This window comes from Porites lutea, chromosome 1 (assembly GCF_958299795.1).
Source record: "Porites lutea chromosome 1, jaPorLute2.1, whole genome shotgun sequence".
Lineage (NCBI taxonomy): Eukaryota > Metazoa > Cnidaria > Anthozoa > Scleractinia > Poritidae > Porites > Porites lutea.
Genome location: NC_133201.1, coordinates 26,408,104 through 26,480,192, shown reverse-complemented (window position 1 = coordinate 26,480,192; position 72,089 = coordinate 26,408,104). Strand labels below are relative to the sequence as shown.

Here is a 72,089-nt window from a genome sequence, read left to right as displayed (position 1 = left end):
GTGATCGCTTCTCTTATTCCTATTTCTCTTTTAATAGACGGTCCGAAAACCGAGCTCAAGTTACTTCACGGGCAAGCCGAGGCAAGCCTATTGTGCCTATGTAGTAGAGTGACGCTCATTAGTAAACCTATACCGAATTAGTATGCAGGAAGACACTGACTAGGCACTTAATTAGTATGCAGGGAATCCATTTTTTTCTCTAGGTTATCACAATGGGTGACGTCATAGACTAGACCCATATGCCTATTAATTAAGGGAATTCACTTTTTGCGAGAGAATCCAAAGGGAATCCACCAACGGGGCTTATCTTTGACCCTAGTCTACTACTATAATTCTTCATGAGATACTCAGCCTCATTCATTAATTTGTTATAGAATATATGTGAACAGAATGTAGGAGTTGTGAAATCAGGCCCCCTGGACGCGTTGCTAGTCTATCGCAGGGTTACCCCAGCAGTTTGTTGCCGGTACCCATTGTTTAAGGGGCACAAATTGGAGTAAATTTCCTTGTCTAAGGGAACAACGCGAGGGGCGAAGATTGACTCACAGCCACACACGCCTCCTCTGAATTTTCCAAAGCATGTGCTAAATAGCTTTAAGTAGCTCAAGCGGTCTCCGTCATAATTCTTTCTCGAAGGCAAGACGTAAGGGGTTTGCCCATGTTCCTTGTCAATCATTTTATAACACAACGGATGTCTCCAATGAAACCATCTCGATTTTTTATAGCCTGAAGCATAATTTTCCTCGCCATTTAAGACAGGTATTGCATATTTCTATTTATAGACAAGCCGAAGATAAGGATACCGTTGTCCGTAGTACGCAGTGTACCAGAACATTATACCTGGTTCATGCTGGAAGGCACCCCACCAATTCGAGCTTGGCTAGGCAACTCATCTACACCTTTGGAGGATGCACGAGTGGTAAAAGTACTTAGATTCACTCAGACCGGAAATTACACAATTCTGGCCAAAAATGATGCAGGCAGTAGCTCCAAAACGTTTGACGTTAACGTTATGGGTAAGGTTTTTGTCTCAAGTTAACATGTTAATATTTCGAACCATATTTCTGTACCACCCTGTGATACCTGTGTTATTTTATGCTAATATTCAGCGTTTTTCCAGATCGACCGAGTCAACTCTGTTGCTTTAGAACGCACCGATGGTGCATTAATTCAATGTAGTGAAGGCGTTTTCAATATAGTAGTTTTCACTTTTATAGCGTAGCTTAATGAAAACATTTGGCTTAGAAATCTACCCTTGCAGTTGTCTCTTCCACTTTTCACATGTCATCTCTTACCTGAGGCAAGATACATTGATTTCGCAGATTGCAGGCATTTATGTCGGAGCAAGGGTTTTATGAATGGTTTTGGTCAAGTAACCAACGATCATGACTGCAGTGGAGGCAATGCTACATATATTTGGAAGTGTATACCAACAACAACTACTAATTTGTAAGTGAATTTCTTAGCTTAAGGACTCGTTAACTACTGATTTTACTACAAAATGCTTAGTGGCATTGAATCATGTATCAAAAGAATAAAGACGTTTGAAAGTAAACGCCCTAAAAATCGTTTAGCCTTGAAAAAAGCCTCCTGAGGTTTCGATTAATAAAAATTACAAAAAAAATACATCTGGGCTAAAACGGACATTATTATAAACTTTCATCATAAAAGAAGAATAGCTTTTCTCGATGAGGGTTTTTTGTTCTACCTTAAGTAAGTCTACAAGTTTATACGACCTCAATCTGATTTTGAATTACAGAATTTTTGTGGTTATATGATTATTCTTCGCAAAGCCAGCGCCTATAAATTTCTCCCGCCGTGTATCGCGTGGGTCCCACAGCGACGCAGAATCTCGAGTTGGCAATATTTCTATACGTCTCTTGGGTTTCCCCATTCAGTGTGACGTCAAGGTACCTTTTCAACACGACTTTGAATTCTGTGATGCACTATCATGTTTTATTCATGAAAGGCCGACGTGTTTGTTCATCGTCTGCGACCGTTAAGCCCGAGAGTGAATAAACACGGAACTAATGCGAAATGGCTTGGAAACACTCGTTTAAGCTAATTTTCGTCAGTAGCTTCTTGAATTCATGATAAATACAACACCACGAGCTTCAAACAGCGTGTGTAGCAGAGAAAAATGCTTTAAGTATATTAATCGTTCGGTAAGAGTTGTCCAGTGGCAGCAAAACCCAGTGGTCTGGAAGCTGGAGGCAATCAAAGTGTAGCTTCGAATATCGGCGTGGTAATTTATTTATCGCGTTTTCTTGATACATTTTTTTTTTCGATGTATTTTTTTTTCAACATAGTTTTGCCTTTTTGCTTATTTCCCTTTGTTCTCATTGCGGACCCTTTACAGCTTCGCGAGATTTTTGCAAAGACGTATTTCTAGTTTAACAGCTAATATAAACCCCCATCACATCCGTAGAATGTGGATGATCATGGTTCTTAACTATGGAAACCCTTCGTGTGACAATTATGCAACCAAAGGAGAACCATGATCAACAATAATCATGTGACAATGAGATTGACCATGGTAAATCTGGTTGTAGCTAAGGGCAGTAGAAACCAATGCACTACTTCGTTAACACCATAAAGTGTTCTCCAAAAAAACATAACACACATGAAAGAAGGTCGAAGCACAAAACAAACTATATTGCAGTAGGTATTCGTGATGTAAGACCTGCAAAAATATTTTTTTCAGGCAAAATCGTCGCATATCAAGAATTATTTAACATTGTAATGTTACTGCTAATCTCGACGCAGCCACAAAAACGACAAAAACGAGAAAATAAACAAAGCAAAAGCTCCGAGCTTGCAGCAAATTTTTTTTTGCCTTCATTGAAAGACTAACGTTGTCAAAAGAGATTGAAATGCAATGCGATAGTTGCATCTCTCTCTAAGATCGACGCGACTTAATGTCCATGCAGAGGCTTACATGTTTTCTTCTTTTTTAATGCAAAACGGCACAACTTTTTGACCCACCGGCCACTCCCGTAGGCACAACATACCAGCCTTGATCGAACATGATTGACGAAAAGAAAAAAAAAGTTTTTTTGACGAAAGTCAGAAAACAGTTATTGACAGGCCTTGTCTTCTACTAGAAAGCTGCCAGTTACTGGAACATTTTATCTAGTGAAGTTAAACACGTTTCAGACATTTTTATCCCTTAAAAGACATAGCAGAGGTTTTATTGATTTTATGAAGTTTTAAATTTTGATCTTTATATATTTAGACATTTTTATATCTGTAAGGGCCCCACTGAAATGTGTGAGGTGGGCTCCCTGTTTAATTATATATATATTTTTATTATCATTGACGGAAAACCACGATAACATACACGGCCTGTTGCCCATGTACTATTACGACAGAGGAAAAGACTTTGCTGCTTTTTCGCTTAGTCGGCTTGTTGCTATACTACCATTTCCCACCGTAAGGCCAGTTCCATAGTCACGGGCCTTACGGCCTTTTTCAAGTCCATAGAACGGCCTTCATACTGCGGATTGTTGTGAACGGTTTGACAATTTTGATTAAATTTAAATTTGAATTTTAAGGGGCGCACAGGTTTTTTTTGTTAAAGTATATATGACTTTTTTCGTTTCAAAACTAAAAATAAGAAAACATGGACACATTAACGTAGGTTGCGAATGTTAATTTGCTGTAGGAGATTGTCAAACTGCATGATCGAGGAAATCCCGCATGGAATTTTCGCAGGCCTGTCTTCATTGCAGATTTTGTAAGTTAAGCACAATTGTATTTGTAAATGTGTAGATAGACAGACGATAGACATTTTGCTACATTTTGTGACAATTAATTGTTGTGGCTTGGATTATAATCTCCTAAATAGCAATAGCTATACTCAGTAAAATTGTTTCTATTTGCCCCACTGTAAAAATGTGCGGTTGTAGCTATGAAATCAAAAACGCGTTCCAAACTAAAATGTGTTTTTCCAAACTTCAAAATTCCGTCAGAAAACCTAACTTTCCTCGGCAAAAAACACGATTTCCGCCAAAAAGTTAGTATTATGACTGCACGCTTACAAGAAGCCAGCGTAATACCCAGTAAATACAACGGAGTCGCTGTTGTTGGATTAATGTGAGTAGAGTTTTAAACTAAAAATCTACAGTTAGAAATGACGATAATGTACGAAGTCAAAAAAGGCCTAAAATATTGCAGTGCGAAAACAGTGTTGTCTTATTAAGGACTAATTACTGCAGAAAAATCAAACAAAATAATTGCAACAAATATGAATGATGCAGAAATTCTGCATTTTAACCTAAAGACTAGATGCAAAAATTCTGCATAGCCATTTTCCTGCTAAATTCATTACAAAGTCAACAACAAAAAATGGATCATGCAGAAATTCATGCATTTCAACTTAGAAATCTATATGCAAAAATTTTGCAGAGCCATTTTCCCGCTAAATTCATTAAAAAAATCAACAACAAGTGGATAATGAAGAAATTCAGCATTTCAAGTTTGACTCTTACAAATCTGGATGCAAAAATTCTGCAGAGCCATTTTCCCGCTAAATTCATTAAAACATCAACAACAAATAGATAATGCAGAAATTCTGCATTTCAACTTTGAGAAATACAAAATCTGCATGCAAAAATTCTGCAGAGCTTCATTTTGCCAAATTCATTATAAAAACAACATCACTAAACTTGTCTCAAAATGCGCGGGAGGGATAAACGAACAGCTACTAAAAACGTCGGGTATGATTTATCGTCCAGGAAAAAACTCCAAAAACCTTAGGGGGGGGGGGGGGGCAACTAGCCCCCCCACCCCGCTCTTATACGCCCAAGGGTTAAACTCGAATTCCCCGCTTTAAACTTTAACCTGCGAAAACAGCCGTCTCTACTGAGTGTCCTCGTCTAAGAACATATCGCCATTAGTTAGCTTAAGAAAACTGGAGAAACGTCAATAGCGGCGAGGAGCGAGAAAAGACGGCCGTTTTAGCAGGCTAGGCTAAACTAGATTTTGTTCCGCTATTTAAAATTTACCGCGGTAACTTGAATCCGGTTCTTACAACTCACCACCTATACCGCAAACACTTAGACTATTGACACTGTAAAGTTACTTGACTTTGAATTACTAGAGTTCTGCTCTCCAGTCGATTCGTACTTCATCAATTCGTACGCACATTACGGTCGATTCGTAGCCGTCCAGTCGATTCAAACACAATAGAGTGAAAATAATACAACCCACTAATAATAATGGCACGCTTCACGTAACATTCCTCGATTCAAGGTCATTCAAGCAGGAGGCAAAATAAATACAAATACGCAGCTACTGAAAACGTCAGGTTAAATTGATAAACACATCTATAAAAACTGAGCACGAATCGACTTAAACTAGGTACAAATCAACTGCAAACCTCGTTACCTGAGCTCTTAAACTATAAAGAATGTGATAGTGACCTTGTGAAGAATTCCATCGCTCTTGATCTCTAGCACTTTCACTGTCTCTATGTTTGTATGGTGTCGACGTCTGCTTGCTGTGCAGGCAACGTTCGCAGAAGTGGAAAGAACTCATCTTGTATCTGGCCTTGAGATTAGGAATAAAGTTTGTGGAATGAACGCCGTGTAAATTTAGAACACTACATCTCGTTAAAATAGCGCTTTCTCTAATCTCCATATCGAACTCATGACTACCGACACCCTAGCTGCGTAGCGATGTCCTCAGTACAATCTTCCTATACGAAGGATTTTTTCCTTTGATTAATAGAACAAATTTCCTTTCGCGAAGTAGTCGCTGCGTACTTCCCTTCTCGCGCCGAGTTACAACGGACGCTCTTCTTCAACAACTTTTCCCAGAGTGCCCTTGGGTTTACACGCAAGGTGATTGGACGTTTTGAACACAGGATATGATCTGATCGGCTTACGTATTTTATGGATGACATATTGATTTCAAGCGCCATTTTAAAACCGTTCTGAGTTCTCAACGATGCTTCGCAGGAGGCTGTGGTTTATATTTCTCAGATTCTTTTTCCTTTGATGTGGTTGTTTTAGTCCTTTGTTTCGTCAAGGTCAAGAAACGTGGTGTATGTTGCAATTCGACGTATCTGGCGAACCGTAAAGGCGATTATGATTATCTGTTATGGAGACGAATGGCGGGATTCGAAGTCGTTGAATTGAAGCAGCTTACGGTATCCCCACAGACGCTGTGTCACAAAAGAGCGAAGTATTGTGCTACTAATAAAATCTAAATGATAGGTATTACAGTGATTTGATTCTAACAGCCCTATCATTTTCTAAATAACGGCCTGCGCAACCGGCGGCACAGAAAGTGCCTCGTCACATCAACTTCTGTTTAAATTTGTCGAATTTGGAGGGGCGGTTTAACGGATGGTTTTTTGCATTACCGGTTTGGGGGGCTTATATTTGGAATGGCTTATACATGGAGGGGCTTATTTTCGGAATTTTATGGTATGTATTTCCAGCTTCAGCAAATAACACATCCGAATTAATGCTGCCCATCAGACAAGACAGATGGCATCACTCTCATTCCTGTTCGAAGAGGTCTGAATAGATAAACATAAAATTTGGATTTTTCTTTCCTAAGTATCAGCTCTTTTTTCCATGTTTATGAACTAGCATACTCTCTTTGGTAATTCTTTCTAATATTTATAATTGCATCATCTCAAAATACATTGTACCCAGAATACTCAGTTTTTTTTGGTTTGTTCCCTTAAAATTTTCCCCTTAACTACAAGTGTATTTCTTAAAGGGTACCTGAGACCTATTTTTAGTTTAATTGTATTAAATGTGTCTTTTTTTTTTTGCTGGTAAACATACTGTATGCAAAGATATTGAAAAAATTTAACACGCATTTGACATTTATTAAATAAATATTATTATGTTATGTCATTTGATTTTTACCGTACATGTTGTTTTTGTTACTGGGCTTTATTGACATTTGTTTTTGTTTTTATTCTTTTTTCCTAAACAGAAATGCAAGAGGCAATGCAAAATTGTATTCAAAATATAAGTAAAGAGTCATTTCCTTTGTGCTGGATGTTGTTTATTACATAATAGTGTGGCTGGTTTGTTATGCAGAGCAGCTGCATGATCACACACAGCCAAAGTGCTACAAGTTTATTCGTAATGCTTCAGGGAAGTGTGGGATGTTTTATCAGAATTATTCTCACATGCCATGGAAAGGTTCTGTTGTTATTTTAAAGGTACAGCTATGGTTTTTTAATGAAGCTGTCAGACTAAGAATGATTAGAAGCCCTTCGTTATGGGCCTGCCAAACTATGTACAATTTTTGAGAAGAACAATAGTAAAACAGGGCTGTCATTAAGAGGCGGGGGCCGGAGATTTCCCTTGGATACTTTCATAGGAAAATAGAAGAAAAATAGAAACAAAAGAAATCCCTAGCTGTTTGATTTCCCCCCTACTTGTTGTATTTACCCCGCAATTTGAAATGTTAGTGACAACCCTGGCCTTTTTATGTATGTTAAATTATACATGCCATATATATATTTAGCCATAGCTAAAAGCGAAGCTCCCATTGATAAATTTATAACTTAAATCAAACAATAATTTTGTATTCCACAAATCAGTTAACTTAAGGGCACATTCATGTGACTTTTGAGGGAAAAGCTAAGTGATTTTGGAGTGAAACAAATTTTGTATCGAGTTGATATAGCCTTATATGTACACCCAAAAAATAGTCTTCGGTCACATTTAAGAGCAATGATGGCTCTTGATCACAGTAGATAAAGCGTGGAAAACAAATCAGACCGAATTTTTTGCGTTCGACAAGTTTACAAATTCTTGCCAATAAATCTGGGTGCGTACAAACCAATCTTTTATTTTTTTTTTATACACCACAGGAGAAAGAGTACTATGAGGCGCTGTTTTTATCATACAGACCTCGTAGAATTTTTGCATCTTAGTTTGATGCAGTCAATTTTAGGTATTTAGTATCCAGTTTCCCAGATGCAAAATTTTTGCATCTTAGCTTGATGCAGTGATTTTTACGTATTTTGTATTCATTTTATCGAATGCAAAATTTTTGCATTTAGTTCATGCAGAATGTTTACTTATGAATAATACTGCCTGTAAAATTTAGCTGGTGAAATAAATACATTTTTTACTGCATTAGTTTTGTTGTTGTTGGGAATACAAGATCTACAATGAGTGAAGAATAGACTCAGAGGAATTTCCATGAGGCTGACGGAAAATTACAAGTTGGGAAAAACACATTTTAGTTTGGAAAGCGTTCAAACATGTACGTTCACCCACGCCTGCCACGGCAAACGTTAATTTTCCGACTCAAGGCTTATTAAGAAATACTTACACGTGTTAAGGAAGAAACTGGATCGGGATTCAAGACCACAATCAAAACAGTGGCGGAATTGCATTAAAGCCCCTGAAATTTCTTTCGGGCTAATTTGCAATTGCTTAATTTGCTAAATGTATTACTACCGCGGCGATCATATATTGTGTTTCTACAGTTCACATTATCTCCATTTCTTATTTCATTTCCTTCACGGGTTAAAACAAGAACTAAAAAAATTGGCTTGCTGCTGATGTATGGGTCTTCATAGATCAGTTGGTAGAGCACTGTAGCAATTTTGCAGAGGGTTCTGGAGGATGATGGCTCGCTTTCGTGGAATGCTGCTGAAATATCTCTTCTTGCATAAAGACAACTTTCTGGAATTCCATCAACTTCTCCATGCAGTGATAGATCTCACTTTAAGATGACGTATTTAAGTCACTCTGTTTAGAATAAGCCGTCTATGTCCTTCTGTAATTTCCATTTTAAAGGTTTGAAAATCTTTGTCGTTACACTTGATGTGAGGCCACGTTAAGAACAACAGGACCATAACTCAACAGATCGGGATCAATTTTCCCGAAAAAGACTTCAAAATCTATTCTTACCGTCAAGTAAATCAAGTGCACACGCAATAAGAACATGATTTTCGTCACGTGTTCACGCTTAGCTGAAAGCGTAGGTATTTTTAGAAATGCTTGGAAAAACATTTTTTTATAAGAGCAAGATATTTGCCAGGCTGTTTTTCAATCATTATTTTATTAAAGATAAACTTACATATGAACGTTGGGATAAAGGTTTGCCATATTTAATTATTAATTAACTGTACTTTGTTACAGGGAATTGTCAAACAACATGGTCAAACAGCTCGTACCAGGAGTATTTGCAGATCTCTCTTCGTTGCAGTTCTTGTAGGTATCACAGTCTGCGTACCTGTGTCGCGTCTTTACGTACATCTACTCTTATAAGTAGAAGAGTGTGAAATGTCACACTTAGCGAGACAATGAAAGTGGTAAAACTAAATAGATACGGATATTTCTACTTAATTTAACTATTTATGTTATAATACAAAACAATTGCAATGATAATAGTTATAATAATAGTAAATATATGTAAACCCTGGGTCACTCTAATTGGCTCACTATCTCGGGATATCTAAGAAATATTGAATGAGGCTCTGTATGGAGTAAAAAATAACAGAGATCGAGAAAATCTGCACAATTCTCGTTACTGTTTATTGCACATACGTGCATCATGTTACCTAAAACTGCCCATGCCTACTATGAAAGCATTAAACGACTGTGGAATTTTTTGAAATATAAAGGCCGAGGAGAAATGTGCGTATGAGAATAAGAACTGTTAATTTATGGACACCGCTTGAGTTACTGAACAAAGGCAGGATCAGTGGAGAGAAATAAAAAAAGCAGAGAGGGAGGGAGGGGGGATTTAACAGTAGTTCTCAAGGAAAGCGCAATAATACAGAAATGTTTTCTGCCTTACTAAGCACGAAATTATGAATGTCACTCTGTTCTTCAGTGAGCATGTGACAACTTACATGATTGGTTGAGCCCAATCACTCGACAGGAGAATATCACGTGCAGGAAGTGACCCATGACCGGAGGTGACCTGGTTTATTCCTCTCCATAAGGATTTAAGGCGGGTCTATGGTTATCATATTAACTTTCATTTATAGGTCTATAAATGAGCTACGAACAATCTTTGCATGAATCTCTGGTCAAACACTTTTTCTTATTTGTTCAACGGACAGACCAAAGTGCATAAGGAATGCATTAACGTCTAAAGGTTTTGCCTCACCAGTCAAAGAAGATTAGTTTTTACGAGTAAGTGTTTTGAACCAAAGGGCGAAGTTGCATGCTCATAAGTGGCCCTAACGTACCAACAATATCTTTCGGTTTTAAACGCCTCAAGGGCTTTTTTAACCTTAAACTTATTTAAGTAGCCTCTTCCAGGCGTTCAGATAGTAAGGCGCAGCCGTCAGATGGTAAATCGTGAGGTCTTCTGGTGCCTAAATGTTAAAAAACATGGTCATGTGAGATTGAAAATGAATAAATATAGGGAAATAGTAGCGATTTTACTTTGTTTGGATAAATAAATTGGCGTTTCAGATAACGAGTGCATAGATATTTCTTTCTACGTTTGGAATGAATGCACCAAAAGTTTTAGATAAAAGTTCTTAGTAATTCAAAATTAATTTTGGGCATTAAAATGATGTTTTTGCTCAGTTTTTTTTTATTGAAGTGCAATGGACAGTCATTCCAAATGTGAAGTGATAGAAATTTGTTAATATGAAAGGAAAAATAGTACTGCATGACTTCTTTTCTTAAACCCACCACCAGTTTTGTCAATTTAAAGATTTTTAGAAAAATGGTCATATGACATATCACGTGATCTATTAACATAAAATTTTTACTTTGAAATGTTAACGACAATAAGTTCTTTTGTGTGCCAAATTTTGATTCCGGCTCCTTAATCTGTTCCGAAGTTGTAGGTGATTAATCATTTTCCTTTGGTAAACCCATTAACCCAGGTTTTTAACTATTTAAGGCCGGCAATCACTTTCATCTTGAAACTCCTAATCAAAAAATCGTTAAGTTACTTAATGCCTCAATAACATTTCCTCTATTTTATAATAAAGAAGGAAAAGATTCTTGGAAATCTTTTGCGCTTAGTGTTATTAGCGGGGCTCCCTCGCGCGCGAAGCGCGCCTGGGACAGAGCCCCATACTCATAGAATATGGTCAACCTCTTTCGTTTGGTTGTCACGTGACTGACCGAGCTTACGTACGTACGTACTTATGCGTCTACAGATTGTACGGGTAGGGTAGGGGAGACTATCAAAAGGAAGGGAGGGGTGTCTCAGGCGTGTCTTGGCAAATCCACATCTTTTATATTGGCCATTCACAATATAGTCAATTGACAGCTGTCAAAACAGGAAAGCCACTGACCAGTATCACATTGCCATATCGAGGGCTCATGTGTCCACTCATCAAGGCGACGTGATTTATTTGGAAGCTGTCCGCTGACCAATTGTTTTACTAGATCGCCGTCAATGTTCAATCTCATTCTTTCTAGCTAGTTTGAGAGCACGTACAGGAAAACTGATAATGCACACATCCATTGGACATCAATGTTGTGATCAATTGACAGCTGTCAAAACAGGGTATCCGCTGACCAGTATCACTTGACCGTATTGCGGGCTCAGGTGTTGACCCATCGAGGTCAAGTATTTTTTGAAGTTATCCGCTGACAAGTTACTAGTTTTCAAACGATCGCAGGCTCATTTTTTATTTCTTTTTAATTCGTATAAAATATGTTTTGTTTTTGTGCCGCACAGTAAAATTTTGATTTAAAACTGACCTCGGACGCGAAAGTTCAGCCAGCTATTACAGGCAGGGAAGACAGTTGCTTTTGACTTTGCTCACTATGGCCGTCACGCGTTGGTCACGCTCTACGTCCAATTTTTAGGCTCTGATTGGTCAAAATTTGACAGGTGAGCTCATGCGGAAAACTTATGCAGCATCTTGAATCTTGTTTACTTTGACAGCTGAAGCTGACAGAGTTTTGGGTCAATTTGTAATGTTTTTAACTGTCTTTTTCCACTGGATGCACAAAATGAAATTCAGATGCTATCAGGAGTCTTCTGTTATTCATGGTTGGTTTATGGTTGAGAAATTAATACATCACTTGTCAAAGTCAGAATTTCGATTTCGGATGGCATCGTTTTCGGTTTTCACCTTGCTTGATGCGTAAGGGTTGAAAAGTCTGAAGCGATACTAGCCTTACTTGATACCTTTCAGGAGCTGCATCTCGAATGGTAAGCCTCAGTATACTTATTGTGTTTGATGTTTGTTTTTTATGTCTAAATGAAGTCGTGCATAGTTTATGCAGCTATGTATGCAAGTTTGTAAGATTTGAGACAATTTGATCTGACCAAGAATCAAGTTTGATATAAGCTTACAGAACTTTAAAAAGGCGTTAGACATTTTCTCACCACAAATAGAAAGAAAACGTTCCAAAGAACATTTAGTTATAATTCTAGCTGTAAAAGAAAGCTTTGAGCGATTTTCTTGCTTCGAGTTCTTCTTTGAAAAAGGTAAATACCGGGAAGCCGTCTTAAAAAAAACTTAAGCTTTAAGCTTGAAGACTCAGGATTTTTAGAGACACTTTAATACTTGTCTTCGTGAATGAAAAATGTTGTCTCTGTATATGTTTCACCGAATCATATTTCTTTTATTGATTGTTGGTAGTCTCTCTTGTAATTTCAATCGCTGTGCCGTTTGCTTTCAGTCGTTCAGTGAACATCGCTTGCAGGAGTACTCAAAATGCCGCGCGTATCAAACGCTTTTAAAGATTACACATCGATAAAACCATTAAATAAAAAATAAACATAATAATTTCTTTATTATGTTGGAGCTTAACTCTAGTATGTTTGCTCAAACACTCGCTACAGCTCGCACTGCAAAAGTGAGAACCGGCTGGCCGTATATGTGATTAACGGTTTAGCTAAAAGCCGACGCGTGCTCGACCTGAATATTGAATAAGTGCAGTTTGTGTTGCAAAATTGTGAAATACTGCATTCTGTCCGAGGTCTGTATGATAAAAACAGTACCTCGTAGTACTGTTTCACCTCAGATGTGATGTATAAATGGTATAAAAGGTTGGTTTACACGCACCCAGATTTGTTGGCAAGATTTTGTAAAGTAAACTTGTCGAACGCAAAAAAAATTCGGCCTAATTTTTTTTCCCGGCCTAATCAATCTTACGGTGATCAAGAGCCATTATGGCTCTTAAATGTGATCGAAGATGATTGCCATTTTTTGGGTGTACAAATGAGGCTATCAACTCGATGTAAGATTTTGTTCACTCTTGGGCTGTTTGCGAATTATTTTTCTCTAAAATCAGTTAGCCTTTCCCTCAAAAGTCACATGAATGTGCTATGTGCTCTAAAGTTAACTGAATTGTGGAATACAAGTTTATTGTTTGATTTAAATTATAATGGGAGCCTCGCTTTTAGCCCTGGCTAAATCTATATATTAGGTCAGGAATACCTTGTCCAGCATATAGTGAACATGTCCTACTTGAGGTCGTGTGATTGAGGAAAGCCACATAAGAGTTTTCTACAGTTAAATTAAACGTTTTCTAAAGCAAGCTGTCTCTTACAACAAAAACGTGAGCCATGTTTTGCAACAATATGCTGCAAAAGGAGTAGGAAAGTGATGTTTCGCCTTTTATCACCCTCGTGATAAAAGCCTGTGTTGCAACAATCAGGTTGTTAGTAATTGCGTTTATACTACTGCATGAGAAATTTCTGCAATTTGATTGGCTTAGAGCAGTGGTATTTAAGCTTAATTTGCAATACCTACATGTGAAAATTACAAACCTTTTGAGGGCAGTAGTATAAACAAATAGTAGCATGATTTGTACGTTGTGATATTTGGCATAAACACCACTTGCGATATTTCAAAATTGTCTCAAATTTCACTCGCCTAACCGCTGGTGAAATTACGCATAACAATTTCGAAATATCACTCGTGGTATTTATGCCAAATATCACTACAAATCATGCTATTACCTATACGAATACTGACTTTGGATTGCATAAAATTACGCGGGAATCACACCATAAGCGGTAGTTACATCATGCGCTGCAAAAGAAGTTCGACCAGGGTCGGTAAAACTCGCAAAACGTACAGATTTTATCGCAAAAAATATAACTACTCAATACTCACCATTCATTATACTTTCGGGGTATAACGTGCAACACCGCCATTGAACTCGTTTTGTAGCATTTCATGTTGAAAAACAAGCTGCACGTTTTACCGTACCTTATCTGTGTAGATCAGATAAGGATGAATCCCGTTGTTAGCATCCTTTTAAGCAAACACACCTAGCCAATTTCCAGATTTGTTGGTTGACTAGCTAATATGAGTTTAATTAAACCCATATTTATGTTCTATTCTGTAGAGAATAAAGGGGAGATGACTTTCAAATCTAACGTGTGTAAAGCCTGGCTTGCCCTGTTGGTCGAATGTTGGTAGTGTGATGAGTCGTATTGCCCATTCGCCATCGTAAATTATTCACAAATTTAACTCGAGGAATGCATTTATTTCCTGTAGGATTTTGGGGAACAACAAGATCAATGAGCTTTTGCCTGGGATATTTTCAAATCTCTCATCGTTATACTACTTGTAAGTAAATCGTACATTTCTTTGTCTTGACTGTGATTTCATGGGAATCTCTTAAAATGATCTGAATACCTCTCATGGTAGCTGGGAAATTGGGGAGACGAGAGACGGGATGAATAACCTTAGTGTGTGCTTATCTTTTTAGCTTTTCATGATTTTTTAAATTCATTTGGCAACATACTGGCACAATTATTCGTTGTGGTTAGGGCACTATTATGTCTTAAATAACAAAAATAGTAAAATTTATGTTTTTGTTTGATTATAAAAAAGAAAGCAATTAGTAATGTTATGCCCTTTAAATATTAAGAACTGTTTTTTTTTTTTAACAGCTTGATCAGAGAATGATAAGAGTATGTCAATGAGAAAAGCCCGTAAACAAATGTTAGCCTATGAGAGAATTTAGGTTTTCTTGCAAAGCAACTTACCTATCAGTTTCATTAAGAAGTAAAAAGGATTCTAAGTCTGAATTTGCGGCATCTCTATCGAAAGGAAAGCTTTTCTTTTAGTGCGAAAACAAGCGTAATACAATAGAAAACATATAGAATATCTACCCACAAGTTTTTATCATTCACTAAAAACGTTTGCATTTTAATTTTTTATTTCTATTCTCGCTCCATAACCCTGGTTAGGGCTTTCCACAAGTTGCTCAAGATTTTACAAAAAAATTGTCCCTTAATTTCATTAAAAAAATGCGCAAAAGTTGCTTTTATAACGAACGCTGCTCAAAAGTTGATGGGAAAACAAAACCATTTTTTGGTCTGGTGCTAAAATAAGCAAATTGTACAGCACAAGTAAGATTTCTAAGCATTTTTGTGCAATTTTGCGGTGTAACCAGCGTTGCTAAATAACTTTGTCCTCAATTAAAACCAAGAAATGTAATGAGCCAATAAAATGACCTTCTTCATCAAGTCCATAGAACGCCTTCATACTGCGGATTGTTGTGTACGGTTTGACAAATTTGATTAAATTTGAATTTGAAATTAAGGGACGCCAAAATTTTTTTTTGTTAAAGTATATATGACTTTTTTTGTTTCAAAACTAAAAATAAGAAAACATGGACACATTAAGGTCGTTTGATTGAGGAAAGCCGCATAAGAGTTTTCTTCAGTTAAGATAAACGTTTTCTAAACCAAGCTGTCTCTTACAACAAAAAACTGCGCCATGATTTGCAACAATATGCTGCAAAAGGAGTGGGAAAGTGGTGTTTCGCTTTTTATCACCCTTGTTCAAGCCTGTGTTACAACAAATACCGCCGCCTGGCTAACTCAGTTGGGAGAGCGCCGTTCTGCCTAGCGGGAAGTCGCGGGTTCAAACCCCGGCCGGACCAACACTCAGGGTCTTTAAATAACTGAGAGGAAAGTGCTGCCTTTGTAATGACATCTGCAAATGGTTAGACTTTCTAGTCTTCTCGGATAAGGATGAAAAACCATAGGTCCCGTCTCACAGCACTTTCACTGATTTGTTTTTGTGGGACAATTTTGCAGAGGGTTCTGGAGGATGATGGCTCGCTTTCGTGGAATGCGCCTGCGTGAAATGCTGCTGAAATATCTCTTCTTGCATTAAGACAACTTTTTGGAATTCCATCAACTTCTCCATGCAGTGATAGATCTCACTTTAAGATGACGTATTTTAGTCACTATGTTTAGGATATAAAGCCGTCTATGTCCTTCTCTAATTTCCATTTTAAAGGTTTGAAAATCTTTATCGTTTCACTTGATATGAGGCCACTTTGAGAAAAGCAGGACCATAACTCAACAGATCAGGATCAATTTCCCCGAAAAAGACTTCAAAATCTATTCTCACCGTCAAGCAAATAACGTGCACACCCAGTTACAACATAATTTTCGTCACGTGTCCACACTGTAATTTTCAGGGAGTTATAATAACTCCTCTAGTGGGGCTAATTTAACTCCTTACAGTGGAGTTATTTTTCGTGGAGTTATTTTAACTCCAAAAAGGAGTTTAAAGAACTCTTTTTCAGGAGTAAAAGTGACCCCAGATATTGAGGAGTTAAAATAAACCCAAAAAAGGAGTTATCCTGTACCTAAAATTTTTGCTCCACTTTCAGAGTTAAATCAACTCCAAAAAGAGTAAAAACAACTCATGTAAAAAGTACAAGTAACCCCATTTCGGAGTAATCTTAACTCCAGACTGGGAGTAAAAAGAACTCTTTTTTCAGGAGTAAAAATGACCCCAAATTCGGAGTTAAATTTGGAGTTGAAATAACCCCCCAAAAAAGGGTTATCCTGTACCTAAAATTTTTACTCCATTTTTGGAGTTATAGTAACTCCCTAAAAATTACGGTGCACGCTTAGCTGAAAGCACTGGTATTTTCAGAAGTCGTTGGAAAAACATTTTTTATAAGAGCAAGAAATTTGCCAGCCTGTTTTTCAATCAAATTTTTATTAAACAGAAAATTACAATTTTATGAACTTGGGTTTGCCATATTTAATTATTAATTAACTGCACTTTGTTACAGGGATTTGTCAAACAACATGCTAAAACAGCCCGTACCAGGAGTATTTGCAGATCTCTCTTCGTTGCGGTACTTGTAGGTATCACAGTCTGCGTACCTGTGTCGCGTCTTTACGTAAATCTACTCTTATAAGTAGAAGAGTTTGAAATGTCGCACTTAGCGAGACAATGAAAGTGGTGAAACAAATAATCGTTGCTGTTTTTGTCTGTAGTAATTAAATTTAAAATGCAGAGGCGGAAGCTCCGCTTTTAGCTCTGGCTAAATCTATATATTAATAGGAGATCATAGAAAGACCTCGAGGATGGCAATGGGAATATCAAGACTAGAGTCATCTCGCCTATTACTGTACAACTGTACTCCTGAACAAAAAAATGCAATGTTCTTTACAAGAACATCAAACGGCCAAAGAAAGAGAAACAGAATGGGGTTAGGGTAAAATATCACAAAACTTCCTGAAGGAATTACTGAACGTATTCATTTCAATGATATATCGTCACTTTCATAGAAACCATTTGTAGCGGAAAAAAATCATACGCTCACGCTGTAGGCTATCGAAGGGGTCATGAGATTCTTCTTCCAAAACCATCGGCCGTTGCCTAACACATTATATCAATCGTTTTGGTCATTCAAAAGTCTTCGTAACTGCTCGGATCTTATAAAGACTTTGGAAAAAAAACCTTTGCCCAAATCTCACTTAGGATACTTCCTTTTAGTGATTGCCAGGGTAAAGGTAAAACAAAAACGGGACAAAATTCATTTTTTTTTGTTCATTTGATCTTTAAACCCTTTTCTAGTTTTAAACTAAAATAATCAATGACAATAAAATAGTGCAAACTATGGACTTGCACAAATTACTTAAATATATCTTGTTAGTCGTCAGTTTAATCTAATATAAAGATTTAGCCAGGGCTAAACGTTAAGCTCACGTTAATAAATTCATCAAACAATAAACTTGTAATCCACAGATCAGGGCACATTTATGTGACTTTTGAGGCGAAGGATAAGTGATTTTAGAGAAAAATAATTTGACAGTTCAAGACTGAAACAAATTTTACATCGTGGAGTTAATAGTCTTATTTGTACACCCCAAAATAGCAATTATGTTCAATCACAGTAGATTAGGCCTGGAAAACAAATAGACCTATAAACAATCCAAGTAGGTGCATGAAAAATAGTGTTTATAACATAGCTCCAACGACAAACAAACAAACAAGAAAATAAATAAATAAATAAATACATACATAAATACATAAACAAGGATGAGGTCGTCTTTCACTTATAATTCTTACTTAACCTCAACCTATTCTTGCGGGTGGCTATACAACAACCAAATTAAACAGCTTTCATTTGGGATATTTTACAATCTATCTAAGCTACAGCAGTTGTAAGTTTGCATTTTTTTTCATTGTCGGTTGCTTATTATCGAGATTACAACCACTATATTACGCAAGTAACCATATGTATACAAGAGTCCGTAAAGGGAACCTCACAGCTTAGCATACAAGGTTCATAAAGCGGAAGAGTTAACACAAAAGTACCAAGCACAGATTTATCTAATGCGCATTTAAAAAAAAAGCTTCAGTCTATTCCCAAGTCTCTCACCAGTCAATTTTAAAGACAAGAAAAGGAGCCACTCTCTAGTCAAGCAGCACAGATCAAGATTTAATAAGTAACCTAATTTTCTCTGGAGCCAATGGCTATGTCAACCTGTTTTCATTAGAAGCAGCATGTGGAACAGATAATTAACTTTAATTATTATTCATTCAAATTTTTCCCCCAATTCCGAGTCGCTAAAAGCACACGCATAATTCACCATACCCAGTTACTAGTGACCAAATTTAGAAGAATTTTGTGTTTAACGAAGAAATGACTTCAAAAATGCAGCCCGCTACAGGTTAAGGCACCGTTACCGAGAAGTCCTGGGGACGAGGTTGAGTTGTTTTGGTTGTAAAAACAAAAATGGGGAACACTCCACTCGTTTTCATTAATTTCTAATAGCGGAGCTCACGCACGCACCTGCGAAGCACCACGGTAAGTGAATCTACCCATTTCAGAAAATGTTGCAATCACTTGACCGTACGCCGACCGAACGAACGACAGTCCGTCCGCACCACAGGGCAACCACTGTTTACTCTCAAACTTTATAGCTAGTTTGGGAGCCCAGGCGAGAAAAAGCCCAGTCTCTTTGATAATACCGCAGTACCAATCTAGTAAAATTGCAGTGTTTGTAGGCAGTAAAACAAAACGATCCTAAAATTTGAAAATGCTCGCGAAGGAGAGGACGGGCCAACATGACGGACTTAGACCACTAAAAAAAAACTTTATACAAGTGGGCTTACGGTGATTTGAAATCACCCTTGGTCAATTATTTCGTGTAACTAAAAAACACATTTCGCAAGCTTAGGTGTTGCAGACATTGCTTCGGGAGCCGCTTTTTTTAATTATTCGTTTGCTCTTTATGTCACCTTTTAAGTCACAAGAGACACTAAACGTCAATTAGTGAACGTTTTTCAGAAAAATTGCTTCGTTTAGCTTGGTTGCCTAGCAGCAATTTTCGCTTAGATTTTAAGAAATTCTTCGTTGCGTATTTCAAACATCCGGGGCAAATACGCTTGTAATCTTTTTGCGGTAATGCCTGATTTTTCCTGTGTAAAAGGCTATCTTAGCTTAGATACAATGTAGAGGCGCCAGGTTTCATGAGTGAAATCCAGAGTAGCTCCGTTTTTGCAGAATCAGCCAGTCTTGTACCACACCACCCTTTTGTGAGTACATGGCGCTGTTTATGTTGGGTCGAGAGAGCCGCTTGCAGTGAAACCCTTACAAAAGACAAAGGTCTAAACAGAGGCACATGTGCCTCCAATGGTTGCTTCACCAAGAAGGTCGACAGGAGATTGACTGAACAACAAAATACATTGTGTTTTCTAAATTCGAAAGTCCAGCCAAAGTAGGATCCCACAATACCATAGCCTCGATATTTACCAGCTACCGTACTTTTCTTGAACCCCTCTTTACGGGTACCCACTTAACACGCACACCTTGTTAATTATTATTGACAGTTTCTCTTGTTCCTGGGTAAAGACCTCAGATTTTCACGAGACCTAACACGCTTAATACGGACAACCGTTTATGCGGATAATGGACACTTGCTTCTATATATTGATATGTATATGTATATGTATATGTATATGAAACTGGAACCAGTCAAATAAAGAAATAAATGAACACAAGTGAAACTCTAAAAGTTACCTAGAACGGGATTTGAACCTGCGTCCTTGACTTTCTAGTGTCGATGTGTTAACCACTACACCACCATGGCAACCACGCTAACGCGCAGCCGAATTGAAGGGTTTATAGTTCATGGGACTCCCCAAACAATTTTTTAGAGTTCACAGACTCTACTGGAAGGTGCTATATGTATATGTATATGGGAGCAAAGGGAGCAGAATTTTCCAATGTGTTTCAAGGTTTTTTTTCTGAGATTGTAGCTTACAAGAGGGCGAGAAAGTAGTAGGTGCATGCAAAATAGTATATAGAGCATCAATAATTTCGTTTCCTTTAATTACCATAGTTTTCTTTAATGATATAATTCGGAGGTCAGCTACAAGCGATGACCAGGGGTCAATTTGATAAAACCTCTAAGACGAATGGTGTAATTTACTAGTGTTAGCAGCTATTGTATTCAGACTCTAAAACAATGGCTTCATTTGTAAATTAAACGTTTTATGAAATTGAACCCAGATTTAAAATGCATTTTGGCTAGGCTGTTTTATTTCATGAATCATTCTTCTCATGAAGATACGCTAACTCATTCTTGCAGGTGGATGCACACCAACAAAATTGAGCACCTTCCACCTGGAATCTTCTCCGACCTATCTGACCTAAGAGAGTTGTAAGTTTGTTCTCTGTTTGTTGCTACTGTTCAAGAATAAAACACTACGCTTGTTCAACCACATATACATACGATATCCGTACGAGTAACCTACGCGGCTAGCATACAAGAAACATTAAGATGCCGGCAACATCACCCAAAAGCGATGTAGGATAGTGCAGGATACATTATTTTCTGACTCCTTACACCTTTAACTAATTATCTGAGTTTGTATTTACTTTATATCTGAACTATGTGGAATAGATTGTTGTTGTTTGTTGTTTTTGTCTCTAGTAATTAAATTTAAAATGCAAAGGCGGAAGCTCCGCTTTTAGCTCTGGCTAAATCTATAAATTAATAGGAGATCATAGAAACACCTTGATGATGGCAATGGGAATATCAAGACTAGAGTCATCTCGCCTATTACTGTACAACTGTACTCCTGAACAAAAAAATGCAATGTTCTTTACAAGAACATCAAACGGCCAAAGAAAGAGAAACAGCATGGGGTTAGGGTAAAATATCACAAAACTTCCTGAAGGAATTACTGAACGTATTCATTTCAATGCATATATCGTCACTTTCATAGCAACCATTTGTAGCGGAAAAAAATCATACGCTCACGCTGTAGGCCATCGAAGGGGTCATGAGATTCTTCTTCCAAAACCATCGGCCGTTGCCTAACACATTATATCAATTGTTTTGGTCATTAAAAAGTCTTCGTAACTGCTCGGATCTTATAAAGGCTTTGAATAAAAAAACCTTTGCCCAAATCTCACTTAGGATACTTCCTTTTAGTGATTGCCAGGGTAAAGGTAAAACAAAAAAGGGACAAAACTCTTTTTTTTTTTTGTTCATTTGATCTTTAAACCCTTTTCTAGTTTTAAACTAAAATAATCAATGACAATAAAATGGTGCAAACTCTGGACTTGCACAAATTACTTAAATATATCTTGTTAGTCGTCAGTTTAATCTAATATATAGATTTAGCCAGGGCTAAACGTTAAGCTCACGTTAATAAATTCATCAAACAAACAAACAAACTTGTAATCCACAGATCAGGGCACATTTATGTGACTTTTGAGGCGAAGGATAAGTGATTTTAGAGAAAAATAATTTGACAGTTCAAGAGTGAAACAAATTTTACATCGCGGAGTTAATAGTCTTATTTGTACACCCCAAAATAGCAATTATGTTCAATCACAGTAGATTAGGCCTGGAAAACAAATAGACCTATAAACAATGCAAGTAGGTGCATGAAAAATAGTGTTTATAACATAGCTCCAACGACAAACAAACAAACAAGAAAATAAATAAAAATAAATACATAAATAAATGCATAAATACATAAACAAGGATGAGGTCGTCTTTCACTTATAATTCTTACTTAACCTCAACCTTATTCTTGCAGGTTGCTGTACAACAACCAAATTAAACAGCTTTCATTTGGGATATTTTACAATCTATCTAAGCTACAGAAGTTGTAAGTTTGTATTTTTTTTTTTATTGTCCGTTGTTTATTATCGAGATTACAACCACTATATTACGCAAGTAACCATATGTATACAAGAGTCCGTAAAAGGAACCTCACAGCTTAGCATACAAGGTTCATAAAGCGGAAGAGTTAACACAAAAGTACCAAGCACAGATTTATCTAATGCGCATTTAAAAAAAATGCTTCAGTCTATTCCCAAGTCTCTCACCAGTCAATTTTAAAGACAAGAAAAGGAGCCACTCTCTAGTCAAGCAGCACAGATCAAGATTTAATAAGTAACCTAATTTTCTTTGGAGCCGATGGCTATGTCAACCTGTTTTCATTAGAAGCAGCATGTGGAACAGATAATTAACTTTAATTATTATTCATTCAAATTTTTCCCCCAATTCCGAGTCGCTAAAAGCACACGCATAATTCACCATATCCAGTTACTAGTGACCAAATTTAGAAGAATTTTGTGTTTAACGAAGAAATGACTTCAAAAATGCAGCCCGCTAGAGGTTAAGGCACCGTTACCGAGAAGTCCTGGGGACGAGGTTGAGTTGTTTTGGTTGTAAAAACAAAAATGGGGAACACTCCACTCGTTTTCATTAATTTCTAATAGCGGAGCTCACGCACGCACCTGCGAAGCACCACGGTAAGTGAATCTACCCATTTCAGAAAATGTTGCAATCACTTGACCGTACGCCGACCGAACGAACGACAGTCCGTCCGCACCACAGGGCAACCACTGTTTACTCTCAAACTTAATAGCTAGTTTGGGAGCCCAGGCGAGAAAAAGCCCAGTCTCTTTGATAATACCGTAGTACCAATCTAGTAAAATTGCAGTGTTTGTAGGCAGTAAAATATAAAACGATCCTAAAATTTGAAAATGCCCGCGAAGGAGAGGACGGGCCAACATGACGGACTTATACCACTAAAAAAAAACTTTATACAAGTGGGCTTACGGTGATTTGAAATCACTCCTGGTCAATTATTTCGTGTAACTAAAAAACACATTTCGCAAGTTTAGGTGTCGCAGACATTGCTTCGGGAGCCGCTTTTTTTAATTATTCGTTTGCTCTTTATGTCACCTTTTAAGTCACAAGAGACACTAAACGTCAATTAGTGAACGTTTTTCAGAAAAATTGCTTCGTTTAGCTTGGTTGCCTAGCAGCAATTTTCGCCTAGATTTTAAGAAATTCTTCGTTGCGTATTTCAAACATCCGGGGCAAATACGCTTGTAATCTTTCTGCGGTAATGCCTAATTTTTCCTGTGTAAAAGGCTATCTTAGCTTAGATAGCAATGTAGAGGCGCCAGGTTTCATGAGTGAAATCCAGAGTAGCTCCGTTTTTGCAGAATCAGCCAGTCTTGTACCACACCACCCTTTTGTGAGTACATGGCGCTGTTTATGTGGGTCGAGAGAGCCGCTTGCAGTGAAACCCTTACAAAAGACAAAGGTCTAAACAGAGGCACATGTGCCTCCAATGGTTGCTTCACCAAGAAGGTCGACAGGAGATTGACTGAACAACAAAATACATTGTGTTTTCTAAATTCGAAAGTCCAGCCAAAGTAGGATCCCACAATACCATAGCCTCGATATTTACCAGCTACCGTACTTTTCTTGAACCCCTCTTTACGGGTACCCACTTAACACGCACACCTTGTTAATTATTATTGACAGTTTCTCTTGTTCCTGGGTAAAGACCTCAGATTTTCACGAGACCTAACACGCTTAATACGGACAACCGTTTATGCGGATAATGGACACTTGCTTCTATATATTGATATGTATATGTATATGTATATGTATATGTATATGTATAGGTATATGTATATGTATATGTATATGTATATGTATATGTATATGTATATGAAACTGGAACCAGTCAAATAAAGAAATAAATGAACACAAGTGAAACTCTAAAAGTTACCTAGAACGGGATTTGAACCTGCGTCCTCGACTTTCTAGTGTCGATGTGTTAACCACTACACCACCAAGGCAACCACGCTAACGCGCAGCCGAATTGAAGGTTTTATGGTTCATGGGACTCCCCAAACAATTTTTTAGAGTTCACAGACTCTACTGGAAGGTGCTATATGTATATGTATATGGGAGCAAAGGGAGCAGAATTTTCCAATGTGTTTCAAGGTTTTTGTCTGAGATTGTAGCTTACAAGAGGGCGAGAAAGTAGTAGGTGCATGCAAAATAGTATATAGAGCATCAATAATTTCGTTTCCTTTAATTACCATAGTTTTCTTTAATGATATAATGCGGAAGTAAGCTACAAGCGATGACCAGGGGTCAATTTGATAAAACCTCTAAGACGAATAGTGTAATTTACTAGTGTTAGCAGCTATTATATTCAGACTCTAAAACAATGGCTTCATTTGTAAATTAAACGTTTTATGAAATTGAACCCAGATTTAAAATGCATTTTGGCTAGGCTGTTTTATTTCATGAATCATTCTTCTCATGAAGATACGCTAACTCATTCTTGCAGGTGGATGCACGCCAACAAAATTGAGCAGCTTCCACCTGGGATCTTCTCCGACCTATCTGACCTAAGAGAGTTGTAAGTTTGTTCTCTGTTTGTTGCTAATGTTCAAGAATATAACACTACGCTTGTTCAACCACATATACATACGATATCCGTACGAGTAACCTACGCGGCTAGCATACAAGAAACATTAAGATGCCGGCAACATCACCCAAAAGCGATGTAGCATACTGTAGGATACTTTATTTTCTGACTCCTTATACCTGTAACTAATTATCTGAGTTTGTATTCACTTTATATCTGAACTATGTGGTATAGATTGTTGTTGTTTGTTGTTTTTGTCTGTAGTAATTAAATTTAAAATGTAAAGGCGGAAGCTCCGCTTTTAGCTCTTGCTAAATCTATATATTAATAGGAGATCATAGAAAGACCTTGATGATGGCAATGGGAATATCAAGACTAGAGTCATCTCGCCTATGACTGTACAAATGTACTACTGAACAAAAAATTGCAATGTTCTTTACAAGAACATCAAACGGCCAAAGAAAGAGAAACAGCATGGGGTTAGGGTAAAATATCACAAAACTTCCTGAAGGAATTACTGAACGTATTCATTTCAATGATATATCGTCACTTTCATAGAAACCATTTGTAGCGGAAAAAAATCATACGCTCACGCTGTAGGCTATCGAAGGGGTCATGAGATTCTTCTTCCAAAACCATCGGCCGTTGCCTAACACATTATATCAATCGTTTTGGTCATTCAAAAGTCTTCGTAACTGCTCGGATCTTATAAAGGCTTTGGAAAAAAAACTTTTGCCCAAATCTCACTTAGGATACTTCCTTTTAGTGATTGCCAGGGTAAAGGTAAAACAAAAAAGGGACAAAATTCATTTTTTTTTTTGTTCATTTGATCTTTAAACCCTTTTCTAGTTTTAAACTAAAATAATCAATGACAATAAAATAGTGCAAACTATGGACTTGCACAAATTACTTAAATATATCTTGTTAGTCGTCAGTTTAATCTAATATATAGATTTAGCCAGGGCTAAACGTGAAGCTCACGTTAATAAATTCATCAAACAATAAACTTGTAATCCACAGATCAGGGCCCATTTATGTGACTTTTGAGGCGAAAGATAAGTAATTTTAGAGAAAAATAATTTGACAGTTCAAGAGAGAAACAAATTTTACATCGCGGAGTTAATAGTCTTCTTTGTACACCCCAAAATAGCAATTATGTTCAATCACAGTAGATTAGGCCTGGAAAACAAATAGACCTATAAACAATGCAAGTAGGTGCATGAAAAATAGTGTTTATAACATAGCTCCAACGACAAACAAACAAACAAGAAAATAAATAAATAAATAAATACATAAATACATAAACAAGGATGAGGTCGTCTTTCACTTATAATTCTTACTTAACCTCAACCTTATTCTTGCAGGTTGCTGTACAACAACCAAATTAAACAGCTTTCATTTGGGATATTTTACAATCTATCTAAGCTACAGAAGTTGTAAGTTTGTATTTTTTTTTTATTGTCCGTTGTTTATTATTGAGATTAGAAACACTATATTACGCAAGTAACCATATGTATACAAGAGTCCGTAAAGGGAACCTCACAGCTTAGCATACAAGATTCATAAAGCGGAAGAGTTAACACAAAAGTACCCAGCACAGATTTATCTAATGCGCATTTAAAAAAAAAGCTTCAGTCTATTCCCAAGTCTCTCACCAGTCAATTTTAAAGACAAGAAAAGGAACCACTCTCTAGTCAAGCAGCACAGATCAAGATTTAATAAGTAACCTAATTTTCTCTGGAGCCGATGGCTATGTCAACCTGTTTTCATTAGAAGCAGCATGTAGAACAGATAATTAACTTTAATTATTATTCATTCAAATTTTTCCCCCAATTCCGAGTCGCTAAAAGCACACGCATAATTCACCATATCCAGTTACTAGTGACCAAATTTAGAAGAATTTTGTGTTTAACGAAGAAATGACTTCAAAAATGCAGCCCGCTACAGGTTAAGGCACCGTTACCGAGAAGTCCTGGGGACGAGGTTGAGTTGTTTTGGTTGTAAAAACAAAAATGGGGGACACTCCACTCGTTTTCATTAATTTCTAATAGCGGAGCTCACGCACGCACCTGCGAAGCACCACGGTAAGTGAATCTACCCATTTCAGAAAATGTTGCAATCACTTGACCGTACGCCGACCGAACGAACGACAGTCCGTCCGCACCACAGGGCAACCACTGTTTACTCTCAAACTTTATAGCTAGTTTGGGAGCCCAGGCGAGAAAAAGCCCAGTCTCTTTGATAATACCGCAGTTCCAATCTAGTAAAATTGCAGTGTTTGTAGGCAGTAAAACAAAACGATCCTAAAATTTGAAAATGCTCGCGAAGGAGAGGACGGGCCAACATGAAGGACTTATACCACTAAAAAAAAACTTTATACAAGTGGGCTTACGGTGATTTGAAATCACCCTTGGTCAATTATTTCGTGTAACTAAAAAACACATTTCGCAAGTTTAGGTGTCGCAGACATTGCTTCGGGAGCCGCTTTTTTTAATTATTCGTTTGCTCTTTATGTCACCTTTTAAGTCACAAGAGACACTAAACGTCAATTAGTGAACGTTTTTCAGAAAAATTGCTTCGTTTAGCTTGGTTGCCTAGCAGCAATTTTCGCCTAGATTTTAAGAAATTCTTTGTTGCGTATTTCAAACATCCGGGGCAAATACGCTTGTAATCTTTCTGCGGTAATGCCTAATTTTTCCTGTGTAAAAGGCTATCTTAGCTTAGATAGCAATGTAGAGGCGCCAGGTTTCATGAGTGAAATCCAGAGTAGCTCCGTTTTTGCAGAATCAGCCAGTCTTGTACCACACCACCCTTTTGTGAGTACATGGCGCTGTTTATGTGGGTCGAGAGAGCCGCTTGCAGTGAAACCCTTACAAAAGACAAAGGTCTAAACAGAGGCACATGTGCCTCCAATGGTTGCTTCACCAAGAAGGTCGACAGGAGATTGACTGAACAACAAAATACATTGTGTTTTCTAAATTCGAAAGTCCAGCCAAAGTAGGATCCCACAATACCATAGCCTCGATATTTACCAGCTACCGTACTTTTCTTGAACCCCTCTTTACGGGTACCCACTTAACACGCACACCTTGTTAATTATTATTGACAGTTTCTCTTGTTCCTGGGTAAAGACCTCAGATTTTCACGAGACCTAACACGCTTAATACGGACAACCGTTTATGCGGATAATGGACACTTGCTTCTATATATTGATATGTATATGTATATGTATATGTATATGTATAGGTATATGTATATGTATATGTATATGTATATGTATATGTATATGTATATGAAACTGGAACCAGTCAAATAAAGAAATAAATGAACACAAGTGAAACTCTAAAAGTTACCTAGAACGGGATTTGAACCTGCGTCCTCGACTTTCTAGTGTCGATGTGTTAACCACTACACCACCAAGGCAACCACGCTAACGCGCAGCCGAATTGAAGGTTTTATGGTTCATGGGACTCCCCAAACAATTTTTTAGAGTTCACAGACTCTACTGGAAGGTGCTATATGTATATGTATATGGGAGCAAAGGGAGCAGAATTTTCCAATGTGTTTCAAGGTTTTTGTCTGAGATTGTAGCTTACAAGAGGGCGAGAAAGTAGTAGGTGCATGCAAAATAGTATATAGAGCATCAATAATTTCGTTTCCTTTAATTACCATAGTTTTCTTTAATGATATAATGCGGAAGTAAGCTACAAGCGATGACCAGGGGTCAATTTGATAAAACCTCTAAGACGAATAGTGTAATTTACTAGTGTTAGCAGCTATTATATTCAGACTCTAAAACAATGGCTTCATTTGTAAATTAAACGTTTTATGAAATTGAACCCAGATTTAAAATGCATTTTGGCTAGGCTGTTTTATTTCATGAATCATTCTTCTCATGAAGATACGCTAACTCATTCTTGCAGGTGGATGCACGCCAACAAAATTGAGCAGCTTCCACCTGGGATCTTCTCCGACCTATCTGACCTAAGAGAGTTGTAAGTTTGTTCTCTGTTTGTTGCTAATGTTCAAGAATATAACACTACGCTTGTTCAACCACATATACATACGATATCCGTACGAGTAACCTACGCGGCTAGCATACAAGAAACATTAAGATGCCGGCAACATCACCCAAAAGCGATGTAGCATACTGTAGGATACTTTATTTTCTGACTCCTTATACCTGTAACTAATTATCTGAGTTTGTATTCACTTTATATCTGAACTATGTGGTATAGATTGTTGTTGTTTGTTGTTTTTGTCTGTAGTAATTAAATTTAAAATGTAAAGGCGGAAGCTCCGCTTTTAGCTCTTGCTAAATCTATATATTAATAGGAGATCATAGAAAGACCTTGATGATGGCAATGGGAATATCAAGACTAGAGTCATCTCGCCTATGACTGTACAAATGTACTACTGAACAAAAAAATGCAATGTTCTTTACAAGAACATCAAACGGCCAAAGAAAGAGAAACAGCATGGGGTTAGGGTAAAATATCACAAAACTTCCTGAAGGAATTACTGAACGTATTCATTTCAATGATATATCGTCACTTTCATAGAAACCATTTGTAGCGGAAAAAAATCATACGCTCACGCTGTAGGCTATCGAAGGGGTCATGAGATTCTTCTTCCAAAACCATCGGCCGTTGCCTAACACATTATATCAATCGTTTTGGTCATTCAAAAGTCTTCGTAACTGCTCGGATCTTATAAAGGCTTTGGAAAAAAAACTTTTGCCCAAATCTCACTTAGGATACTTCCTTTTAGTGATTGCCAGGGTAAAGGTAAAACAAAAAAGGGACAAAATTCATTTTTTTTTTGTTCATTTGATCTTTAAACCCTTTTCTAGTTTTAAACTAAAATAATCAATGACAATAAAATAGTGCAAACTATGGACTTGCACAAATTACTTAAATATATCTTGTTAGTCGTCAGTTTAATCTAATATATAGATTTAGCCAGGGCTAAACGTGAAGCTCACGTTAATAAATTCATCAAACAATAAACTTGTAATCCACAGATCAGGGCCCATTTATGTGACTTTTGAGGCGAAAGATAAGTAATTTTAGAGAAAAATAATTTGACAGTTCAAGAGAGAAACAAATTTTACATCGCGGAGTTAATAGTCTTCTTTGTACACCCCAAAATAGCAATTATGTTCAATCACAGTAGATTAGGCCTGGAAAACAAATAGACCTATAAACAATGCAAGTAGGTGCATGAAAAATAGTGTTTATAACATAGCTCCAACGACAAACAAACAAACAAGAAAATAAATAAATAAATAAATACATAAATACATAAACAAGGATGAGGTCGTCTTTCACTTATAATTCTTACTTAACCTCAACCTTATTCTTGCAGGTTGCTGTACAACAACCAAATTAAACAGCTTTCATTTGGGATATTTTACAATCTATCTAAGCTACAGAAGTTGTAAGTTTGTATTTTTTTTTTATTGTCCGTTGTTTATTATTGAGATTAGAAACACTATATTACGCAAGTAACCATATGTATACAAGAGTCCGTAAAGGGAACCTCACAGCTTAGCATACAAGATTCATAAAGCGGAAGAGTTAACACAAAAGTACCCAGCACAGATTTATCTAATGTGCATTTAAAAAAAAAGCTTCAGTCTATTCCCAAGTCTCTCACCAGTCAATTTTAAAGACAAGAAAAGGAGCCACTCTCTAGTCAAGCAGCACAGATCAAGATTTAATAAGTAACCTAATTTTCTCTGGAGCCGATGGCTATGTCAACCTGTTTTCATTAGAAGCAGCATGTAGAACAGATAATTAACTTTAATTATTATTCATTCAAATTTTTCCCCCAATTCGGAGTCGCTAAAAGCACACGCATAATTCACCATATCCAGTTACTAGTGACCAAATTTAGAAGAATTTTGTGTTTAACGAAGAAATGACTTCAAAAATGCAGCCCGCTACAGGTTAAGGCACCGTTGCCGAGAAGTCCTGGGGACGAGGTTGAGTTGTTTTGGTTGTAAAAACAAAAATGGGGGACACTCCACTCGTTTTCATTAATTTCTAATAGCGGAGCTCACGCACGCACCTGCGAAGCACCACGGTAAGTGAATCTACCCATTTCAGAAAATGTTGCAATCACTTGACCGTACGCCGACCGAACGAACGACAGTCCGTCCGCACCACAGGGCAACCACTGTTTACTCTCAAACTTTATAGCTAGTTTGGGAGCCCAGGCGAGAAAAAGCCCAGTCTCTTTGATAATACCGCAGTTCCAATCTAGTAAAATTGCAGTGTTTGTAGGCAGTAAAACAAAACGATCCTAAAATTTGAAAATGCTCGCGAAGGAGAGGACGGGCCAACATGAAGGACTTATACCACTAAAAAAAAACTTTATACAAGTGGGCTTACGGTGATTTGAAATCACCCTTGGTCAATTATTTCGTGTAACTAAAAAACACATTTCGCAAGTTTAGGTGTCGCAGACATTGCTTCGGGAGCCGCTTTTTTTAATTATTCGTTTGCTCTTTATGTCACCTTTTAAGTCACAAGAGACACTAAACGTCAATTAGTGAACGTTTTTCAGAAAAATTGCTTCGTTTAGCTTGGTTGCCTAGCAGCAATTTTCGCCTAGATTTTAAGAAATTCTTTGTTGCGTATTTCAAACATCCGGGGCAAATACGCTTGTAATCTTTCTGCGGTAATGCCTAATTTTTCCTGTGTAAAAGGCTATCTTAGCTTAGATAGCAATGTAGAGGCGCCAGGTTTCATGAGTGAAATCCAGAGTAGCTCCGTTTTTGCAGAATCAGCCAGTCTTGTACCACACCACCCTTTTGTGAGTACATGGCGCTGTTTATGTGGGTCGAGAGAGCCGCTTGCAGTGAAACCCTTACAAAAGACAAAGGTCTAAACAGAGGCACATGTGCCTCCAATGGTTGCTTCACCAAGAAGGTCGACAGGAGATTGACTGAACAACAAAATACATTGTGTTTTCTAAATTCGAAAGTCCAGCCAAAGTAGGATCCCACAATACCATAGCCTCGATATTTACCAGCTACCGTACTTTTCTTGAACCCCTCTTTACGGGTACCCACTTAACACGCACACCTTGTTAATTATTATTGACAGTTTCTCTTGTTCCTGGGTAAAGACCTCAGATTTTCACGAGACCTAACACGCTTAATACGGACAACCGTTTATGCGGATAATGGACACTTGCTTCTATATATTGATATGTATATGTCTATGTATATGTATATTTATATGAAACTGGAACCAGTGAAATAAAGAAATAAATGAACACAAGTGAAACTCTAAAAGTTACCTAGAACGGGATTTGAACCTGCGTCCTCGACTTTCTAGTGTCGATGTGTTAACCACTACACCACCAAGGCAACCACGCTAACGCGCAGCCGAATTGAAGGCTTTATGGTTCATGCGACTCCCCAAACAACTTTTTAGAGTTCACAGACTCTACTGGAAGGTGCTATATGTATATGTATATGGGAGCAAAGGGAGCAGAATTTTCCAATGTGTTTCAAGGTTTTTGTCTGAGATTGTAGCTTACAAGAGGGCGAGAAAGTAGTAGGTGCATGCAAAATAGTATATAGAGCATCAATAATTTCGTTTCCTTTAATTACCATAGTTTTCTTTAATGATATAATGCGGAGGTCAGCTACAAGCGATGACCAGGGGTCAATTTGATAAAACCTCTAAGACGAATAGTGTAATTTACTAGTGTTAGCAGCTATTGTATTCAGACTCTAAAACAATGGCTTCATTTGTAAATTAAACGTTTTATGAAATTGAACCCAGATTTAAAATGCATTTTGGCTAGGCTGTTTTATTTCATGAATCATTCTTCTCATGAAGATACGCTAACTCATTCTTGCAGGTGGATGCACGCCAACAAAATTGAGCAGCTTCCACCTGGGATCTTCTCCGACCTATCTGACCTAACAGAGTTGTAAGTTTTTTCTCTGTTTGTTGCTACTGTTCAAGAATAAAACACTACGCTTGCTCAACCACATATACATACGATATCCGTACGAGTAACCTACGCGGCTAGCGTACAAGAAACATTAAGATGCCGGCAACATCACCCAAAAGCGATGTAGCATACTGTAGGATACTTTATTTTCTGACTCCTTATACCTGTAACTAATTATCTGAGTTTGTATTCACTTTATATCTGAACTATGTGGAATAGATTGTTTTTGTTTGTTGTTTTTGTCTGTAGTAATTAAATTTAAAATGCATAGGCGGAAGCTCCGCTTTTAGCTCTTGCTAAATCTATATATTAATAGGAGATCATAGAAAGACCTTGATGATGGCAATTGGAATATCAAGACTAGAGTCATCTCGCCTATTACTGTACAACTGTACTACTAAACAAAAAAATGCAATGTTCTTTACAAGAACATCAAACGGCCAAAGAAAGAGAAACAGCATGGGGTTAGGGTAAAATATCACAAAACTTCCTGAAGGAATTACTGAACGTATTCATTTCAATGATATATCGTCACTTTCATAGCAACCATTTGTAGCGGAAAAAAATCATACGCTCACGCTGTAGGCTATCGAAGGGGTCATGAGATTCTTCTTCCAAAACCATCGGCCGTTGCCTAACACATTATATCAATCGTTTTGGTCATTCAAAAGTCTTCGTAACTGCTCGGATCTTATAAAGGCTTTGGAAAAAAAACCTTTGCCCAAATCTCACTTAGGATACTTCCTTTTAGTGATTGCCAGGGTAAAGGTAAAACAAAAAAGGGACAAAATTCATTTTTTTTGTTCATTTGATCTTTAAACCCTTTTCTAGTTTTAAACTAAAATAATCAATGACAATAAAATAGTGCAAACTATGGACTTGCACAAATTACTTAAATATATCTTGTTAGTCGTCAGTTTAATCTAATATATAGATTTAGCCAGGGCTAAACGTGAAGCTCACGTTAATAAATTCATCAAACAATAAACTTGTAATCCACAGATCAGGGCCCATTTATGTGACTTTTGAGGCGAAGGATAAGTGATTTTAGAGAAAAATAATTTGACAGTTCAAGAGAGAAACAAATTTTACATCGCGGAGTTAATAGCCTTATTTGTACACCCCAAAATAGCAATTATGTTCAATCACAGTAGATTAGGCCTGGAAAACAAATAGACCTATAAACAATGCAAGTAGGTGCATGAAAAATAGTGTTTATAACATAGCTCCAACGACAAACAAACAAACAAGAAAATAAATAAATAAATAAATACATAAATACATAAACAAGGATGAGGTCGTCTTTCACTTATAATTCTTACTTAACCTCAACCTTATTCTTGCAGGTTGCTGTACAACAACCAAATTAAACAGCTTTCATTTGGGATATTTTACAATCTATCTAACCTACAGAAGTTGTAAGTTTGTATTTTTTTTTTATTGTCCGTTGTTTATTATCGAGATTACAACCACCATATTACGCAAGTAACCATATGTATACAAGAGTCCGTAAAGGGAACCTCACAGCTTAGCATACAAGGTTCATAAAGCGGAAGAGTTAACACAAAAGTACCAAGCACAGATTTATCTAATGCGCATTTAAAAAAAAAGCTTCAGTCTATTCCCAAGTCTCTCACCAGTCAATTTTAAAGACAAGAAAAGGAGCCACTCTCTAGTCAAGCAGCACAGATCAAGATTTAATAAGTAACTTAATTTTCTCTGGAGCCGATAGCTATGTCAACCTGTTTTCATTAGAAGCAGCATGTGGAACAGATAATTAACTTTAATTATTATTCATTCAAATTTTTCCCCCAATTCGGAGTCGCTAAAAGCACACGCATAATTCACCATACCCAGTTACTAGTGACCAAATTTAGAAGAATTTTGTGTTTAACGAAGAAATGACTTCAAAAATGCAGCCCGCTACAGGTTAAGGCACCGTTACCGAGAAGTCCTGGGGACGAGGTTGAGTTGTTTTGGTTGTAAAAACAAAAATGGGGGACACTCCACTCGTTTTCATTAATTTCTAATAGCGGAGCTCACGCACGCACCTGCGAAGCACCACGGTAAGTGAATCTACCCATTTCAGAAAATGTTGCAATCACTTGACCGTACGCCGACCGAACGAACGACAGTCCGTCCGCACCACAGGGCAACCACTGTTTACTCTCAAACTTTATAGCTAGTTTGGGAGCCCAGGCGAGAAAAAGACTAGTCTTTCTGATAATACCGTAGTACCAATCTAGTAAAATTGCAGTGTTTGTAGGCAGTAAAACAAACGATCCTAAAATTTGAAAATGCTCGCGAAGGAGAGGACGGGCCAACATGACGGACTTAGACCACTAAAAAAAAACTTTATACAAGTGGGCTTACGGTGATTTGAAATCACCCTTGGTCAATTATTTCGTGTAACTAAAAAACACATTTCGCAAGTTTAGGTGTCGCAGACATTGCTTCGGGAGCCGCTTTTTTTAATTATTCGTTTGCTCTTTATGTCAGCTTTTAAGTCACAAGAGACACTAAACGTCAATTAGTGAACGTTTTTCAGAAAAATTGCTACGTTTAGCTTGGTTGCCTAGCAGCAATTTTCGCCTAGATTTTAAGAAATTCTTCGTTGCGTATTTCAAACATCCGGAGCAAATACGCTTGTAATCTTTTTGCGGTAATGCCTAATTTTTCCTGTGTAAAAGGCTATCTTAGCTTAGATAGCAATGTAGAGGCGCCAGGTTTCATGAGTGAAATCCAGAGTAGCTCCGTTTTTGCAGAATCAGCCAGTCTTGTACCACACCACCCTTTTGTGAGTACATGGCGCTGTTTATGTGGGTCGAGAGAGCCGCTTGCAGTGAAACCCTTACAAAAGACAAAGGTCTAAACAGAGGCACATGTGCCTCCAATGGTTGCTTCACCAAGAAGGTCGACAGGAGATTGACTGAACAACAAAATACATTGTGTTTTCTAAATTCGAAAGTCCCGCCAAAGCAGGATCCCACAATACCATAGCCTCGATATTTACCAGCTACCGTACTTTTCTTGAACCCCTCTTTACGGGTACCCACTTAACACGCACACCTTGTTAATTATTATTGACAGTTTCTCTTGTTCCTGGGTAAAGACCTCAGATTTTCACGAGACCTAACACGCTTAATACGGACAACCGTTTATGCGGATAATGGACACTTGCTTCTATATATTGATATGTATATGTATATGTATATGTATATGTATATGTATATGTATATGAAACTGGAACCAGTGAAATAAAGAAATAAATGAACACAAGTGAAACTCTAAAAGTTACCTAGAACGGGATTTGAACCTGCGTCCTCGACTTTCTAGTGTCGATGTGTTAACCACTACACCACCAAGGCAACCACGCTAACGCGCAGCCGAATTGAAGGCTGTATGCTTTATGGGACTCCCCAAACAATTTTTTAGAGTTCACAGACTCTACTGGAAGGTGCTATATGTATATGTATATGGGAGCAAAGGGAGCAGAATTTTCCAATGTGTTTCAAGGTTTTTGTCTGAGATTGTAGCTTACAAGAGGGCGAGAAAGTAGTAGGTGCATGCAAAATAGTATATAGAGCATCAATAATTTCGTTTCCTTTAATTACCATAGTTTTCTTTAATGATATAATGCGGAGGTCAGCTACAAGCGATGACCAGGGGTCAATTTGATAAAACCTCTAAGACGAATGGTGTAATTTACTAGTGTTAGCAGCTATTGTATTCAGACTCTAAAACAATGGCTTCATTTGTAAATTAAACGTTTTATGAAATTGAACCCAGATTTAAAATGCATTTTGGCTAGGCTGTTTTATTTCATGAATCATTCTTCTCATGAAGATACGCTAACTCATTCTTGCAGGTGGATGCACGCCAACAAAATTGAGCAGCTTCCCCCTGGGATCTTCTCCGACCTATCTGACCTAACAGAGTTGTAAGTTTTTTCTCTGGTTGTTGCTAATGTTCAAGAATAAAACACTACGCTTGTTCAACCACATATACATACGATATCCGTACGAGTAACCTACGCGGCTAGCATACAAGAAACATTAAGATGCCGGCAACATCACCCAAAAGCGATGTAGGATACTGTAGGATACTTTATTTTCTGACTTTCTTATACCTGTAACTAATTATCTGAGTTTGTATTCACTTTATATCTGAACTATGTGGAATAGATTGTTGTTGTTTGTTGTTTTTGTCTCTAGTAATTAAATTTAAAATGCAAAGGCGGAAGCTCCACTTTTAGCTCTGGCTAAATCTATATATTAATAGGAGATCGTAGAAAGACCTCGAGAATGGCGATGGGAATATCAAGACTAGAGTTATCTCGCCTATTACTGTACATTAGATCACAAAACGTCCTGAAGGAATTACTGAACGTATTCATTTCAATGATATATCGTCACTTTTATAGCAACCATTTGTAGCGGAAAAAAATCATACGCTCACGCTGTAGGCCATCGAAGGGGTCATGAGATTCTTCTTCCAAAACCATCGGCCATTGCCTAACACATTATATCAATCGTTTTGGTCATTCAAAAGTCTTCGTAACTGCTCGGATTTTATAAAGGCTCTGAAAAAAAAAATCTTTGCCCGAATCTCACTCAGGATGCTTCCTTTTAGTGATTGCCAGGGTAAAGGTAAAGCAAAAAAGAGAAAAAAATTTATTTTTTTTTGTTTATTTGACCTTTTAACCCTTTTCTAGTTTTAAACTAAAATAATCAATGACAATAAAATAGTGCAAACCATCGACTTGCACAAATTACTTAAATATATCTTGTTATCTTTGTTGTTCTTTAGTCGTCAGGTTAATCTAATATATAGATTTAGCCAGAGCTAAAAGCGAAGCTCCCGTTAATAAATTCATAATTTAAATCAAAAAATAAACTTGTAATTCACAGATCAGTGCACATTCATGTGACTTTTGAGGCGAAGGATAAGTGATTTTAGAGAAAAATAATTTGACAGTTCAAGAGTGAAACAAATTTTACATCGCGGAGTTAATAGCTCAGTTTTTTTATTGAAGTGCAATGGACTGTCATTCCAAACGTGAAGTGATAGAAATTTGTTAATATGAATGAAAAAATGATACTACTTGACTTCTTTTCTTAAAACCACCACCAGTTTTGTCAATTTTAAGATTTTTTTAGAAAAATGGTAATATGACAAATCACGTGATCTATTTTGTTGTAAAACAGTGCTTGCTTCGTCTTTCTTTCTTTGAGCTTGCCTTTAGTTTCCTGCATGATCTTTGGCTGTAAAAAAGTTCCTGTTGTAGGTAACAGCGTCTTTGTGCGTCGTCCAAACAATCTTGGACTGATGATGATCCAATATTGGGTGAGGGTGTGTTGCGCCAATCCAAAATGGCCAAGTATGGATGTTGTCCACTTGCCTTTGCTTTGGTTAGCATTTTCTAGTGGCTGTCTTTAGAGCATTTTCAATCTTGCCATTAGATTGTGGATAGTGTGGTGAGGAAGTTTGGTGGTCAAAATGTCAGGCGGATGCAAATTCTCTGAACTCTCTGGAAGCAAACTTTGGTCCGTTGTCAGAATACAGAGTATCAGGTATGCTATGGCGTACAAACTGGTTCTTGAGAGACTTGATAAGAGAACTTGAGTTGGTACTAGATAATTGGTTCAGTTCAAAGTAATCTGACGAGTGGTCGACGATGATGAGCCACTCGTTGTTGTCAAAATTGAAAAGGTCTGTTGCAAAATGAGACCAGGGGCGTTTGGGTGGATCATCATGTTGTATGAGTGGTTCTTTCTGCTGGTTTGTCTGATAGGTGTTACATGTTTCACCTTTACACAATCCTTGATCTCGGCGGCCATGCTTGGCCAAAACAGGACATTTCTTGCTTTATTTACAGCTTTCAATACCAAGGTAGATTGCTTGTACTTGCTTTATCATGTGGGGCCTTAGCTCTACAGGTACAATTACACGATTTCCTTTAAAGAGGACATCATCTTGATTGCTGAGCTCTTCTCTGAAGTCAAAATATCTCCCTATTTCTGATGGGACTTCTTTGGTTTCTGGCCAACCAATCTTGATGATATGTTTCAACTGCTGAAGACCTTCGTCAAGTTCAGTTTTTTGTCTTCTAAGATCAACAAGCCGTTCACTCGTGATTGGTAAAAATTCGACCATGCTGATTTCTTCAATGGATTTTATTAGGTACTTTTCAAGCTTGATTGCTAACACCTCCGACTACAACTCTTTTGCACTCGGCTTATTGGGAAGGAATGCTCGACTGAGTGTATCGGCAATGAATAGTTCCTTTCCTGGCTTGTACACTATATTCAAGCTATACCTCAGGAGCTGTAATAACATTCTTTGGAGCTTTCTGGGGGCTGGAAACAGTGATTTCTTGAAAATGTTCTCTAGCGGCTTGTGATCTGTCTGTACTGTAATTGGTCTCCCGTGAACTATGCTGAGCAGCTCTTTCTCTATTTGAGCATAATTTCTTTAGTACTCGTAAGTGCTCTTGACGTGAATGCTACAGGCCGACCCTCTTGCAAACGACAGCACCAAGTCCGGATTCCGATGCATCGCACTGCAGATCACAGGTTGAAAAAAGGTGTTTCCGTTTCCGTTTTCGTAACGGTTACCTCACGGAAACCTGAATATCCGCAGACGGAATTGTAACTAACCGTTGCGGGAAACACGTGTATCCGTCATGTTTCAGTTTCTGCGGAGACGCTTAAACGCATCCCTTATACTCGCGTTTCCGTCAGGTTTACTCTTGCGGAAACGCTAACTGCCGTCATGTTTCCGCGGCTCGTAAATTCAGAGGATATTCAATTATCCGTTAAGTTCCCGGAAGAATGAATGCGGAAACTCAGTTTGATCGGTTTACTTTCTGCAGCCTTCATGTTCATCCAGATTCCACTTTCGGTGGATTATTCACTAGATTTCCTAAATGTGTTAACTTTACTTAACCATCCAGTTTCGAATCCTATGTTCATTCTATCCGGTATATAAAAAGTGGACGTTTGTGAGACAACCCTGGACCGTTTCATGCATCCACAATGACCCATTTTCGCTGATACGCACAAGTCAAGCAGAGTCATATTTAGGTGCATTTTTGGGATTAAAGATTTTATTAAAATAATTCTCTCTCCATTTTCGTATAATATGTACAATAAAAAAGAGACTCCTTACAATGTATTCCTATTTTCTACAGTTTTTATATCCAAAACTGTAACTTTTCCATTTAAATGGCCACTTCCGAGTTCTAAAAACCCTCACTTTCAAAATGAGGCTAGGTGCGCAACCTTTCTTGTGAAAATGAGTTTTATTTGCATGAGAATGAAAAAAGATTTCCATATAAAACGCTGAGCACCTACCCTCGTTTTGAAACAGAGGCCCGGGGGAACTCGGAAATGGCCTATTAAATAATCCTTTTAGAACTGACAAAATTCAAATTTTTTTCCTTGAAATGATTAAATTAACATAATAATTATACAGTCTATTAAACCTCTTCTTATGGACTCTTCTTTAATACGGACAGTTCGTTTGGTCCCAGAAATGCCAACAATCATACATTCCCTACCTCTATAATACGGACATCTCTGTAAAGCGGACACTTGGTTCTGTCCCTTTGGTTTCCGTATTAAAGAGGTTTGACTGTATAATAATTAATTAACTAACATTATTATAGGTAACGTGCATTTCCATTCCAAAATAACTCCAAGAAGTAGTTCACAGCAAAATTATTACATAATTTAATAAGAACAATATTACAAATAAAAGTCTTACTTCTGCATAAAATCTCATTAGGGAATCTAAACTGTTCCCTTATTCATATTAGCGACTACCAGTACTTGGTGGATCATCCCCAAAAATTATTGTTACAGCGGTGATTATATTGGCGTGAACACCTAAAATATGTCTGGAATGTTTATTGTGTTGCAACCAATCACAGGTGAGATCTTCACACCACAGAAACGAACGGTTTCCGATTGGTCATGGAACAAATTATTTTCGTTTTGTTTAAGGATACAAACTGCCTCACAGGGCTCGAAATAACGGCCGGTCAACGGACAATGTCCGGACTGATTGTGGATTTGACCGGTCAAACTTTCGTCTTGCCGGTCATGTTGACCGGTCAAAATTCAATCGTATTGAAAATGAAATAAATTTAAGGTTCCTGCTGTTCAGTTGTTTCAGTTGTTATTTATCGAGTCGCTGTGTATTGCGGAACTTTGATAAGAAATCCTGGTGACATGCAACTAGAGCCGTTGTTTACAATTCGCGCATCGAAACAGACATCGGGATTCGCCCACTTCCGGTCACAAAATTACCAAATATTTCCACTTTTAATAGTATTTTCAAGTTGTACATTTGTCCCTGCGTATAAATTAATTCCTTAAGCGGAATAAATATTATCAAAAGCAGTGTACTGCAAAGGGACTATAATTCATAGCAACGTTACAATAATTATTTCACTCTTCGCAAGTTTATCGATGTGTTAATCGGCCGCGTGCATAATGTAAACATGAAAGGTTGTACAACCGTGCACCTGATAAACAATGTACAAACACTCTAATGTTTGCCAGCTATTATTGGGTTGTAGATAACATTAAATTCAAGTAGTAGTTGTGATTATCAAGGAACATGTTCATTTCGCCGTTGTATTTTACTTTTATTGTAAAGCACTTTAAAGTGCTATAAGCTCTTAGCAACGACTCTTGGGAAATAAATTCGTAACATTTTGGGTTTATGGGCCCCTAAAAGAGTAATTCATCATACGGTCAGTATAAAACACGGACTGCGGACTGCGGACTACGGACTGCGGACTGGGTATAAAATACGGACTAGGTATAAAACGCGGACTGGAAAACACGGACTGGGTATAAAACACGGACAAAGTATAAAACGTGGACTGCGGACTGTGGACTGGGTATAAAATACGGACTACGGACTACTTTGGTAAAAACGGTGCTAATTGGTTCTAGGTAAGGAAAAATAAGATCAAAAGATCGCTAAATAGCAAGACACGTGAATTAAAGTTGTAAATACTCCTATAAATCAGTCTTGGTGGAGGTGTGTCGCTCGGTTCTCTGAATCATGAGCCGGGTCAAAATGCTATTTTCTTCACCCATTTTTAGACCTTGTCTCGGTCTCTAACAATCATGAAAGGGGTCAGGATCAGGGTGGTACTTCCTTATATAATGAAAGGGTAGGAGTTTTGGGCCTTTTTGGTCTGAAAACACTTTGCCCGTTTTGGTGTGGAATCGGGTATGGTTTTCGAGGGAACAACGGGAGCGTACATGAATGGACGGATTTATCGTTTCAATTCCAAATGAATAAGAACGAAATAGAAATGTGCCAATTCGAAATGTATTTGGAGAATTTTTTTGTTTCCGCTCTAACTTGGTAATGATGACATAATTTCTGCCTAATTAGACCTAAACCGTTACAGGCTCTGAGATAGTTGGGTCCGCTGAAATGAGAAAGCGAAAACACGAAAATAAAACGAGTGAGAACTGGCGAGTCTCCCCAACTATCTGAGAGCCTGGAACAGGCTAAATTAAGCCAGGTCCGAAAATGGGTATGGATTTTAGAGATCTGGTCTGAAAACGGATGTGGAAAATGGCATTTTTTGGTCTGCAATAACGTCAGGATTCGGAGAACCGGGCACCACACCCCCACCAAGAATTCCCAGTGGTACCACCCTCCGGGGATCAGGAGCAGGGTGTAAATCATGTCATCATAATCATCGCTTAGAACATAACGTTGGATGACTCATTTCGGTTATTATTCACGTATGTGAGTAATCCCTCCCCCCCCAATACTGCTTTTGTGCATCGTGGAATGCCCTACATTGACCTTCTCGTCTGAGTTCTTCATTCAGTCCTCATATTCCCAAGCCTTTATTTGAAACGGAATTGTGACATCCGATAAGAATTTTACTGATCTGACTTACATCAATACTATTTTTTTTAAATTCGCTGCTTCTTATTGGTTTAAAACTGCAAATTGAAATCTCTTCTAACTCCCTCCTTTTATGAAATTCAGAGTTTAATTTCAGTTGCCTTGAGGAATGGGCATGACCTTCCTTCTCCGTGGGAAGAATAGACTTCGTGAGGAATGTTAAAGCTGGGACTACTGTTTTTGCTAGTCCGCTTTCCATTTCTCTCGGTTTTACCTTTCTAAAGTCGTTTTTATATACATAGTCTGTAGTCCGCGTTTTATACCTAGTCCGTGTTTTATACTCAGTCCGGAGTCCGCATTTCATACCTAGTCCGTATTTTATACCCAGTCCGCAGTCCGTGGTCCGCAGTCCGCAGTCCGTGTTTTATACTGACCGATTCATCATATACATTTGACCGGCCAGAAACGATACGTGACCGAGCAAAAATGAATTTGGCCGGTCATCGTGACCGGAGACTATCCGAAAATTATTTCGAGCCCTGCCTTATTAGGAATTTAAAACACCGCTGTTCCCCAAGATCAGTGCCGAGGACCGCATCTCGTACATCGTTCGATTTTAGAAAGAAAAGTTTTAGAAGCCAACGCAACGCGACGGCGACCAGCTTTCCATGTAACGACATATCACACGAAGACAATAAAAAATGAACAATCGTGATGTTTTCGTTTCTGATAGCACAATCCTTGCTAATATTTTTTTGTAGAACAAGGGGATTCGATTTGTGTGAACTAACGATTGAACCTTCGAACTACTATCTACTACCTACGATCAGGCGTAACTACCGATTTCGATCGTTACAAAAAGTTTGAAAACTCTGGCGCCAAACCGTCGCGTGGGTAGGCCCGGCACATCGGCTTTGTAATTTATTTCAAAATCGCTCAAACCTGTATTCTTCGCTATTATAGCAAATACTGTGCACAAATAGGAAGGAAAAGCAATTGCTTACTTGTAAAAAGACTGAATGTTAAAATAAAATGAAAATAATTTGTTCCGTGACAGATAGGAAACCGTTCGTTGCCTGTGGTTTCTGTGGTGTGATGATCTCGTCTGTGATTGGTTACATCACAATAAACATTCCAGACATATTTTAGGTGTTCACGCCAATATGATCACTGCTGTAAAGCGTATACAAACTGCTGAGAGGCTATTATTGGGGAGTATCAGACTGATGCTACAAAGACGACAGTGATGCAAACAAAACTAGCCATAGGCTTTATATACAAATGTATAAACCAACATCTCTACACATTTGTCTCACTTTTTGTCGCTACTCTGCTGTAACTGCATGGACACAACTTAGACCTGGTGGCATACAAAGTAGTCTACCAGAATTTGCCTACATTTGAGTTTGAATAATAATCACGAACTGTGCACTTTTAACAAGCGCCTCACTTTCGCAATGCATCTATCTTACACTCCCTGTTTTATAGTTTCAGGATAATCCATTGACTATCCTGTAATTTCAGCAATTTTAATGAACAGTCGAGTAAAGATTTTCTTAAAGAATAAAACTCTTATCACCTTTCCAATAAGATTGTGCAATTTAGAGTTGATCATCACAGGGTCATCCTGACTAAAGAAGGCCGATAATACATTAGGGACTTTAAGCAAATTGCTACAGTGACCTCTACTATGGTGGTCGTGGATGCAGAGTCCTGAAGAGAGAATGTCACTGTTGACCATAAAATTTCAACTTTATGCAAGTGGCACCCAAAAGTCACACAGGGCTTCTCGCTCATTTGGTTTCGTTGTTAGTAAAACGCAGGGAAGACTGAATTACTGCCAAGTGAACTAGAAGTGTCAAATACTTTCTTGATTAAGAGAAAAACAATATGATAGGTTTTAAACCAGTGAAAAATAGGGGAAAAGTAGAATTTTATATTCATGTAGAGCGACTATGCCATCTCATCTTGTGCTTCGGCTAAAGGTCATTTTCTGGACATAATGTGCACAGCATCATTTTTGGAGCTTTTATTCCCAGTTGCCATAGTAGCGATCACCGTAGCAATTTGTTACTTTGGCGGTATTATTAGCATACTGCCCATGAAGGGCAGTTATTTGGTACTGGTCTGTCTGACAAGTATTTATCAACCCCTCTGGTTATTTTCCTGGCTGTTCTTTTTTTTGCCTCTTTGACATATGAGCCTCACTAAAGGCGTCAAGAACAGCATTGATGTTTCTTAACTTTGACCTCTCTGAGCATAGTGGCCTGATGTACCTGGGTGGTGGATCGCTGGCCCCCTCTTCATTGTCTTCACTCTCCTCCAGAGACATAAATTGGATAGCATTGTGTACGTCTAGTAAAGCCTTTATTTTGGCTTCGTCATTCGGAGAAAGTTGTGCCTTGTCCAACACGTCTGTGCGATTCCTCAATTTCTGAACACGAAAAAAACTTATTTAGTCACAGTGGCATGACTAGTGTGATAAACATTTGATTAACATTTACTTTGTTCTTCAGCAACAGTTTAGTCTGACAAAATAGTCACTCTGACTATTTTGAATCTCCAGATTTGGTTCTTGCTCTCTGCTCTGAGCAATTTACACTACAATCAAACCCCTCAAATAAATGGCAAGGACACTGTTAACATTAAAAATGTCAAAGGGGGTAGGGTGTGGCACTCGTGCATTCTATAACAATCATAAATTATGTATGCATAAGACAAACATGCAAAACGTGTTGTGTTCTTAAAAAATGAAAGAGCCTTGTGCCCTTAACTTGAAAGATCCAGGTACCCAGGATGAATGTTTTTGAACAAACTAAGACTTCCTTGTCACCCAGGAGCAACAATAATGCAACAGGGGCCACCAGGCACTGCCAAAGCACAGCTTTGTTACAGGACAGGCTAAATATATCACTCAGTGGATGACGTAACCTACACAGTAGAAATATTTGCACTGCAAACATTAACAAAATAATGTACATGTATTTTACCTACCTTTTTAGCTCTCAAATTGGCATCTTGTCCGAATTCTGTGTTCTTCAAGTTTTTCCATTTTGCCACCTTACCACGTCTGCGCGGGTACTTCCCTGACTTCAGTACTGAAAAATGGCCCCTAGCAAAAGGAAAGCATGTTAAATGTGCAGGTCTGTAGAAAAAGAATTAAGAGTGCTTCTTGGTGTTGCTAAAAGTATTGTTGGTTTGCTCCTGTTTTTGGTGTGGGTATTATTTAGTGGCTTTTCAATCTATTGTATTCATGTCATTAGGGGATTGCACCTGTTGGCAACACCAAGAAACTACAGTGGAACCCCATTAATATGGTCATCAATGGGCCAAAAAAGTTTTGCCGTATTAATGAGGTGGCTGTATTAAAGAGGATTTTTTTTACAAGAAAATGTCTGGTGGTTTTTGCCAGGCCACCAAAAAAAAGTGGTTATATAATGAGGTGACTGTATTACCGAGGTGGCCGTAAGGCAGGGTTTCACTGTACCAAATTCAAGAAACTTAGAAATGTGTACAACTTACCTTTTTTCTCTGTTTTGGGCCATTTCTTTTACCCAAAATTTCCCCACACTTCATTAACCAAAAATACCCTCATGTTTTTGTTCTCCGCATCATTATACCTCAAAGAAATAAAGGCCAAAAAAAAATGTCAGATATTTATATCAAAATAATAATAAATGTATTACACGTATATGTATGTTATTGTAACAGCCTGGTTCTGAAAAAACTAGAGAGCTTAGAATGAGGTTGTTTTCTGGAAGTGCATTACAAAGACAAATATTTAAAAAATGAAGGTTGCTTCTATCGTCGAATAAAGCCCTTATCTGAGTGCTTGAGACACAATACAAAATTAAAGTGTAACAATATAAAAACACTGTATAATCGTCTAGTTGATCTCCTTGTGGCATGTGCAAAAATTGAAAGTATAATTAACACAAGCAATCCAATCAAAGAAGGATAAATAGGATTATTGCAAATTCCCACTCAAAGATGGGCGTCTTACTTGAGTCAATGAAGGTTGCTTTGTCATCGAATAAAGCTGTCACATATATCCTTGTGTTCGAAGCTTAACGACAAATTGAAGTGCAAGGAAATTATATTTCTGAAAATAATATTCTTGTTTATCTCCTGGTGACTGTTGCAACATTTGAAATATCATTGGCACAAGCACTACTTTGTCCACTCAAAGGTGGATAGATAGAATTGCGACTTCCCACTCAAAGATGGGCGACTTACTTGAGTCAATGAAGGTTGCTTTGTCATCGAATAAAGCTTTGACATATATCCTGGTGTTCGAAGCTTAACAACAAATTGAAGTGTAAGGAAAATATATTTCTGAAAATAATATTTTTGTTTATCTCCTGGTGACTTTTGCAACATTTGAAATATCATTGACACAAGCACTACTTTGTCCACTCAAAGATGGATAAATAGAATTGCGACTTTCCACTCAAAGATGGGCGTCTTACTTCAGTCAATGAAGGTTGCTTTGTCATCGAATAAAGCTGTCACATATATCCTTGTGTTCGAAGCTCAACGACAAATTGAAGTGTAAGGAAATTATATTTCTGAAAATAATATTCTTGTTTATCTCCTGGTGACTTTTGCAACATTTGAAATATCATTGACACAAGCACTACTTTGTCCACTCAAAGATGGATAAATAGAATTGCAACTTCCCACTCAAAGATGGGTGTCTTACTTGAGTCAATGAAGGTTGCTTTGCCATCGAATAAAGCTGTCACATATATCCTTGTGTTCGAAGCTTAACGACAAATTGAAGTGTAAGGAAATCATACTGCTGAATAATATTCTTGTTTATCTCCTGGTGACTGTCGCAACATTTGAAATATCATTGACACAAGCACTACTTTGTCCACTCAAAGATGGATAAATAGAATTGCAACTTCCCACTCAAAGATGGGCGTCTTACTTGAGTCAATGAAGGTTGCTTTGTCATAGAATAAAGCTGTTACATATATCCTTGTGTTCGAAGCTTAACGACAAATTGAAGTGTAATGAAATTATATTCCTGAAAAATCTTCTTGTTTATCTCCTAGTGACTTTTGCAACATTTGAAATATCATTGACACAAGCACTACTTTGTCCACTCAAAGATGGATAAATAGAATTGCAACTTCCCACTCAAAGATGGGTGTCTTACTTGAGTCAATGAAGGTTGCTTTGTCATCAAATAAAGCTGTCACATATATCCTTGTGTTCGAAGCTCAATGACAAATTGAAGTGTAAGGAAATAATATTTCTGAAAATAATCTTCTTGTTTATCTCCTGGTGACTGTTGCAACATTTGAAGTATTATTGACACAAGCACTACTTTGTCCACTCAAAGATGGGCATCTTACTTGAGTCAATGAAGGTTGCTTTGTCATAGAATAAAGCTGTTACATATATCCTTGTGTTCGAAGCTTAACGACAAATTGAAGTGTAAGGAAATTATATTTTAGACTTTTAGAACCTTTCTGCACCATCATATTAAACTTGTTGTTGTGCACGTACACAAAGAGAAAAGGTTCCTTTGAACCCTACAAGTCTCGTAACAAGCACTACATTTATTTCAATTTTGAACAATTTCCATTGGTCCCTGCAAATTGCATGTGTCGTTTTGAATCTAGTAAGGAAATGGACATTGTATGCAAAAAAATTAATATGGACATTAAATATTATTTTCGTACAGGTTTATCTTTGTGATAAATATCCACAGTCTCAGAAATTGGAATGGAAATGTTTTGTACATTTCAGTGTCAAGGAATTTTTAAATAATAATTTTCTGTCATTGACATTTGATTCCGTACTCCGTTCCGTGATTCCGTTTCCTCATTCGAGATTCAATGTTTTACGGCTGCCATCGTCGCCATTAAGATGCGGCAGCACTAAAACACGGAATCCGGAATCCGGAAACGGAAACGGAATCACGGAAACGGAAACGGAAACGGAAACGGAATACGGAATCTGTGAAAGAAGGTTCCAAGCGATCGATTTGAAAAAAATAATATTAGCAATGACAATGCAATAAATAAACAGATAAAAAAAGGCACAAATGAATAAATTAGCTGAGTACAGGAGAGGAGACTGCTGTGTCCCTCGAGGAGTCGATTCCGGTGAAAAGACGCTTGATACCACTGTTGGCAATGAATGCAAATTCTCATGGGACAGCAAAGCGAGGAGAAAAACGTGACTGACAAAAACTAGTGCCTTAAGAAAAAGGTAAGTTATATGGAGACAGACTTCGTTTGAATCGTCTGAGGCGTCGTTTACATAACTGAAAGGCATCGCCGTCAAGTTTTTCTCAGTGTCTTTTCTGGGTTGTCTTCAACAGTGTTCAGTTTTATTTATCAAGACAACTTACTCAAGAGACCATGGCATTGTGGAGTCCAAAGAGAAGAGAGAATTGTGCATGCATTTGCTTGATTCCACAACCGATTACATCAAAATAATGCGCCATGTTTAATAAGCCTCTTCAACAAAAATACGGACGTCCACGTAAACTCAATTACCGGTACACCAGTATTCCATCAGTATTCAGCTTGGCGAAAAAGTTTAACTTATTAACTCCTGCTTATTGCTAAAACACCGGAACTGTGGTCACGTCACCGGTCGGTCATGTGTGGAGTATTCAGTTTGGGGACAATCACGTGGTGTGGTCTGAGGCTAACTTCGACTATTCTTGACAATTAGCTACAAAAGTAATATTTAACTGTATTATTCAACCCATGAACTCGTGAATAAAAATTACTCGTAAAATTACTTTCATTGGCCTTGCAGTGCAGTAACCCACACTACGGCAAACCTTATCAAGACACAATAACAAGAATATATTTAAGGGAACTGCCAAGAAAACTAAGACAAATTCTCTTTGGATTGTACTAAATTGTGTATTGTGAAATTCTTTAATTTTCTATCATCGATATTTGATTCCGTATTCTGTTTCCGTTTCCGTTTCCGTGATTCCGTTTCCGTTTCCGGATTCCGGATTCCGTGTTTTAGTGCTGCCCTAAAACGATTTTTATGATCGACATCGATGAAATGCTCCCAAAGCTATTACATAAACTTAAATATGCTTCTATATATTTATAAAAGATTCAGAATGTACTTACGAAACAACAAGGATCCACAGTTTAAAATAGGTGTTCTTTCTTCACAATGGTTGTTGAAACACGCAGTGTGCATTCGAGTCGCCAAGAGTGAACACTGAACTTCTTCATCACCGCTTCCATGGGATTTGGCGTTTCATTTAAATAGTTTTTCGAACTATTATTCCGCCCTGCAGTCTATCTCCGCAATCTATCACACTCTCCTCGCTCAACTTCACAAAAAAACGGCCCTGCATGTACAAACCACCAAAATGGAAGGCGAACCGACAGCGAAGAATGTTCAAAAGGGCGCGCGATTCAAAATTAAACGTGAAAACGAGGCACGCTCGTAAGACTCGCGCCTCCAGAGCGAGGCAAAACGCGTGCAAGCCAGGATCCATTCTTTGTATCCAAAACTGAGAAGACTTTAGCCTTGCATAGCCTGGTGGCCACGTCTTCAATGGTGGGGAGAGGATAATGGGCTCTCAGGAGGGCTCTGTTGAAATGTTGTGGGTCAATACAAATTCTTAACTTCTATCGCTTGTTGACTAGAACCAAACAAGACACCCAATTTGTAGGTTCTGTAAAGAGGGTAGTAACTTTCTCTCTGACTAACTTGTCGAGTTCTTCCTTTAAACGGTCTCTCAGTGCCACAGTTACTTTCCTAGGGGGGGGGGGGGGGGAACAGGTTTAACAGCTTCATCAAGTTCCATATGGTATGGGCCATCCATGCATTCTAATCCCTCAAAAACATCACTGTACTCTTTAAAAATTTGATCTCTGGTTAGAACAAAGTGGGCAGTTTGAAACTTGTCATTTATTGAGTTCACAGTTTCTGACTCTGAAATGTCACTTGCCATAACCTTGATTAAGTTCAGTTCCTGACATGTTTCAGCACCCAATAGAGGCCTGAAATCCTTATCAATTATAAAGAAATCTGCATCTCGACTCATCTCACCTTTTGGCACATTTGAGAATGCACTTTCCAAGTGAAGTGATAGTGGTTTCATTGTATATCTTGTGTGTTGCTTGATTTTTTCAGTGATAGCAAATTACAAGTTGCTCCACAGTCCAAGTGAAATTTAACATCCTTAGCATTGTTTACTTAGACTGATGTAAACAACTGTTTGGGGCATTTCTTTTCTTCAACAGCACTGACTTCATAAGTTATTACATCAATAGTATACTCTTCAAATTGACTCTCATCTGAAACTTCTTGTACATAATTCAAATTCTAAATAGCACGTAAATTACGACTGGTCGACTGCTTCCTCCTGTATGCTTTGCAGCAAAAATGGTGGCTTTTGCACGCTTGTTACACTGTTTGCCACATGCAGAGCACTTTGATCTGTCTGGTACATGTTTCCTGCCACAAACCTTGCAGTCGATCTGCTGAGTACTACCATTTGCTGATTTCTTCTTTTCCTCCGTTTTTTTTTTTGGGAAGAATTTTTCTTTCTTCTTTCCCACTGCATTAACTTCGTGGAGATTTTGCATTTGTTTCAACTGGCTTCGCCAGCTCTTGCAGTCTCTAGAGCTTTATTCAGCGTCAAATCTGGGACTCGTAGCAAAAGCTCTCTCACGTTGTTATCAGCAATTCCAAGCACGATACGGTCAAGTATCAATGAATCTTTCAATTCTTAAAATTCACAAGAGGCTACCATGTTTCGTGTAACTGTGGCATATTTATCAATGGACTCCACTTTTCTGTCCACGCGAAAAGAATAAATAACTCTCGTAAACTTTATTCTTACGAGGCTCACAATAATGCTCAAAATGCACCAGAACGTTATCCATTTTGACTTTGTATTCGTCCCACATGAATGCATTGAAAACATCTAGCGCTTCGTCGCCGATCAAGGTGAGGAAAGTTTTTATTCGAATCGGGTCTTCCTTTTTGGCTCTTCCGATAGCTAGCTCATATAGTCCAGTCAATCTAGGCATTTTGGAGGCTCAACATCAAACTAATTGCAACAGAATTGTTTTCAACGCCATTTAAGTGAGGGTGGCCTATGTAGCAACATACTAAAAATCCGCCAAAATCCGTTCGGTGGAACGTGTCAAAATTAAGCGTTAAACATTTTCTGCTTTTAACACAGGGAACCTTCGTTATTTGAAATTATACGTTCAAACAAAAAATGCACAAAATGTGTTTGTTACTTTTATGGAAAAGTGAAAGAAGAAAGAATAACTGCTAACTAGTTTTCGGTGATAAAAATGAAGTGTTTAATTCTTTATTCCAAAAAGAATAAATATTAAACACGGTTGGCTTTTGCACAGGAAGACCATGCTCCACTCAAGGAACCCTGAAGTAACAGAAGGTTTTCAGAGTAATGGAGTGAATTGTTGGCTGTAAAACTACGACAAATTTAGTCGTAAGGCCTTAAATCTGAAAATTGATAGCCGTTACTTAATCATTAGCCTTTAAAATATATCCATTTTTAATCAGATTTCTGTTAGCCGCAAGGGTAAGAAAAATATATATATCAGAGCTGAATTTTTGAATGACGTTAAAGGCAGAATAGAGCTCCTCCTGGAACAGTTTCTCCAAAGAAGTTAACATAAATTAAAAACTAAGAGAGTAGCCATCGCTTTTTTTTCTTGTCTTCCTTTCTTTCTCCTCGCTCTTTCTATTTTCCTTTTCCTTGTTCTTTTCCTGGATGATATTCGGGCTCATTTTGCCTTTGGTTTTTGGTCTTTTTCGCAGTCAAAATACTGCAATTTTCGTTCGGTACGTTTTCAAAAATCCAGCAAGATGATGCTTTGGCTTTTACGGTTACCTATACATTAATTTTCGTTAACGTACCAACATCCTCAAATATACAAGTTTCACTTTTTTGAGGCTTTTCATTTTGCTCTTGTTAAAAGTGAACTGGAGAGGATGGGAGGATACTTTTACTAATTCTTTACGACGCAGAACAACAGCAACAATGCAGAGTTGTTGAGCAGATTAAACTCCAATGCCTTTGAATTTGATCAGAGGGAAATGCGTTTCATTTAAGGAAAAGTGTTGTTACCTTCGCAAAAAAGAATTATAAATAAGGTTAACGGAACATTCATGGCAGAGGAACTTTGGTTCCAGCAAACGTTTGTTTCAAGAAAACGAAATAGTATAATAGGGAAGCTGGTTTTTAAGGGAAAGATTAACTCCGGGTAGCCAAAACAATGCGTACGTAAAAATTTCTTGTAAGAGTATATGGAGTAATGGAAAATCCCCACGCAGAGCATAATTCACGCAACTCAGTCAGAAGGTTAACATGCGCGCAGTAAACTGAAGTGTTACACAACGCTCATCCGAAAAGAAACATAAGTAGTTATACTGGTTACTTCATCACACAGCCAATCAGAATGGAGTATTTCAGACACATGACTGAATTAATTCACTCTCGACCAATCAGCGTCCAGGATTTCATGGGGGTTAGTACTACATGTAAAACCATCACGAAAAGTCTCCCAACATTCCCCCGTCATGTAAGACACACGAAAAGTCATGTTTCAACCAATTTTATTCTGACGTCATACCTAGCGTTACAATCGGGACGTGTGTGACCTCCTATTGACGTCACGCCCATTTCGTTTTAAAAAGTTTAAAAAGTCATCAAAAAATGGCCGGGAAAGCGGTGGTTCGGGGGCCATCGCCGGTACTGGCAAGAAGTTCTCGCTTTCGGCCGATGACTCCAGCCAGCCAGGTGGGACTCTAGGCTTACAGGTTCGAATCCTGTCGGGAACGGTTTTTTTTTTTATTTACAAATGTAATAAAATATCTAAATTTTGTGCGTCGCACTCTGTCAACACTCGGTATCCAAAAGGATAACTGATTTGGCTAATGGTTACATCATCACTTAACGTGTAGTCTACCAAATTGTCTCTGTAACTTAGATCTTGGTTCGTAGGTAGGTCCTTTTTCAGATGATACAATTAAAATATTTTGTTGTAATCTTCGCTTGAACAAATTGTTCGTTTCCAATAAGACATCAGGATAATCGTAGATATTGCGTAATAATGGCAGTTCTGCTGATCAACGTGGGTTTCATAATCTGCTTCTCCGTCATTTCCTCACACCATACTTTTTGAAATGCAATCCGTTGTAGCTGTAGTTTGTTGGAAAACGGACCACCATAAGAGAATTATTTCTCAGCCATAGTTGTCTTTGGACAAACACGCCGCGGGTTGATTATGCAAAAATCTTCAACTTAAGACCAGGTATTGTGTAAAAAAAAATGCAATTAAGAATTAGCCGTTTAGCTTTTGTCTTTTTTAAAAAATAAGCGATTAAGACATTGAGTTCCCACTTCGAAAAAAGTCAAGGAATGTTGTTTCACAATCATCTAGAACATGTTGTATTTCTTTGCGAAATTGTAATTCTCTGTCTATCGACAAACCTATGAAATATCTGTCGCATAAACTACAAGACGATTCAGAAAAAGAGGGCTCTTTTAACTCTGATTGGATAGTGAACAATCTATTATGTGTTCAACATACAAACGCGCTCTCCGCTCAATCATGATTTCATTCTTAAAAGTTCAGTTTGCTCGGAAAAAAGTCTTAACTCTCACCAATATTCTTTGAAACATTGTCCAGCGTCAAAGGATAGCCGGTTTTATTGGACATGTATTCTAACTGACTTATGCGGCTTTGGTTGACAAAGTCATCCAACAAGAAAAGCTGAAGCACTGCGACTGTTGTGCTATTCAACACCCAAGTCAAAACCAACATTCTTGCCTCATGATGGATAATGATGACGCATTGAAGTATTACCACGATGAAGTGGTGGAACAAATTGACCTGAATTCTATGTTGAACGCTACCGAAAGTATTATGCAGTGCTCTCGGCTTCAAACTAGATAAATCATGGGAAGCGTACTGCTAAATATTGTCGTGGACCAGTATTTACCTCGCTTCTCTGGAACTTGATGTTGTCCAGCAGGGTGATGATCTTCAAAACCGTATTTTATACGCTCTATTCTACCGACCAAATGGGCTCAAATGGAAGGATTTCAGTGATCAACAAGAAACGATAGAATGCCCTGATAGAGTCGTGAGAAAAGAAGAACACCAATGGACCTTGACATGATAATTAATGACGTTCAAAATAAGCTTTGTTTCTAAAAGTAATAAAATTTCTTCATGATGACTAAAATTTTGAGTCGGTGTGTGTTTGTCTCTGTCTTTGTCAAGATGGGGCTTTCTCTGTCTTTGCTTCGGGTCGACTTTTCTCTGTATCGCATTGTATATAAAGAGTTTTCCTTTATGTGTAAAAAAAATGTCATTTGTTCATAGTTTGTAAATAAAAATGGTTTAATATACTAAACACGGTTTGTTGTCTGTCTAGCCGCGCGCGCGTGTGTGCGCCACGCGCGATTCAATCACCCGCGTAAAGGAAAAACACAGTGATATACAAGGCCCTTGTGGCCCCTGTGGCCCGTTCTCAATAGTCATAAACTTCGTGTCATTAGCGGTTTTATTCAGTTGATATCGAACCTTCGTACCGTGAACATCATGGGTAAGCGTGTATGTCGTCATTGCCCGATACCGGGATGTCACTCTAAATTTTTAGTTCGATTAGCAAACCATTTGGCTCAGGTACACGAGCTGTCGGACTTAGAAAGAAAATATTGGCTCCAGTTTGCTAAATTACAAAATACCAACATGGTTCGAGTTTATGGTAAAGATACTCCGCCAAAGACCATTTCGCTATAAAAAAGAGCAAACGCAGTTGAACCAGTCAGTTGTCAACATGGACCCAAGGTGGAAACACCCCTTCCCTGCTATTGTAGCTGGCCCCACTTGTTGTGGAAAAAGTCATTTTGTCAAACACCTGTTGGAATCTGGAGAAGAATTAATAGACGGAGCTCCTGAAAATATCATTTGGTGTTATGGAATATACCAACCGGCTTACGATGAAATGCTAAGGACTATTCCCAACATCACGTTTGTCGAATGAGTTCCTGATGATTTAGAATCTATGATAAACCCAACCATTCGGAATTTAGTGGTCATTGACAATTTAATGCAGGAGCTTAGCAGTGATCAAAGAATTACCAATTTGTTTACTAAGGGCTGTCATCACCGAAATTTAAGCGTTATTTTCATTCTTCAAAATATTTTTCACCAGGGAAAAGAACTGAGGGACATGAGTTTGAATTGCCATTATTTGGTTATGTTCAAGTCTCCGCGAGATAGCAGTCAAGTCAGTCACATGGCGAAAAAGATGTTTCCCGGTCATGTCAAATACATGCAAGAAGCGTTTCATTATGCGACAAAACGCCCTTATGGCTACCTGTTATGCGACCTCAAACCGGAAACACCTACCGACTTCCGGTTGCGCACAAACATTTTCCCTGGCGAGACTCAGCTCGCCTGTGTCAGAAAGGTATAAAAAAGCTCCGTCGTAGTGATTGATATCAGTTGAGTATGGCCCAGCGACTAAGAAAGAACCACGATTTTCTTAAGCTCCTCGTCAAGTGTACCCCAGCTCAACGTAAAGCAATTTTGAAAGCAGCCGACGACGCTTTAGTAAAAACCATTTGTGAGTGTGTATTTAACGTACTTAAAGAAAGAGTCCCTGTCAGTAAACCGGCAAAGAGAAAACTTCTTAAGCACAAGAAAGCCTTGACTGCTCTAGCTGAAAAGAGTACCCCGCTAAACAAGAAAAAGCAAATCTTGATACAACACGGAGGAAACTTTTTAAGTGTTTTGCTACCTCCCGTTCTTCGAGTGTTGAGCTCACTTCTTAGTTAAGATGAATCATACAAGACGCATGGTTCTCGTTCCTGAAAACACTCTGGAACGATTGCAGCAACGCCAGCAGATATTAACATCACCTGTAACACAAACTCTGAAAAATCTGGATAGCCAAATGGGGGATATTTTAGAAAGTAAGCAACTTGGTGATGAGGAAAAGGCGAAGCTTTACAATCAGGTGTTGCAACGGTATTTGACTTATTACGATCAGCGGAAAGGCCAGCCTCTCCATGTGAAGTTAACGACCCCTAAAACAACAGAAACCCCAAAACCAGTAACCAGTGTTTGCGAGGGGCCTGGCGCGAATGAATGTCCCCGAAAAATTGGTTCGTAATCCCAACGTCAGAGTGCCATAAGAGAGTTTAAAGCAAGAGTGAGAGAGGAGACCCCAGAAAGTCCTTCGCGTTGGCTTCCCACCCCACCTGTGACGTTATCTTCTGTCAACAAGCAGAGGCGCAGAGTCGAGAGTCCTCGCCCTCAGGCTGTTCGATGGTTACGATTATAAATCATGACAAGAGACTTTTTTTATTGTGAAACACAAAACTTTATTTTGTAATTCAATAAAATGTGTTGAAAAGAAATTACATGGTGTCTGTTTACTGAACTTAGTGTTGTGCTTTTGCTCTTTGCTTGTTTACATCAGTACGATATTTCGGAAAACCTATAGGAAAATGTTTTTCAATAAATCGTTTTACGAGACTATCATTTTTACTTGTGTTGTTAGAAAAACAATGGACAATAGCACTCATACTTATATGCCGACTACGATATAAAGCAAAATACAAACAGTAATGTCCGCAGACTTTTGAATAGATGCTTTGTAATGGCACAGTATTAAAAGTCCACTGGTTAGAATTGTTGTTTAAAAAGGCAGTAAATGTTCCTGAATATTTGCTGGGTGGTGATCCGTAAGAATCGAAAAATTCTCCCTCTTGCTCCTTGGTGAAATAAAACGCCACCCAATGCGAACCTGGCTTGTCACTCGTATCCACATTGGCGATAAACAGGGCTGGGTAATGTGAAACACTTGCAGGTAGCTGGTCTGAGGGATACACGCCTTGAAACAAACCTCGTGTAAATTTATCCATTCTCAAAATAAGGGTCAGTTGCACAGTATCCATTTTTAGTTTGTGTTGCCGAACAACACGTTGCGGTTCCCGTCAATTTCAATCACGTTTTGGAATTCAGCGTACACGATAAGGTTAACCGTATTGGCCAGTGGTTCCTTGAAATGAAGCTCAGCGCGCAGGTTACCTTGCTTTATTAGCTCAAAATGGTCACCTGAGTAGTGGTCTGGGGACAAGTCAAAGCAGAATGCTGTGTAACCAGAGCCATAATCGCTTCTACTGATTTGATTACCCGCATCTTGGGATAGCTTTCCAGTGCCTGAGAACAGGCTTTGATAGCCCGCTATTACATTTTGACCTCTAGCTTCGTCAAAATTCAAGAACAGGGGTTTCCGAGGAATTTGCTCTCCGTCCACATAGACACCCACTTGAGTTAGATTGTGGTGTTTGAAGTTGAACGGGTTGGTACTGTACGTTCCATTATATGCCTGAGTATCCACTAAGACCAGCACGATTCGTTTAGGAATGTGACCCAAAAAGATGTTGTCGGGGTTAAAACTGCTAAATCCTCTTGGAATAGACAGCACTTTACAATCGATTCGGCGAACCGGGTACTTGGCGCTGGTGTGTTTTAGTGCAGCCGCATGGCCAAGTATAATAGATGAGGCCAATTTCACCCGGCGAACGAACAATATGGCTTCTGTGATTACCACCTTGAAAGTTGGAGCGGCTGCTGATGACATTAGACAAAACGAGTTCTTGGCTCGGTTCAGTTTGATTTTAAATTCACTCCATTTAGCATCAACTTGCCTGCGTGCAGACCTCTCCTATTTCCTTTGTTGCACGCGGAAAAGGGACGTCTGCGGAACGCCGTCGCTAATCGTGTTCCAGCGTCCCGCTGGGTTCCCAAGATCTTGGGAACATACTGTGATAGGCTGACACACAGTGCGCATTGTTCGACTTAACGCTGATTGGTTGTTATTGAATCTGGTCTGATAATGTATGCAGTGATTTATGTAATCGGGGTTTTCCATTCAAAACAAATCAAAACATGTGCCATTGTGTGCAGACCGTACAAAAGCGGCGTGGACTTCGCACCAGGCAGGCATTTCGGAGAGAGCCAGCCAAAAAAAACTAACATCTTTATTTAGTCGTAACAAACAGAGGTCAAAGAAAATTTAAACACTTTAGAACTGCACCTGAAGTCAAATCCTATCAGGAACACCCACAGAAGCATAAACCACAGGAAATGATTACTCAGTGTACATGTAACAAACCTGCTTCATGACCTCTAAATGTAAGACTTAGTGCGGCAAAAACGAGATTTACTCAGTCAAAATTTAGACCTGCTACATGCACTGTGTAGTGCGAGAGAGAAAAGAAGAAAAACCTCTGTTCAAGGAGACTCTCAAGGTCACGTTTCGCATTATCACGAGCTTATGATGTTGTGTTTGGCCTGTCAACTCTTATTACTAACCGGATATTATTTCACAATTTATGCGAAATAGAATTCCCTGCCAGCGAGACGCTGGAACACGATTAGCGACGGCGTTACGCAGACGTCCCTTTTCCGCGTGCAAAGGGAATGTAAAAACAGGTTCACGGGACCTACTTGTGTATCGGCGTCTATGGCGGTTCCATTTGCTTTTGTGATCTTGGCTTTAACAAATAAGTGTACGTGCCAAGTCCAAATACTCATCTCCGGTTCCCGAAACATAAAATTCGATCGGACCACTGTCCGTGATGTTACTGATGGGGAGGTACTCGATCCATTGCCCTTTGGAGATAGAGGTTTGCGTTGCAGGAATCGTAAAGAACAATTTATCAACAACTTTTATCTAAGCCTTAAATTCACTTGGGCCATCAGTGACAATCAACTGCCTTTTCTAGATCTCCTGCTGAAACCAACACCCCAAGGACTAACTACTTCCATCCATTACAAAGAAACCAACTCACACTCATATCTCACATACACTTTGTAACATCCCGTCCGATCCAAGAACTCGGTCCCCTGCAACCAGTTTCTGCGCCTCGAACGAATATGCAGTGATGAGAACGACTACAAGACCAAAAGCAAAGAAATGGCATCATTCTTCCTGCAACGTGATTATCCACTAGCAGTTGTAGATAGAGCCCTTCAACACGTTGACACTATCCCCCGAGATACAGCCTTACGACCACCTAACGACGGGCAATCCAACAGAGAAGTCATCCCGTTAATCTTAACATACAACCCCATCAACCACCATGTAAAGAACATCCTATCAAAAAACTTTGACCTTTTAAAATCTGACCCTAAAACCAAGGACCTGTTTGATAACTCTCGAGTACTCGGCGCGTACCGCCGCGACACCAACTTGCGTGATTCCTTGGTCAGCAGCAACCTTCAATCCGGCGCAAACACTGAGGATGAATCAAATGGAACTTTTCCCTGCCGTCGTCCACGATGCAAGGCCTGTGCCCATACCAACCCAGCCTCCCAGATCAACACCCCCGGTGGACCTCTGACCATACGGCAGAGGTTCTCATGCACGACAAGTAACCTCGTGTATATCATAACTTGTCGGGCATGCACTCTGTCGTACGTTGGCGATACCGTACGTAGGCTTGGGTACAGGTTCTGTGAACACCTCAGATCTGTCTCAAAGAAAGCTGACCTACCCGTTGCTAAACATTTTTCCTCCCCCGGTCACAGAACTGATGATATGATGGTAGCTGTTGTTCGAGCGGGTCTTCACAACACCAGGGATAGACGTAGAGCGAAGGGCCGCCTAATTTTTAAATGCAAAACTCTACAGCCGCGCGGCATAAACATTCACTTCAATTTTATTTGAGCGAACTCTTCCAGCGCACGCTTCAAATGTTGCCACATTTGAATAAAATGACGCGCGTTCAGTGTAACGGCATCTTCCACTGATGAAGGGACAGTAGTCCCGAAACGTCTGGATTTTCAAACATTTTAGCGCTAAGAACAATTGAGAAGAAAGTGCTGCCTTTGTAATGACATCTGCAAATGTGTTAGACTTTCTAGTCTTCTCGGATAAAGACGAAAAACCGTAGGTCCCGTCTCACAGTACTTTCACTGATTTTTTCTTGTGGGTTCTGGAGGATGATGGTTCGCTTTCGTGAAATGCGCCTTCGTGAAATGCTACTGACATATCTCTTCTTGCATTAAGACAACTTTTTAGTATTCCATCAACTTCTCCATGCAGTGATAGATCTCACTTTAAGATGACGTATTTTAGTCACTATGCTTAGGATAAGCCGTCTATGTCCTTCTGTAATTTTAATTTTAAAGGTTTGAAAGTATTTGTCGTTACACTTGATGTGAGGCCACTTTGAGAAAAGCAGGACCATAACTCAACAGATCGGGATCAATTTCCCCGAAAAAGACTTCAAAATCTATTCTTACCGTCAAGCAAATCACGTGCATACCCAATTAGAACATGATTTTCGTCACGTGTCCACACTTAGATGAAAGCATAGGTATTTTCCGAAATGCTTGGAAGAACATTTTTTTTTTTTAGAGAAAAAATTTGCCAGCCTGTTTTTCAATCATATTTTTATTAAAGAGAAAATTACATATGAATGTGGGGAGATAGGTTTGCCATATTTAATTATTAATGAAATGTACTTTGTTGCAGGCATTTGTCAAACAACATGGTCAAACAGCTCGTACCAGGAGTATTTGCAGATCTCTCCTCGTTGCAGTCCTTGTAGGTATCACAGTCTGCGTACCTGTGTCGCGTCTTTACGTAAATCTACTGTTATAAGTAGAAGAGTGTGAAATGTCACACTTAGCGAGACAATGAAAGTGGTGAAACTAAATAGATACGAATATTTCTACTTAATTTAACTATATTATGTTATAATAGAAAAAAAATTGCAATGATAATGGTTATAATAATAGTTACTATATGCAAACCCTGTGTCATCTTAAATTGGTGTTTCCATTACTCTTATTGGCTCACTTTCTCGGGATATCTAAGAAATAATGAATGAGGTTGTGTATGTAGTAAAAAATAACGCAGATCGTGAAAATCTGCACAATTCTCGTGACTGTTTGTTGCACATACGTGCATAATGTTACCGGAAATTGTCGATGCCTACTATGAAAACATTAAAGGACGATGGAATTTTTTGAAATATAGAGGCCAAGGAGAAATGGGCGTATGAGGATAAGAACTGTTAATTTATGGACAGCGGCTGAGTTACTTAACAAAGGCAGCATCAGGGGAGAGAAATAAAACAGCAGAGAGGGAGGGAGGGACGGGGGGATTTAACAGTAGTTCTCAAGGAAAGCGTAATAATACAGAAATGTTTTCTGTATCACTAAGCACGAAATTATCAATGTCACTCTGTTCTTCAGTGTGCATGTGACAACTTACATGATTGGTTGAGCCCAATCACGCGACAGGAGAATATCTCGTGCAGGAAGTGACCCATGACCGGAGGTGAACTGGTTTATTCCTCTCCATGGGGATTTAAGGGGGGTCTATAGTTATCACATTAACTTTCATTTATAGGTCTATAAATTAGCTACGAACAATCTTTGCATGAATCTCTGGTCAAACACCTTTCCTTATTTGTTCAACGGACAGGCCAAAGTGCATAAGGAATGCATTAAAGTCTCAAGGTTTTGCCTCACCAGTCAAAGAAAATTAGTTTCTTACGAGTAAGTGTTTTGAACAAACGGGCGAGGTTGCATGCTCATAAGTGGCCCTAACCTACCAACAATATATTCCAGTTTTAAACGCCTAAGGGGCTTTTTTAATCTTAACCTTATTCAAGTAGCCTCTTCCAGGCGTTCAGATAGTAGGGCGCGGCCGTCAGATGGTAAATCTTGAGGTCTTTTGGTGCCTAAATGTTAAAAAACATGGTCATGTGACATTGAAAATGAATAAAATTTGTAGCGATTTTACTTTGTTTGGATAAATAAATTGGCGTTTCAGATAACGAGTGCATGTGTATTTCTTTCTACGTTTGGAATGAATGCACCAAATGTTTTAAATAAAAGTTCTTAGAAATTCAAAATTTAATTTGCCATTTAAATGATGTTTTTGCTCAGTTTTTTTTATTGAAGTGCAATGGACTGTCATTCCAAACGTGAAGTGATAGAAATTTGTTAATATGAATGAAAAAATGATACTGCTTGACTTCTTTTCTTAAAACCACCACCAGTTTTGTCAATTTTAAGATTTTTTAGAAAAATGGTCATATGACAAATCACGTGATCTATTTTGTTGTAAAACAGTGCTTGATTCCTCTTTCTTTCTTTGAGCTTACCTTTAGTTTCCTCCATGATCTTTGGCCGTAAAAAAGTTCCTGTTGTAGGTAACAGCGTCTTTGTGCGTCGTCCAAACAATCTTTGGACTGATGATGATCCAATACTGGGTTAGGGTGTGTTGCGCTAATCCAAAATGGCCAAGTATGGATCTTGTCCACTTGTCTTTGCTTTGGTTAGCATTTTCTAGTGGCCGTCCTTAGAGCATTTTCAATCTTGCCATTTGATTGTGGATAGTGTGGTGAGGACGTTTGGTGGTCATAATGTCAGGCGGATACAAATTCTCTGAACTCTCTGGAAGCAAACTGTGGTCCGTTGTCAGAATACAGAGTATCAGGTATGATATGGCGTACGAACTGGTTCTTGAGAGACTTGATAAGAGAACTTGAGTTGGTAGTAGATAATTGGTTCAGTTCAAAGTAATCTGACCAGTGGTCGACGATGATGAACCACTCCTTGTTGTCAAAACTGAAAAGGTCTGTTGCAAAATGAGACCAAGGGCGTTTGGGTGGATCATGTTGTATGAGTGGTTCTTTCTGCTGGTTTGTCTGATAGGTGTTGCATGTTTCACCTTTACACCATCCTTGATCTCGGCGGCCATGCCTGGCCAAAACAGGACATTTCTTGCTTTATTTACAGCTTTCAATACCAAGCTAGGTGGATTGCGTGTACTTGCTTTATCATGTGAGGCCTTAGCTCTACAGGTACAATTACACGATTTCCTTTAAAGAGGATATCATCTTCAATGCTGAGCTCTTCTCTGAAGTCAAAATATCTCCCTATTTCTGATGGGACTTCTTCTTTGGTTTCTGGCCAACCAATCTTGATGATATGTTTCAACTGCTGAAGACCTTCGTCAAGTTCAGTTTTTTTTCTTCTAAGATCAACAAGCCGTTCACTCGTGATTGGTAAAAATTCGACCATGCTGATTTCTTCAATGGGTTTTATTAGATACTCTTCAAGCTTGATTGCTAACACCTCCGACTACAACTCTTTTGCACTCGGCTTGTTGGGAAGGAATGCTCGACTGAGTGTATCGGCAATGAATAGTTCCTTTCCTGGCTTGTACACTATATTCAAGCTATACCTCAGGAGCTGTAATAACATTCTTTGAAGCCTTCTAAGGGCTGAAAGCAGTGATTTCTTGAAAATGTTCTCTAGCGGCTTGTGATCTGTCTGTACTGTAATTGGTCTACCATAAACGTACTGGTCAAAACGTGTGCACCCGTGAACTATGCTGAGCAGCTCTTTCTCTATTTGAGCACAATTTCTTTAGTACTCGTAAGTGCTCTTGACGTGAATGCTACAGGCTGACCCTCTTGCAATACGACAGCACCAAGTCCGGATTCCGATGCATCGCACTGCAGAGTTACTTCTTTACTGGGGTCGAAATACTTTAACACTGGTTCCCTTGTGATCAACTGTTTCCCTTGCTTCCATGATTTCTCGTATGTATCGTTGCAGTGCCAGTGCCATTGCACATCCTTGTCTAATAGACGTCTCAGTGGTTCCGTCACATCAGACAGGTTAGGCAGAAAATTTGCAAGATACGTAATCATTCCAAGCAGCCGTTGCAGGGCCTTCTTGTCTGAAGGGGTAGGCATTGCCACAATTGCCTTGCCTTTACTTGGATCCGGCTTGAGGCCATCAGGGGTTAGACATGACCAATGTAGGGATTCAACCTGGATGTTCTTCTCACGACATCTCGCCAGGAGTGTAATTAGGTCTCTGTCATGAACCCTAACCGCTCTTTAATAGATGTAACCCTTGCCAACACAAAGTATGTCATCTACAATGTCTTTTATACTTTTGAGACCTTTTAGGCTTTCATGGATTCTTCACTGGTACCCTTCTGCGGCTGTTTTGATTCCAAACGGTAAGCGAAGCCAACAATACCCGCCAAAAGGTGTATTGAACGTGGTGAGGAGTGACGACGGTTTGTCTAGCTGAAATTGCCAGGATCCATTCTTTGCATCCAAAACTGAGAAGACTTTAGCCTTGCATAGCCTGGTGGCCACGTCTTCAATGGTGGGGAGAGGATAATGGGCTCTCAGGAGGGCTCTGTTGAAATGTTGTGGGTCAATACAAATTCTTAACTTCTATCGCTTGTTGACTAGAACCAAACAAGACACCCAATTTGTAGGTTCTGTAAAGAGGGTAGTAACTTTCTCTCTGACTAACTTGTCGAGTTCTTCCTTTAAACGGTCTCTCAGTGCCACAGTTACTTTCCTAGGGGGGGAGGGGGGGTGTACAACAGGTTTAACAGCTTCATCAAGTTCCATATGGTATGGGCCATCCATGCATTCTAATCCCTCAAAAACATCACTGTACTCTTTAAAAATTTGATCTCTGGTTAGAACAAAGTGGGCAGTTTGAAACTTGTCATTTATTGAGTTCACAGTTTCTGACTCTGAAATGTCACTTGCCATAACCTTGATTAAGTTCAGTTCCTGACATGTTTCAGCACCCAATAGAGGCCTGAAATCCTTATCAATTATAAAGAAATCTGAATCTCTACTCATCTCATCTTTTGGCACATTTGAGAATGCACTTTCCAAGTGAAGTGATAGTGGTTTCATTGTATATCTTGTGTGTTGCTTGATTTTTTCAGTGATAGCAAATTACAAGTTGTTCCACAGTCCAAGTGAAATTTAACATCCTTAGCATTGTTTACTTAGACTGATGTAAACAACTGTTTGGGGCATTTCTTTTCTTCAACAGCACTGACTTCATAAGTTATTACATCAATAGTATACTCTTCAAATTGACTCTCATCTGAAACTTCTTGTACATAATTCAAATTCTAAATAGCACGTAAATTACGACTTGACTGCTTCCTCCTGTACGCTTCGCAGCAAAAATGGTGGCTTTTTCCACGCTTGTTACACTGTTGGCCATATGCAGAGCACTTTGATCTGACTGGTACATGTTTCCTGCCACAAACCTCGCAGTCGATCTGCTGAGTACTAACATTTGCTGATTTCTTCTTTTCCTCCGTTTTTTTTTTGGGAAGAATTTTTCTTTCTTCTTTCCCACTGCATTAACTTCGTGGAGATTTTGCATTTGTTTCAACTGGCTTCGCCAGCTCTTGCAGTCTCTAGAGCTTTATTCAGCGTCAAATCTGGGACTCGTAGCAAAAGCTCTCTCACGTTGTTATCAGCAATTCCAAGCACGATACGGTCAAGTATCAATGAATCTTTCAATTCTTAAAATTCACAAGAGGCTACCATGTTTCGTGTAACTGTGGCATATTTATCAATGGACTCCACTTTTCTGTCCACGCGAAAAGAATAAATAACTCTCGTAAACTTTATTCTTACGAGGCTCACAATAATGCTCAAAATGCACCAGAACTTTATCCATTTTGACTTTGTATTCGTCCCACATGAATGCATTGAAAACATCTAGCGCTTCGTCGCCGATCAAGGTGAGGAAAGTTTTTATTCGAATCGGGTCTTCCTTTTTGGCTCTTCCGATAGCTAGCTCATATAGTCCAGTCAATCTAGGCATTTTGGAGGCTCAACATCAAACTAATTGCAACAGAATTGTTTTCAACGCCATTTAAGTGAGGGTGGCCTATGTAGCAACATACTAAAAATCCGCCAAAATCCGTTCGGTGGAACGTGTCAAAATTAAGCGTTAAACATTTTCTGCTTTTAACACAGGGAACCTTCGTTATTTGAAATTATACGTTCAAACAAAAAATGCACAAAATGTGTTTGTTACTTTTATGGAAAAGTGAAAGAAGAAAGAATAACTGCTAACTAGTTTTCGGTGATAAAAATGAAGTGTTTAATTCTTTATTCCAAAAAGAATAAATATTAAACACGGTTGGCTTTTGCACAGGAAGACCATGCTCCACTCAAGGAACCCTGAAGTAACAGAAGGTTTTCAGAGTAATGGAGTGAATTGTTGGCTGTAAAACTACGACAAATTTAGTCGTAAGGCCTTAAATCTGAAAATTGAAAGCCGTTACTTAATCATTAGCCTTTAAAATATATCCATTTTTAATCAGATTTCTGTTAGCCGCAAGGGTAAGAAAAATATATATATCAGAGCTGAATTTTTGAATGACGTTAAAGGCAGAATAGAGCTCCTCCTGGAACAGTTTCTCCAAAGAAGTTAACATAAATTAAAAACTAAGAGAGTAGCCATCGCTTTTTTTTCTTGTCTTCCTTTCTTTCTCCTCGCTCTTTCTATTTTCCTTTTCCTTGTTCTTTTCCTGGATGATATTCGGGCTCATTTTGCCTTCGGTTTTTGGTCTTTTTCGCAGTCAAAATACTGCAATTTTCGTTCGGTACGTTTTCAAAAATCCAGCAAGATGATGCTTTGGCTTTTACGGTTACCTATACATTAATTTTCGTTAACGTACCAACATCCTCAAATATACAAGTTTCACTTTTTTGAGGCTTTTCATTTTGCTCTTGTTAAAAGTGAACTGGAGAGGATGGGAGGATACTTTTACTAATTCTTTACGACGCAGAACAACAGCAACAATGCAGAGTTGTTGAGCAGATTAAACTCCAATGCCTTTGAATTTGATCAGAGGGAAATGCGTTTTCATTTAAGGAAAAGTGTTGTTACCTTCGCAAAAAAGAATTATAAATAAGGTTAACGGAACATTCATGGCAGAGGAACTTTGGTTCCAGCAAACGTTTGTTTCAAGAAAACGAAATAGTATAATAGGGAAGCTGGTTTTTAAGGGAAAGATTAACTCCGGGTAGCCAAAACAATGCGCACGTAAAAATTTCTTGTAAGAGTATATGGAGTAATGGAAAATCCCCACGCAGAGCATAATTCACGCAACTCAGTCAGAAGGTTAACATGCGCGCAGTAAACTGAAGTGTTACACAACGCTCATCCGAAAAGAAACATAGGTTCCGCAAAAAAAGGTAAGCCATAAGAAGCTAAGTCGGGCAAGCCCATCAATGTCGTACATGCATGTACTGTCATGTACTGTATATGAAGTAGTTTCGCGCCTTCATTGACCACTGCAATTATTTTCAGACGTACAGGATCCCATGATCGTTAGAAAAAGAGGTCTTCATTTGCCAATGGACGAAAACAAACTGGTAAAGGTTCAGGGTTGTTCTCACAAAAGAAATGCAAGGAGGGAATATAAACGCCTTTAGACTACAGAGCGATTACTCTATTCATTCATCTTACCAAGGAATGAAGGGCTGCGGCAGAAAATACAAAATGAGCACACAAAGGCACTAAACTAAATCTGAGACTCGCTACAAGAAGATAAAAAAAAAATGAACAATCACATGCACACTGCGCTTAGTTTTCCAGATTTCCCTTACAACAGATTCAGACAGGTGTAATGAAAAGCGCAGAGCGTTACGATCTAGCAAAAACCAAATAGACGGAGTCCTTAGCAGAATATTTATTTACTCACATTGTAAAGTAGGGAGTCAAATTGTGTATCATTATGAAAACGTTTTGAAGGCTAGTTATTAGCGTGATATCGTATGGTTCGTCTCAAGTTCTTGTTATTTGAGGAGACGACACTGGCCAGAGTGCGTCGGGCGTGTAAAAAGAACTTTTTGTTTTACTGGTGCAATAGATGTTCTACAGGGAGCAGTATTTCGAAGGTCGATTAAGCGCTTAACCCAGGTTTCCTTTTCTTTTGTTCAAAAACATTTCTTTGGATAATTTTCTCCGTTATTTTTAAGAGCATCCAATCATCAACTTGTTGAAAAAATGAAGCTTTCGCTCCTGAATTCAAATTTCGCGCTAACCCCCCTCGCCTGGGTTATCTTAACCCAGCTTTGAACAACCCGGCCCAGGCACTGTTGAAAAGCAAACAGTTGACAAAGTTTTAGATGTAATCATTAATTTGATTTTTATTGGGAATTCCTCATGTAGACAATTACTGAAATTTACTATAAAATGAAACCGTTACTGGCACTCAATTTCACACGTTTCAAGGGAATCATCAAAGCCTTCAGTGGAATGTGTGTGCAGCTCACGTCAATAACCTTTGGTCGATTGTATTAATTTCAGTGACTTGAGTGGCGCGACTGTGGGCTGGTCACGTTTTCCGAATAAATAGCATAGAGCTGAAATGTTCGTTTGTCCAGTGCCGAAAATATCACAAGTCATGATGAAATGGCGCCGCCGAGCTTTACATCTCGGTAGATTTACTTTGTGGAATAACGGCCGCCGAGCTACACAACTTGGTAGATTTACTTCGTGGCACTACGGCCGCATAGCTACACAACTCAGTAGATTTGCTTTGTGGCACAACGGACGCCGAGCTAAACAACCCGGTTTGATGCATGCACCAGGAGTCGCACGCATTTTCCAAAGAAAAATATGAAGGCATAATCCAAAGCAAATTTTACTCAGGGTGTAAACTTTCAGCAAACTTTTGAAAGATGAACGCTTTGGAAGATTCATTAAACACAGATCGATAGTAGACCTTCAGCAAACTCTTAAATTATGTACGCTTTGCGAAGATTCAGCGCACTTTTAAAAGATGGACGCTTTACGAAGACAGAATAGCAGACCACAGCAAATGTTTGAAAGATGAACGCCGAGGACACACGAATCACCTCGTGAGTTAGAACGTCAAAGTAAGGCAAAACGTGAGCAAGAGCCTCAGAACGAGGCAAATGTGTGTCCACACAAATGCAATCACAAAAAAGCCTCCCTTATTAATTGTACAGGTCCCCCAATAATGCACAGAACACCCAACAGAAATTAGGGGTTGCGTTCTCGTACCTCGAACGCAATTATAGACAACGGCTTAATACTATAACCTTGTTTATTGCTTATTGTTTTGTTTGCCATAAGTTGTACAAAGCAAAAAAAATCTAATTATTTAAACTCTCATGGCGAGGAAGCCCAAAAGAAGCCACTGGGCTTATAAGGGAAGGGCTCCCTCAGTTAAATAATTAGAACAAAATATTATCATAATTAACCTGAAAATATTTACATTCTTTCCAAACAGATTTCTTAGAAGCAACTTGATTCAAGACTTGCCTGAAGGAATATTCGCCAACCTATCCGCTTTAGAATTAATGTAAGGTGCATTATTTTTTTTATGTGTACTGGTTAAGAGTAACTAAGGCTAGAGCAAACGCTTCATTCTTAATAGCAAGGATCTGATGGTATCAAAGTGACATGAAGGGTTTAGTAGGTAGTATCATGGGATATTTCTACGAGTCAGGGTTTTGTTTTGGGCTAGCCCGTAGGGCGAGTCAAAATACAAAAAACGAGATAAAATATCCCACGACAGTACTCACTAAAGCGTCCTATAAGAGATTTATTATTCAGCTCGAGGGGTATGTGGGCTCCTCTACATAACGAGAATGCGTTACACACTAACGTGACTCCTTCGCAAGTCCAGTTTGTGCTTTATGCAACGTTGTTGCTCATAACGTTGCTCATTGGTTGCAAATGAAAACTTGTCAAACAGGTTTACTTATTAAATATTTTTTTCGGGTTTTCGTCGGAGCTTCGAGGTTCTATCTTTCAATCATTTGCCAGGGAAACAAAGGTAGAATGACAGATAATAATGAGGCTTATGATGGTCTCTCGGTTTTTACGTAAAACCGACTTCAAGTAGAAAAATTAAAAATGATTAAAGCAAATTGCGATAGAAAGAAAATAAATATCCCACAAATGCAAGAGTTTCATAGAGCTACTCGTAAACAAAGGACTTTAAAACTTATCGTCGCCACTTTACTTCTTACTTATGGCAATTCGGTCATGAGAGCTTTGCTTTTGACCGTGGCTTAATCTATATACTATTTTGACAGTCACGTGACCGCGTTCTCCTGTCCGTACAGCAGTCCGTATTAAAAGTCTTCGTATTAGGCCCAGTTCAAACGTTGAACTTTTCATGTACTGAACTGAATAGCTATATATTAAGGTCGACCCAAATGATGACAGTTCGACGATTGATTCAATCGGACTCAATTCATTTCACGATGTACATGGTCTACAATGTTTACCAGTGAAAATAAGTTATAATAATTTATGCATTAGGTTCGACACATAAAAGAAAAGTGCAACGTTTGAAACAAAGTCAATCTCTTGTCGAAATTCCCATGTGGGCCATTCGAACTTTAAATTCCTGGGTCTTCCATGAACTTAATTGAAGGATTAGGTTCAGTACATGAAAAGTTCGACGTTTGACCTGAGCCTTATTCACTACAACTATAGGGAAGTCAGGGAATTTTTCCCCTTTTTTTGTCCTTTCGACTGTTTTTCCACTTTTATTTAGGTAAATTACTTTACGTTTTATTAAAATGTAAAAATACTGAACTGTATATGGTTTATAACACGTTAGAGAGAGTCTGTTGTAACCAGAAATGTTTCATTTCACAGCGATTTGTCGTCAAACAGAATCAAGAACATTACACGGAGCGTATTTTTCAACAATAAACTTCTTCGCTTCATGTAAGTTTATTTTACTTTTATCATTTAAAAACGAAGTAGTCATTTATCTTACCTGGAGTAACTGCTCCAAAAATTTCGGTAATCGAACTATCAAACGGTCGGTGCTATTGAGTTTAGGAACCGATCATGATAATAGAAGAGTGTCCGACTTCGCCCGCTTACCGAAGGAAATCAAAGCCAATCGAAATCTATACGATCACTCAATGTAGACTAGTTTTTTGGAAATTCTTTCTAAACATTCAAGGAAACAAAAAATTTAAACTGAAATGACCAAAAGAAAATTTGTGTAGATTGTTCGCAATAAGGCCATGAAACAACCCGACTAAAATACAATGAGCTGAAACAAAGCAGATTCGATAGTACGATGTTGCTTTTCTCTACACAAACAATCTGGTCTTGAAAACAACAAGTAGTGCCACGATTCGACCTAACTAAACGAAAGCATCGAGGTCGCTAAAAAGAACCCAAAATAATCATGAAACAGTTTTCAAGAAAAAGGTATCTTTAATTTCAGGGCTAATTCTAGACTTGCTACAAGTCGGCCTCTCTTAAGTTCTTAGTGAGCGAAGCGAGCGGGAAAAAGCGAGCGGAAAAAAAGGAGCAAGGCGAGCTTCAACGAGGTCGCGCAGGAACCGAGCGAGCAACGAAGTCTCGCGGTCGACTTGTTCCGCCTAAATGGATTTGAATCATATTTAAAAAAAGGTAACCCGGGAAAAAATGACTGACATATGCTGTGT

General features: G+C 38.4%; 3 protein-coding genes across 3 annotated transcripts; all 3 read right to left on the bottom strand.

Annotated features, from left to right (window-relative positions):
- Positions 1 to 38,371: 38,371 nt before the first annotated feature.
- Positions 38,372 to 39,025, bottom strand: LOC140926952 (uncharacterized). Its single transcript, XM_073376627.1, has 2 exons — positions 38,777 to 39,025; positions 38,372 to 38,656 (listed from the first exon to the last, which is right to left on the bottom strand). The coding sequence occupies exons 1-2, from the start codon at positions 39,023 to 39,025 to the stop codon at positions 38,372 to 38,374; spliced, it is 534 nt and encodes a 177-aa protein (XP_073232728.1).
- Positions 39,026 to 44,907: 5,882 nt separating this feature from the next.
- Positions 44,908 to 46,388, bottom strand: LOC140947188 (uncharacterized). Its single transcript, XM_073396244.1, has 3 exons — positions 46,277 to 46,388; positions 45,749 to 45,866; positions 44,908 to 45,188 (listed from the first exon to the last, which is right to left on the bottom strand). Exons 1-3 carry the CDS (start codon positions 46,297 to 46,299, stop codon positions 44,913 to 44,915), a joined length of 417 nt encoding a protein of 138 aa, XP_073252345.1. The 5' UTR covers positions 46,300 to 46,388; the 3' UTR covers positions 44,908 to 44,912.
- Positions 46,389 to 57,712: 11,324 nt separating this feature from the next.
- LOC140926941 (uncharacterized protein F54H12.2-like) lies at positions 57,713 to 58,399 on the bottom strand. The gene has a single exon (XM_073376618.1). The coding sequence runs from the start codon at positions 58,397 to 58,399 to the stop codon at positions 57,713 to 57,715; it is 687 nt and encodes a 228-aa protein (XP_073232719.1).
- Positions 58,400 to 72,089: the final 13,690 nt, after the last annotated feature.

What these genes read in the sequence shown, in the direction of transcription:
- LOC140926952 (XM_073376627.1), bottom strand. Translation starts at nt 39,025, where the DNA reads ATGGTCGAATTTTTACCAATCACGAGTGAACGGCTTGTTGATCTTAGA. An exon ending in GGCCCCACATGATAAAGCAA is followed by an intron (nt 38,657 to 38,776) that starts GTACAAGCAATC and finishes AACACCTATCAG; the next exon opens with ACAAACCAGCAGAAAGAACC.
- LOC140947188 (XM_073396244.1), bottom strand. Translation starts at nt 46,299, where the DNA reads ATGGCCCAAAACAGAGAAAAAAG. An exon ending in GCCCAAAACAGAGAAAAAAG is followed by an intron (nt 45,867 to 46,276) that starts GTAAGTTGTACA and finishes TCCTTTTGCTAG; the next exon opens with GGGCCATTTTTCAGTACTGA. An exon ending in CCAATTTGAGAGCTAAAAAG is followed by an intron (nt 45,189 to 45,748) that starts GTAGGTAAAATA and finishes TTTCGTGTTCAG; the next exon opens with AAATTGAGGAATCGCACAGA.
- LOC140926941 (XM_073376618.1), bottom strand. Translation starts at nt 58,399, where the DNA reads ATGTCATCAGCAGCCGCTCCAACTTTCAAGGTGGTAATCACAGAAGCC.